We start from the raw sequence: 72,089 nt of genomic DNA, 5'->3' as shown, positions 1-72,089 counted from the left end.
GCTCGAGTTTGAGGAAAAAAGACACCGTTATTATTTCATTGACAATGGTTTATAACCATTGTCTTATTAGCACAACAACAATGATTATGCACTATTGTTTCAAATATTGTAAAAATATTCTCATTGACAATGGTTCATTGAATCTTTGTCCCAACTATTGTTAACATTATCTTTTGGGGTAACTATTGCATCAAAGATAATAATTTTGTCAAAAACTGTTGTCTTTTGCCAAATTTACAACAATTTATCATAAAATCGTTATCTTTGTGTTGTTGTCTTTTAACAGATTTGTTGTAGTGATTGGACACATGCCTTTGATATTAACTATGAAAAGACTTTGCACTAGAAATCAAAGATGTCACGCAATCCTACATGTCAAAAATAGAAAGTAGAGGAAAAAACGTAGGCAATTGGGCTAGGAAGGGGCCCCCAATGCAAGTACCCCGACACTTAAGTCAAACAGATGTCTAAGAGTAGATGCAAAGAATAGTAGTGAAGAATAATGAAATCTGGGGGTTTATGTCGCGCAGTGTAGTGTTTACATTAGCCTTATCGTATCTACGCCTGTAAATGGAGACCCCCTTTTGTAGTATTAATTTTACTCTCTGCATGAATCTCGAAGCATTACCAAAAAATGATTGACCCTTCTGACACTCTGACAACTTTTCATAAAATGAGTCAACTATTTCTATGTTTTGCAGGGTAGAAGCTTTCTTGCACAAACAGCATGTAACGACCTAGCCCGGGCGGGCCCCACCTGGACTGAACCAGGAATGGCACCAAATTGCCCATCGAGTTGACGACTAGCTCCACAGACCACCGGAGATCCTTTCAGCGTGCTTTGTCCATACTCGCACACACCCTGAAAAACTTCCCAGGAGATCACCCATCCTCAGATTTCTCCAAGCCAAGCACACTTAACTTTGGAGTACTTAAGTTTGGGCTTCCGAAAAAGAAGATGAACCTTGGTGATATGAATAGTATCATCTAACCTTTTAAGTCATACCTAACTAGAATCTCAGAACCGAGATATTATAATCACCCCCACTTAAAGACACAACGTCCTCGTTGTATAATCACGAATCACACCACAACAAATCCCAGAATCTCTCTCGCTAGGTGGTGCCCTGGGTGCTCCTGCCACAGGCGCACTCACAGTCGCAAGCTCACTCTGATACCATCAGTAACGCCACGGCCCGGCCCGGGCGGGCCCCACCCGGATCGAACCAGAAACACCACCAAAATTACGCATCGGGTTGACGACTAGCCCCACAAAACACCAGAGGTCCTTTCAGCATGCTTTGTCCTCACTAGCATGCACACTGAAAAACTTCCCAGGAGGTCACTCATCCTCAGATTTCTCCAAGCCAAGTACACTTAACTTTTGAGTTCTTAAGTTTGGGCTTCCGAAAATGAAGGTGCACCTTTGTGATACGAATAATACCATCTAACCTTTTAAGTCATACCTAACCAGAATCTCAGAACCGAGGTATTATACAGCATAGGGATATTCCCTTTATTCTTTGACAACCGTTACACAAAATGCCAAAAGGAAATATTAGGCCATTGGATTGACGGAGCCTTTGACATGGTGAGCCGACCGACTGACCGAGTCCCCCTTTATGGTTCGATCGGCCTTCACACGTGGATGGGATTGCGTCAGCTAAAGAATAGCAACCTTCTCGAAGGCTCGGCCTTCGCTCGACTCTTATACTTGTGTAAAGAGTCTGATTTGATTGGGCTATGTGCCCATCATGTCCGATCGGACCTCTGGTCTGATCGGCCAGAGCACTCGACGGAGACACCTAAATCATCTCTAAATGTAACTGATACAACTTGAGGTTTCATTAACTTTGAGGAACTCAGGATTCAATAGGCTCAGCGGCTTGATCGGCTAGACCACTCGCCAAACCAAATGCCTACTAACACCGAGTGTTGACCCCTTCTTGACTTTAACCATCATATCATCTAACCATCTTAACTTTGACCCTGACTTAGGGCCCCACCTTATTCGCCATATCCCGATTGGCTAGACCACTTGACTGAACCAAATTGTATCCCGTGTTTATTTTGATATGGTCAATCGGGTTAAGTTAGGTCCTACAGTTTTTGATGTCTTTGCTAGAGTATATACTAAAAGCCTAGCTTTTGTAAACATTTATTTGTTGAAATAAAAGAATCACATTGGTCAATATCTGCATTTATTTGTTAAATGTAATTTGTTCAATTAATTTATATAGTAGATAACATGGAGTGTGGTGTCACACTCAGAAGATCATGTTGTCGGTTCTCTATAAATTATAAATAGTTGCTCGCGACTTAGATGGAAAGGAACAAACCATCAGAATTGTCATAGTGTAATTAAGTATTAGTTTATCTTAACTAATAAATTACACTGATACACTTTAAGTGTATTGAGTAGGATCATTTAGGTAAGTTCTTTTTGTACTGACTTAGTAAAAGAACTAGACCTTAGTTATTATGGAAGTGTGTACTCTTAATCCTAATATAATAACAAGCACATATATTTAATATTTATTTCTTTGACTTATCAAAGGGTGAGGTTTAGCTCGATAAATCAATATGCCCGATAAGTTGGGAAATGATATTACTTATAGTGTGTGTTATTGATTATAGAAGGAATCTGTGTCCTAGTCATCTAGGTTAAGAATATCCCCAAGAGGAGCTCATAAGGATTGCCATGTTAAACTCTGCTCTGACATGACAATGAAGTTGAGTGGTACTACTCTTGGAGCTAGATATTAATTAAGTGAGTTGTCAGTAACTTACTTAATTAGTGGGCATTCGTAATCTTAAACACAGGGAGACTAACACACTCATGATAAGAAGGAGCCCATAATGTAATTTGGGATTGGTGCAGTAGTGCGGTAATAACTCTCTAGTGGAATGAGTTATTATCGATGAACTTGAGTTGTGTGTTCAGGGCGAGCACGGGATACTCAAGCTCATCGGAAGACCAAAACCAATTTCTCCTCTAGGTCTCTGTCGTAGCCTCATTATAGCCTCAAGTCCATCCAAATGTAAGGCTCTTCTTGGTGTCCAAGAAGGGGGTCGGACCATTGCTTGGTGACCAAGCAATGGTCGATCGCATCCTCTTTATAGGGGCCGACCCTATTGCTTGGTGACCAAGCATGTAGGGGCCGGCTAAGATTAATTCAAATAGGAGGGGTGTTTTGAATTTTTAAAATCTTCTCTTTATAGAAAACTATAAGTTTTAAAAGAGATATTTTAATTTTTAAAACTATCCTTATTTGAATTAGGCCACATGTTTTAATAGAGAGTTTTAAAAGTTTTAAAACTTTCCTTTTTTAACCATTCTCATGGTTTAAGAAAAAAAAAAAAGGAGATAAGTTTTAAAATTAAAATTTTCTATTATCATGTTAAAAAAGGAAATCTTATAAGAGAAGTTTTAAATTTTAAAACATGATTTTAATTTTTAAAACTTTTCTTTCTTAACTCTAGAAAAGAGAGCTTGTAAAATAAGAGTTTTCTTCTTGTAAAATTTTATTAAAAAAATTATTTTTCTTTCCTAAATATGGTGGTCGGCCACCTTGCTTGGTGTCCAAGCAAGGGGTCGACCAATCCCAATCCTAAACCAAATAGGATTGATCACAACCATTGATTGATGATTGATTCAATCAAGAGGAAAGAAAAGGAAAAATAAAAAGGAAAAAGGAAAAACTCTTGGATGATTTTATTTTTTGTAAAAGGTTTTTCCTTATTTACCTTGGGCAAGTAATATAAAAGAAGGGGTGAGGGGGCATCATGAGACACAACTCTTATTCTCTTGCTTGGAGACCTCTTGGTGGTCGGCCCTCTCCCTTCTCCCTTTCCCTTTGCTCTCTTCTCCTTGGTGGTGTTGGTGGCCGGATTTTAGAAGAAGAGGAGGAGTTCTTTTGGGTGGTGTTCATCTTGGAGGATCGTCGCCCATACGACGTCCAAGGTGAGGCGAAGAATACGGCAGAAGATCTCGAGGTCATTAGCTTACAAAGAGAAGGTATAACTAGTAATTTTCTTCCACATCATACTAGTTATTTTCTTTGTATGAATTCTAAATACAAGAGGCAATTAGATCTAGTTTTTCAAAATAATTTTTCGAGTTTGTGTTTTCTTCTTTTTCGAATTTGTGATTCGATTGTTCTTTTTGGTTAACCTAGAGTTATTTAAGGAAATAAATATTAGCTTTCCTTAAAAGGCTTTGCCTAGGTGGTGGTGGTTGCTCCCATATCCAAGAAGGTCATGTGCCTCGCCATGCAGTCTTGGAAGCTAATTTTGGAAATTAATATTTATGGAATTAATAACTTAGGTAGATTTGAATCAATAGTGTTAAGTACCACTTGCGATTCAAATCTAAACCATTAAGAACAAATAAGTTAAATTTGGAATCAATGATGTTAAGTTCCGTCTGCGATTCCTAATTTAACTTCTAAAGAACACAATAGGTTATTTAAGGAAAGGTTCGACACTTGTACAAAAATTTTTGTACAGTGGAACCGATACGTATTCCTAGGACTAACCAACAGTCTTATGTCTGAGTGTATAGAGACTTAGAAACACAAGAAGTCAAGCGGAAGATGCAATTAACAAGAAGGATGACACAAAAAATAAGTCAACAGGCTTATTGTATCTGAGGGACGAGGTACTGCGAAAGAGTACACTAGCGGATGAGAAGGAAGTGCGCAGCGCATCTGATGGACGAGAAGTCAGGGAGGAAGCCTACTCAAGGAGAAGGTCGAAGTTGGGTTTGGATGAGCTCTGTTGGTGCAGGGTGTACCAAAATTGAACCTGAGTTTTGATATTGTAAAAGGTTCAAATTAAGTTTTATTGTGATTTAATGAATTGACTAAGTGTGTAGATTGTTTACTCAACTAGGAAAGCCCTAGTAGCGACTAGGTAGGGAAGTCTTAGCAGATCGTGGAAGCCAGACATGGAAAGCCCAGGTGGGTTTAGGACTTGACACTTGGCAGTTGTACTCAATAGGTCTGGATGACCTGATATTGTGGGGAAGTCCTGGTGAGCCGATTTGATGCTAAGTTAAAGTCCAAACAAGTATGGAGGACCCAATGTTTGCCAGGTAAGTTGAGGTAAACAACTAGAGTGGAGCGATGGGGAGGTCGTGTCCCGGGAAGGGACAAACCTGTAGGATAGAAAAACGCTAGAGTGGGGAGGGGGGGTGAATTGCGCTCGTGGCTATTTCATTCATTTTAAGTAAATGCGCAGCAAAATAACGAAAGAAAAGAAAACACAGCAATGCTAACAAGACCAAGATTTTACTTGGTTCAGATCTTGTGGCAACTCTTACTCCAAGGCCCACATGTAAGAGTGCTTTCGATGGGCAATCACTAATCAATCTGAAACACTACAATAGAGAGGGGGGGCGGTGGGTTGATGCTTTTCTTACTCATGCATCATTATACTATTGTGTTAAGTTTATGTTGTAGAGATATTTTTTATACTATAGAACTAACTCTATTTTATAGAAATCGATGGGATTAGTCGACCGAATAGGAGGTTCAGTAGATCGAACCTAGCTGATGTGGCAGGGATTAGATTACGTAGAGAAAATATGAAAGTCAAGCAGATCGGTCGACCGAACCCAGGGATTGGTTGATCGAACCCATGGATCTGTCGATCAAACTTATTTTAGTATGCATAGTGGCAGATTCAGATTGCAGCTAAGAAGGAAGTTTTAGGGATCGGTCAACCAATCAAGGTGATTAGTCGACAAAACATTAAATGAAATTATAGAGCAAAGATCAAATCTCAAGGAAGAAGGAAGGATGGGTGTTTAGTAGACTGATAGGGAGATTAGTCGACCGAATGTGATTTTAATCAATCAAACGTAGATTCTAAAAGAATGTCTTGAGATTCAAGCCACAATTAACTTTTTTTTAGCAACATTCTCATTCTCTCTATTTGTGCTTCTGCTACTACTATACTTCATTTACATGTACAAGCTGCTACAACTCTTCACTGACTATCTGTGCTTCAACTTTTCATCTTTTTCAGTATACTTTAAAGCTTGCAACTTTATTAAGATAGTAGCTTGTTACCATTCTATACATCATTTGTATGAGTTACTTCTTCTCCAAAATTTTTAGAAAGAAGACTATTAGTGGATTTCTCAATTGTGCGATTAAGGATCACAAGTCTTGGAGTAGGAGTCGCCACAGGCTCCAAACCAAGTAACTGAACTTGTTTATCTTTTCTAGTTTAACTTCCACTACTACTTTGATATTTATTTTATTAATCAACATGAAAAGAAAAGATTTTTAAATAAACAATATTCACTGTCCTATCATCTTTAGTCAATCCTTCAATTGATATCAGAGCGAAGTCACTCTCAATTTACTTAATAGTTTTTTGAGCACCTTTAAAAACTTATTTTCCTTTAAAAAGAGATTTTCCCCTTAGTTATACTTTTCTCTTTTATCTCGCACTGCTAATCCCAAGATGAGAGCCATGGAACCAATCACGAGATGATTAGGCCTTTTGGGTTACTCATTGAGTTAGACTCAAATGAACACACTCATTGGATTGAGTTCAATCCGAATTAGACACATTGGATTAATGACTAGACTCAATGGGTTAGACTTATTGGGTTATTGGATTAATGGCTAATCCAATATAATAAATTCAACCCATTAAGAGGAATACAAAGAGACAAAAGACCCTTGGTATTCATGGGATGAATATAAATAGCCATTTGGGTTTATTTTCATTAGATGAGATTGTGAAAAGAAAGGGTGACACTTGATCTCACCTCTCCTTCCTCCTCCTTCCTTCTTGGCCGATTCTTGGAGTTTTGGCCGGATCATTCTTCTTGCTAGCACAAGAAAATGGTTCTTCTCCGATGGCTTCGTTCATGCGACGAACGAAGGATATGTTCATGTGGATACCATAGAGGCGCAGACGCTTGAACGCGCTGAGATCTGGATCCAAAGAAAAGGTTGCTGTCGGGATTACGAAGGGCACGCAACAAAGGTATAATCCTATCATGTAGCTTAGCATAGATTATGAATAGAAATTGTTTCTTCCCTTCGCATGGATCTACTGGATAAAAGGATCTAGTATTTTTTCCGTTGCGCTTTCACGTGTTTAGCGCGCTAGATCCCAACAGAAGAACCCTTAGCGGGAGAAGAGAACAAGGAGATGAGTCGTAGAAAGAAGGAGATGGCTTGGGTGAAGAGAAGAAGGAGATGAGTCATAAAAAGGAGACAACTCCGAAATTAGGGTTCATAAGGGGAGCTAGAGAAAAGATTATAGGGAGATTTTTGGCTCGAGTTTGAGGAAAAAAAACAACCGTTATTATTTCATTGACAATGGTTTATAACCATTGTCTTATTAGCACAACAATAATGATTATGCACTATTGTTTCAAATATTGTAAAAATATTCTCATTGACAATGGTTCATTAAATCGTTGTCCCAACTATTGTTAACATTATCTTTTGGGGTAACTATTGCATCAAAGACAATAATTTTGTCAAAACTGTTATCTTTTGCCAAATTTACAACAATTTATCCTAAAATCATTATCTTTGTGTTGTTGTCTTTTAACAGATTTGTTGTAGTGACGGGACACATGACTTTGATATTAACTATGAAAAGACTTTGCACTAGAAATCAAAGATGTTACGTAATCCTACATGTCAAAAATAGAAAGTAGAGGAAAAAAACGTCGGCAATTGGGCCAGGAAGGGGTCCCCAATGCAGGTACCCCAACACTTAAGTCAAACAGGTGTCTAAGAGTAGATGCAATAAATAGTAGTGAAGAATAATGAAATCAGGGGGTTTATGTCGCGTAGTGTAGTGTTTACATTAGCCTTATCGTATCTATGCCTGTAAATGGAGACCCCCTTTTGTAGTATTAATTTTACTCTCTGCATGAATCTCAAAGCATTACCAAAAAATGACTGACCCTTCTGACACTCTGACAACTTTCCAAAAAATGAGTCAACTATTTCTATATTTTGCAGGGTAGAAGATTTCTTGCACAAACAGCATGTAAAGACCCAGCCCGGGCGGGCCCCACCCGGACTGAACCAGGAACGCCACCAAAATTACCCATCGAGTTGACGACTAGCTCCACAGACCACCGGAGGTCCTTTCAGCGTGCTTTGTCCATACTCGCATGCACCCTGGAAAACTTCCCAGGAGGTCACCCATCCTCAGATTTCTCCAAGCCAAAGCACGCTTAACTTTGGAGTTCTTAAGTTTGGGCTTCCGAAAAAGAAGATGAACCTTGGTGATATGAATAGTATCATCTAACCTTTTAAGCCATACCTAACCAGAATCTCAGAACTGAGATATTATAATCACCCCACTTAAAGACACAACGTTCTCGTTGTGTAATCACGAATCACACCACAAACAAATCCCGGAATCTCCCTCGCTAGGTGGTGCCCTGGGTGCTCCTGCCACAGGCGCACTCACGATCGCAAGCTCACTCTGATACCATCAGTAACGCCACGGCCCGGCCCGGGCGGGCCCCACCTGGATCGAACCAGAAACACCACCAAAATTGCCCATCGGGTTGACGACTAGCTCCACAGACCACCAGAGGTCCTTTCAGCGTACTTTGTCCTCACTCGCACACACACTGAAAAACTAACCAGGAGGTCACCCATCCTTAGATTTCTCCAAGCAAAGCACACTTAACTTTGGAGTTCTTAAGTTTGGACTTCCGAAAAGGAAGGTGCACCTTTATGATACAAATAGTACCATCTAACCTTTTAAGTCATACCTAACCAGAATCTCAGAACCGAGGTATTATACAGCATAGGGATATTCCCTTTATTCTTTGACAACCGTTACACAAAATGCCAAAAGGAAATATTAGGCCACTAGGTTGACAGAGCCTTTGACATGGTGAGCCGACCGACTAACCGAGTCCCCCTTTATGGTCTAATCGGCCTTCACACGTGGATAGGATTGCGTCAGCTAAAGAATAGCAACCTTCTCGAAGGCTCAGCCTTCGCTCGACTCTTATACTTGTGTAAAGAGTCTGATTTAATTGGGCTATGTGTCCATCATGTCCAATCGGACCTCTGTTCTGATCGGCCAGAGCACTCGACGGAGACACCTAAATCATCTCTAAATGTAACTGATACAACTTGAGGTTTCATTAACTTTGAGGAACTCGGGATTTGATAGGCTCAATGGCTTGATCGGCTAGACCACTCGCCAAACCAAATGCCTACTAACACCGAGTGTTGACCCCTTCTTGACTTTGACCATCATATCATCTAACCTTCTTAGAAAAGAATTAACATAATTCTTTTTAGAAAAATTTCTTACGAAAGAATTAATATAATTCTTTTTAGAAAATTTCTAAGAAAGAATCAACATAATTCCTTTTAGAAAAATCTCTAATTCTGTTGAGAAAAAATTTCCCCTTTTTTTCTTTCTTTCTTTTCTTTTCTCTTCCACCTCTTTTCTTTTTCTTTTGATTTGGCCGACCCCTTGCTTGGGCACCAAGCAAGGCTTGGCCGGCCCCTTTCTTGGGTAGGAAATAAAATCAAATGAGTGAATGTGAGGCTATGTAGAGGTTACAATAGGGACCAAGAGGAGAAATTGGTTTTGGCCTCCTAATGGACTTGAGCTTCCTGTGTTCGACCCGAACACTCAACTCAAGTTCATCAATAATAACTCATACCACTAAAGAGTTATTATTGAACTATCACATCAATCCCATATTACAATATGGGCTCCTACTTATCATGAGTATGTTAACCTCCCTGTGTTTAAGATATCGTATGTCCATTAATTAAATGAGTTACTGATAATTCACATAATTAACATCTGATCCAAGAGTAGTGTCACTCAACTTTATTATCATGCCGGACTAAGTCCACCTGCAGGGTTTACATGATAATCCTTATGAGCTCCTCAAGGGGACATCATTAACCTAAATAAATAGAACACAGTTTTCTTTTATAATCAACAACACACCATATAAATGGTACTATCCCCCAACTTATCGGTCCTATTGATTTAACGAATAAATCTCACCCATTGATAAGTTAAAGAAATAAATACTATGTATATGTGCTTATTATTATATCGGGATTAAGAGTACACATATCCATAATAACAGAGGTTCTGTTCTTTTATATAGTCAGTATAAATCGAACAACCTCAAATGGTCCTGCTCAATACACACATAGTGTACTAGTGTAATTTTATAGTCAAGATAGACTAATATCAAATTACACTACAACCGTTCCAATGGTTTGTCCCTATCCATCTCGGTCGTGAGATACTATTTATAATTTATAAGGAACTGATAACATGATCTTCTGTGTGGCACCACACACCATGTTATCTACAATATAAATTAAATGGGCAACTATATTAACATATAAATAAATATAAAATGTAACATTTGACCAAAATGATTCTCATTTCAAAATAGATATTCATACAAAAAGCTAGGCTTATAATATACATCCCAACAATCTCCCACTTATACTAAAAGACTATAATGCCATATATGCTGTCATACATCTGATTCCCATCCCCTCAACATGCCCATCAAAAGCACTCGCCGGAGGAGCCTTAGTGAAAGGATCTGTCAAGTTATCTGCTGATGCAATCTTGGCAACAACAACTTCTCCTCGCTTTACGATGTCTCGTATCAGGTGGTACTTGCGCTTAATGTGTTTACTTGTCTTATGGGCTCGTGGTTCCTTCGAGTTTACTACTGCACCACTATTATAACAATAAATTATGATAATTTTGGGCAAACCAGGAACACATCTAAGTTCATCAAGAAGTTTCTGAGTCATACAGCTTCTTTGGCTGCTTCAGAGGCTGCCACATACTCGGCTTCCATGATGGAGTCCGAAACGCATTTCTGCTTAACACTCTTCCATGTTATGGCTTCACCTCCCAAAGTAAACACATACCCCCAAGGTTGACTTACTATTGTCCCTGTCTGATTGGAAATCAGAATCCATGTAACCCACAGGGAGCAAATCATCTGCCTGGTAAACCAGCATATAATCTCTAGTCCTTCTCAGGTACTTCAATATATGCTTTACGACAATCCAATGTCCTTCTCCTAGATTACTTTGATATCTGCTAACCATGCCCATGACAAAACAGATATCCGGTCTCGTACATAGCATTGCATACATTAGGCTTCCTACAGCTGAAGCATAAGGAACTGCCTTCATGTCCTCTATCTCCTTTGATGTCTTAGGACAAAGGTACTCCATGCCGAAAAGGTAGAAACCCTTTCTTGGAGTTTTGCATGCTAAAACGAGCTAGGATAGTATCGATGTATGAAGCTTGGGATAAGCACAACATCATTTTCTTGTGATCCCTTATTACTTTGATCCCAAGAATATGTTTACATTCTCTTAGGTCCTTCATATCAAACTGCTTGGACAACTATACTCTTACGTCTGACAACACTTTGACATTGTTGTCAATGAGCAAAATGTCATCTACGTATAGTACAAGAAATACCACCATGTTTCCGTCACTTTTCTTGTATACACAAGACTCATCCAGACATTGAATGAATCCATAATACTGGATCACTTCATCAAACCAGATGTTCCAAGATCTCGAAGCTTGCTTTAGTCCATAAATGGATCGATTGAGCTTACAAACAAGATGCTTTTTGCCCTTTACAATGAACTCATCAGGTTGCTTCATATAGATATTTTCTTCAAGACTTCTGTTAAGGAAAGCTGTCATGACATCCATTTGTCAAACCTCATAATCCATATGAGCAGCAATAGATAAAAGAATCTGAATAAACATAAGCATAGCTACCGGCGAAAAGGTTTCCTCATAATCGATTCCCTCTTTCTGAGTATACCCCTTCGCAACAAGCCTTGCTTTAAAGGTTTCCACCTTCCCGTCTATTCCTCTTTTTCTTTTGTAGATCCATTTACATCCAACGGCTTTTACACTATTTGGTGGTTCTACAAGCTCTCATACATGATTAGAATACATAGATTCTATTTCAGAGTTCATTGCACTTTGCCAAGATGCTGCATCTTTATCTTGGAGTGCTTCATCATATGCCCAGGGATCATATTCATGTTCACCAGGGATAAAGTTTGAAGACTCTCCCAAAAGCATGAATCTATCAGGTTGCCTAACAACTCTCCCACTACGACGTGACACTACCTATAATTGTGCATCATTTGTGACACATGTTGCAGTTTCTTATGGTACCTCATCTTGTACCGTTGGTACTAAATTAGACGTGTCCTCTCTTATTTCCTCAAGAACAATTTTACTCATGGTCTTGTGGTTCATTACATAGTCCTCTTCTAAAAATTGACCATTGGTGCTAACAATAACCTTCTGATCTTTAGGACTATAAAACAAACCACCTTTCATTTCTCTAGGATAACCCACAAACAAGCGAACTTTTGTACGTGTTTCCAACTTATTAGCGTCTCCCTTCAGCACATGTGTTGGACTACCCCAAATCTGAATGTGTTTTAGACTAGGCTTACACTCATTCTACAAATCTGTGGGAGTAGAGGGTACTGACTTAGAAGGTACCAAGTTCAGAATGTACGCCGTCGTTTTAGAGCATATCCCCAAAGCGAATTTGGTAATTTTGAATAACTCATCATCGATCTAACCATTTCCATAAAAGTCTTATTCCTTCGTTCCGCCACACCATTCTGTTGGGGTATACCAAGTGCAGACAGTTGGGATTGAATCCCGGCCTCTGATAAGTAATTCTTAAACTCTCCTAAGAGGTACTCTCGACCATGATCAGACCGTAGTGTCTTCATACTTTTACCATGATGTTTCTCCACATCAGTCTTGTACTCTTTGAACTTATCAAAGCACTCAAACTTACGGTGCATCAAGTAAATGTACTCATATCTCGAATAGTCATCTATAAAAGAGACAAAATATTCGAAACCACCTCTCTCCTGGATAGTCATAGGTCTACACAAATCAGAATGAACTAATTCCAACACTTCTTTGGCTTTATACCCTTGTGTCATAAAAGGTCTCTTGGTCATTTTTCCTTCCAAGTAAGACTCGCAGGTTGGAAAGTTTTCCGCCACCAATAAACCCAAAGGTCCATCGGCTATTAACCTTTGAATCCTACTCAAGTTAATATGACCTAGCCTTAGATGTCAAAGATATGTTTGGTTCATTTCCGAAGGATGCTTTCTCTTATTAGAATTAGAAGATGTGTTATTAATTTCCATTTGTTGCGTCGTGGGAGTTATTGGATTAAGAGTGTACAAATTGCCAACTAACGTACCAGAATAGATAACCACCCTATTTTTCTTGACAACTACTTTGTCATCAAAAGAAACAGAATATCCATCCATAAATAATTTTAAAACTGAAATTAAGTTCTTTCTAAAACATGGTGTGTAAAGATAATTTCTCAAAATCAATATTTTATTCCTATCAAAAGATAAATAAACATCTCCCACTACAACAGCCACCACTTTCGTAGCATTGCCCATGTAGACGGTGATCTCCCCTTCATATAGTCATCGAGTTTCCTGAAACCCCTGCAATGAATTGCAGACATGATCAGTGGGTCCCGTATCTACACACTAGGTACTGGTAGATAACACCGCTAAATATGTTTCAACAACTAATGAATGAGATATACCTTTATTGTTCTACTTTCTACGAGGACAGTCCACCTTCCAATGTCCGGACTGCTTGCATGTGAAGCACTTGCCCTTCACCTTCTTCACACCTCCTTACGGTCCAGTCCCTTGAGATCGAATCACTTTCTTTGCTGAACTTACTTGTCTCTTTTTCTTCTTTCTGCCTTTCGTCTTAGAAGCTGAAACATTTTCAATAATGTGAATTTGAGAACTTTGACGAAATAACCCTTCTGTTGCTTGAAGTTATGTCAGAAGTTCCGCCAACGAATATGTCCTTTTGTTCATATTATAGTTCAGGCGGAACTACTCAAAACTCTTGGGTAGCATTTGGAGAATGATATCGACCTGGGTTTCCCTATCGATTTCAGCTCCAAGGATTTATATTTCGTATAAATGAGCCATCATCTTGAGGATATGATCCCTTACGGGTGTCCCCTCAGTCGTGATGGTTGTCATCAAGTTTCTCATTGTCGTGATGGTTGTCATCAAGGATTTATATTTCGTACAAATGAGCCATCATCTTGAGGATATGATCCCTTACGGGTGTCCCCTCAGTCGTGATGGTTGTCATCAAGTTTCTTATAGTCTCCTGCCTAGCAGCCCAATTCTGGTGTTTGAAAAGTTCTTTGAGATTGTACATCATGTCATAGGAAATAGGTAAGGTCTGATGTTAATGTTGTAGCACATTTGACATAGATGTCAAAATGTAACACCGTGCCATCTCATCTACCTTGACTCATTTCCTATGCCTGTCAATCTCCTCTTCACTAGAATCGCTATTAGGCACGTTAGAGCAGATCTCATAAAGTACGAACTTGTATCCCTCAGCAGTTAAGATAATGTTCAAGTTTCATTTCCAATCAATATAATTGTGACCAGTAAGTTTGTTTTCTTTTAAAATAACAGCAAGAAGATTGAAATGTTAGTTAAAGCCAATCATTTGATGATTGTATGGACTCATGTATATCATATTCTTGTATATTAATAAAGGTATTTGTTTGGTTATTATACTTATTTATATTAGTGCCAAATAGACTAAGTATAATAGCGTCCTTGAGTAGAAGGTTCATACCTATATCAATCAATTAGTTGAATCGATAGTGAGATGATATAGGGAACACTACTCTAAATCATTCCTAGTCGAGTATTAGCATTCAGGGACAATGTTAATACAATAAGACTAGCATGTAGGTCAGCTCGATGACTTGATCTCACAAGTCATGGATATAGAGATATCAAGCTGACACATGGGTATGCATTAGAGAATGTATACTGAATGACCCGCCATGAGAAAGTATCATGGATCGTTATATGAGTGTCATATACTTTCTCATGTGGCTATTAGTATGACTATTAGTCCTTAGACCTGAAGTCACCATGGATCCCTACATAAGGAGTTATGTACTTTAGTTTCGTCAAACGTCACCCGTAACTGGGTGGACTATAAAGGCGATTACTGGGTATGTAACAAATTATGCGGAGGGATGTGAGTGATGTAGATGGGATCTATCCCTCCCATATGACGGAGCGACATCGGTATTCTTGATAGAGTGAGACCACTAAGTGCATGGTTATGCCCAAATGAGTCAACATTAGATGTTGAGCTCATTTGATCGAGTGAGTCTACTTGGAGTTCAAGATTTAGATTGATTAGAGGATGACACGGTCTATGCCTCATATTGATCAATCTAGATGTTTAGGATAGAAGGACACTTGTCATTATTTTGTGAGGAGTCACAATTAGTAGTCACAAGGTGATGTTGGATCTCGACATTCTTGTAACTTGGGTAGTAATGATGTGTTGCTAGATACCGCTCATTACTTATGCTCCTAAATGGGTTTAGGGCATTGCCAACATTACAAAAACCTATAGGGTCACACACTTAGGACAAATAGATGGAGATTAGGTTCATATGATGAACCAAGAGGATTATATTTATTTGATAAATCAAATTGGATTAAGAGTAATCCTAATTGGGCTAACTTGAGTTCGACTCAAGTTGATTCATGTATTTAATAAGTCTAATTTAGATTATGACTTATTAAATCAATTTAATTTAATGAATTAGATTCATTATATTAAATTGGCTCGAATCAAATGGTTGGATTAGATCAATCATGGTAGAGATTGAGTCAAGTTTGACTTGACTAGAGAAGGAAGACCAAAGGTCAATTTTGACTTGACCTTTTGCCACCTCATTGGTGAGTTGGCATTAGGTGGACCAATGATGATATTCCACATCATCATGGATGCCACCTCATGGAAGTTACAAAGCCATTTTCTTATTAACTTCACATTAATTGCATTTAATGGGGAGTTACTCTAGAAGAAAGTGGCCGGCCACTTTGTGAATGGGTGTGAATTCATTTTTCATTCACTTGTGTGCATCTTCTTCCTTCTTCCTCTCAAGCTCTCCCTCTCCCTCTCCTCCTTGCTTGGCCGAATCTCACCAAGGTGCTAACACACCTTTGTGTGAGGTTTTCTCCACCTACGTGTCCGTGTGGATACTTCTAGAGGACCGGCGCTTGACGGTCTAGAGATCCAGCAACTCCTTGGACGAGCGGGATAAGCGAAAGGCACGCTTCGAAGGTATAACCCTTATCTAGTGTAGATCTAAAGGTTTTACAAACTTGTACAAGAAAAGGTTTTTCGAAAAGTTTTGTTTACGAATCTTTGCACGGATCTACGGCTTTGGGTGACTCGGGGTTTCCGCGACGCGAAAAAGCGGTTTTCGCGGCCCGACGAACCCGACAGTGGTATCAGAGCCACGTGAAAAGACTTGTACGAGTTCGTTTGTATTTTTATGAAAAATATACCTTCTGTAATTTTCTGTAAAAATTGAGTTTTTAGGGTTTTTATGAGTAATTTTTCCGTAGAAGCGAAGCACAAGTGTCTCGGCACTTGTAGGCTTCGGCTACCGGAAAGTTTTCCTTTAAACGGCTTCGTTTTGCCCCAAATCCGTTTGGGACAGCGGGGTCGGGTGCCATTAGATCGCTTAGGAGTAACTCGCGATGGTTAGATCGCGGGTAGGGGTACTGCCCCTAACCCCGCAAGGGGATTTGCTCCGCGATTGCACCCGAAATCGCCAAAAACGAACCCGCTGGGAAGATTTTTCCGAAACGGCAATGTCTCGACCCAAATCGTTTTGGGACAGCGGGTTTAGGCGCTGTTGGATCGCAAAGGAACCCTCGCGATGGTTAGATCGCGGGTAGGGGCGATGCCCCTGGGCCCCGCAAGGGGATCCGTTCCGCGATTGCGCCCGAAACCGCTAAACGGGACCACCGGGAAATTTTATTCGTAAAAATTGTAAAAATTAATTTTAAAATTATAGAAAATTATGAAAATATATAATTTTGAATTATATATTAATTTTGTGATAGTCATGGTCCAAAGCCCAATATGATTGGTTGTGTTGTAATTCATAATACGGCCTGCGTGCCGTTATGTGTTTGCGAGTGTTGTATTATATTCGCGACCTGCGCGTCGTGCCTTCTCTTATTTTCTTGTTGTAAATTAGATTTAGACTCGAATGTAACTCGAGTTTCAAATTATAATGTACAAATTGGAGCGGTGGAGGGTCCACACGAGACGGAGTTCCGAGGCGGGCATGAGCAACACAAGGTGGTCAAAGGGAGGAGCTTGGAGAAGCTGTTGACCCTAGGTTGACCAATCGATCTTCTCATTGGCTTGAGAAGATCGTAGTAGGGCCATGACTAAATCACAAATAGATTAATTAATTGCCTGTGTATGTGATGCATATTTAATAAGTAGTTAATTAATTAGTGCCTTACGATTAGATTAGATCTAAGTCGTGCACATGATGCACCCTTGCGATTAGATTAGATCTAAGTCGTGCACAAGATGCATCCCTTTCAATTAGATTAGATCTCAATCGACTCAACTCTAATGCCTAACCGTGCCGTGATACCTATCACTACCTCGATCACATGTATTGTTGAATCTGCCAAAGCAGAGCAATACATATTATCTTGGTAGGGTACGGAGGGACAATCTTGGTCCCGTCTATCAACGCATGGGTGAATACAAACTCAATTAGATTGAGTATTCATAGTTACTCGGTTGGATCGAGTCAACTATAGGCATTCTTCCAATAGTTGGAAAGATAGGTCAAAATCACATCTATATTAACTTTCGGGCGTATTAGCCAAAGCTAACTCGAGTTTTAATATAAATGCGGATATTGATTCTATAAACAAGAGTTGCATAGAGATGTAATTGGTAATCGTTACGTACCGATCATACTAAGCCTTGGGCGTATTAGCCAAAGCTAACTCAAGGGTTAGTATGATGTGGATCTTGTCCCACAAGAATTTTAGAATTCAGTGGGAGCATCATTTAATTAAATGCCTAATTAAATGATTTTTAAAGAATATGATATTTATTTCTTCAAATTTTCTGTTGTAGATAACCATGACGTCGAACACGAATTCCTTCTCCCTGCGATCTGTCCTTGAGAAGGACAAGCTCAACGGAGCGAATTTCCTGGACTGGTACAGGAACTTGAGAATAGTTCCCACCCAAGAATGTAAACGTTCTGGAGCAGCCCATTCGGAGGCTCCTCCTGCCAATGCCCCGCGAGCCGACAAAGATGCTTACAAGAAGCATCAAGACGACGCATTAGATGCGTCTGTCTAATGCTCGCGACCATGAACTCAGAGCTTGAAGCAACATGAGTTGATGGGCGCTTTTGATATGGTTGAGCATCTTCGCCAACTATATCGGGACAAGCGAGGCATAAGAGATTTCAGTGCAAGATGTCAGACGGGGCTCCCGTAGGTCCTTATGTACTCAAGATGATTGGGTACATAGAGAACCTACAAAGACTGGGGTTCCCACTTGGCCAAGAGATGGCCAGTGACTTGATCTTGCAGTCCTTGCCGGATAGCTATAGTCAATTCGTTCTCAACTATAATATGAACGAGATTGACAAGCCACTGCCCGAGCTACTTAGTATGTTACGAACTGCTGAGATTAACCTTAAGAAGGTTAAGCCCATTCTGATGGTCCAGAAGCACAAGGGCAAGGGCAAGCCCAAAGGTAAGGGAAAGTCCCAAACCAAGGGCAAAGGCAAGGCACTGAAGCCTAAAGGAGGGGTCGCCAAGGATGCTACCTGCTTCCACTGCGGTCAGAGGAACTGCAAGGTATACTTGGAGGATCTAAAGAAGAAGCGAAGTGAGACTTCCACTTCAGGTATATATGTTATAGAAGTCAATCTATCTATTTTTACATCATGGGTATTAGATACTGGATGTGCTTCTCACATTTGTACTGATGTGCAGGCGCTGATAAATAGCAGAGCATTGGCAAAGGGCGAGGTGGACCTACGAGTAGGCAATGGAGCACGGGTTGCTGCTGTTGCTGTAGGAACTTATCAGCTATCTCTGCCCTCTGGGCTTGTACTAGATTTAGATGATTGTTGTTATGTGCCTGCTCTTACTAAGAACATAGTTTCAGTTTCTTGTTTAGACAAGAAAGGATACTCTTTTATAATAAAAGACAAATGTTGTTCTGTATATTTAAAAGATATGTTCTATTGTAGTGCACCTCTAATAAACGGACTCTATATTCTAGACCTTGAGAGCCCTATCTATAACATTAGTACTAAGAGGTTCAAGTCAAATGACATGAACCAAACCTACCTCTGGCACTGTCGCTTATGTCATATAAATGACAAGCGTTTATCCCAGCTCCATAAGGATGGTTTGCTGGACTCATTTGATTTTGAATCATATGAGATATGCGAGTCATGCCTACGAGGCAAGATGACCAAGACGCCCTTTAGTGGGCATAGCGAGAGAGCAACTGATTTGTTAGGACTCAAACATAGTGATGTATGTGGCCCTTTCAATGTTGCTGCTAGAGGCGGTTATAGGTACTTCATCACATTTACTGATGATTTTAGTAGATACGGTTATGTGTACTTGATGACACATAAGTCTGAATCCTTTGAAAAGTTCAAAGAATTCAAGAATGAAGTACAGAACCAGCTTGGCAAAAGTATTAAGGTACTTCGATCAGATCGAGGTGGTGAATACTTAAGCCATGAGTTTCGTGACTACTTAGCTGAGTGTGGGATTTTATCTCAACTCACTCCTCCTGGAACACCACAGTGGAATGGTGTATCCAAAAGGAGGAATCGTACCTTATTAGATATGGTACGATCTATGATGAGTCACACAGATCTTCCGACATATCTATGGGGATATGCTCTAGACACGGTAGCTTTCATACTCAACCGAGTTCCATCAAAGGCCGTGATAAAGACACCATATAGGATATGGACTGGGAGAGATGCCCAGGTGTCTTTCATGAGGATTTGGGGCTGTGAGGCTTACGTAAGACGTCAAGTCTCAGACAAATTAGGACTCAAATCCGACAAGTGCTATTTCATTGGATATCCCAAGGAAACTAAGGGATATTACTTCTACATTCCCAGTCAGCACAAGGTAGTTGTGGCAAAGACTGAGGTCTTTCTAGAAAGGGACTTTGTTTCTAGAAAGACTAGTGGGAGCGCGTTCGATCTTGAAGAAGTTCAAGATGCGAACAATAGCACTGATGCCCAGATGGAAATTGAACTGGAACCACAAAGTGTTGTGGATGATGTTCCACAAAGAGTTGAGGAACAACAACCAGTTCAAGTAGACATACCTCTTCGCAGGTCTGATAGGGTACGTCGTCAGCCTGAGAGATACTCATTTCTCTTGTCTGACCATGATGACATTGTGCTCATAGAGGATGAGCCTACCAGCTATCAAGAAGCTGTGATGAGACCAGATTCTGAGAAATGGCTAGAAGCCATGAGATCCGAGATAGAATCCATGTACATCAACCAAGTATGGACTTTGGTTGATCCACCTGAAGGGGTAAAACCCATTGGATGCAAGTGGGTCTTTAAGAGAAAGACTGACATGGATGGACTTATCTATAAGGGTCGCTTGGTAGCTAAAGGTTTCAAGCAGATTCATGGTATTGACTATGATGAAACCTTTTCTCCAGTGGCGATGTTTAAGTCCATTCAGATCATACTTGCTATTGCAGCCTACCATGACTATGAGATATGTCAGATGGATGTCAAAACCGCGTTTCTGAATGGAAACCTACTTGAGGATGTGTACATGACACAACCTGAGGGTTTTGTAGATCCACAAGCTGCATAGGTCCATTTATGGACTAAAGCAAGCTTCTCGGAGCTGGAATCTTCGATTTGATGATGCGATCAAACAGTTTGGTTTCATCAAGAACGAAGATGAGCCTTGTGTCTACAAGAAGGTTGTAGGGGACATAGTTGTCTTCCTCATATTATATGTGGATGACATACTACTCATTGGGAAGGACATCCCTATGCTTCAGTCTGTCAAGACCTGGCTAGGGAGTTGCTTCTCAATGAAGGACTTAGGTGAGGCATCCCGCATTCTAGGGATACAGATCTATAGAGATAGATCTAAGAGATTGCTTGGCCTAAGTCAGAGTACATATATTGACAAGGTACTCCTTCGGTTTGCCATGCAGAACTCCAAGAAGGGATTTCTGCCTATGTCACATGGCGTGAGTCTTTCGAAGACTCAAGGTCCCTCTTCTAGAGAGGAGAGAGACCGCATGGATCAGATCCCTTATGCCTCAGCCATAGGATCGATCATGTACGCCATGCTATGTACTCGACCTGATGTCTCGTATGCTTTGAGCATGACGAGCAGATACCAGTCAGATCCAGGTGAAAGTCACTGGATAGCGGTCAAGAATATTCTTAAGTACTTACGAAGGACTAAAGAATATTTCTTGATATATGGAGGCAATGATGAGCTAACTGTAAAGGGTTACAGTGATGCTAGCTTCCAGACCGACCAGGATGACTATAGATCGCAGTCGGGGTTCGTATTTTGCATTAATGCTGGAAGAGTTCGAAGCAGGATACAGTAGCTGATTCTACAACAGAAGCCGAGTATATTGTTGCATCAGAGGCAGCAAAGGAGACAGTTTGGATCCGCAAGTTCATTACTGAACTTGGGGTGGTTCCTAGCATCGCTGACCCAGTTGAGCTCTATTGTGACAACAATGGAGCTATAGCACAGGCGATGGAACCTCGCTCACACCAGCGGACCAAGCATATACTACGGCGCTTCCATCTCATTCGAGAGATTATCGATAGAGGAGATGTGAAGATTTGCAGAGTACCTACAGAGGCTAACATCGCAGATCCCTTGACCAAGGCTTTGGCACAGAGGAAGCATGATGGTCACACTAGGTCTTTAGGCCTTAGAGCCTATACTGATTGGCTCTAGTGCTAGTGGGAGATTGTTAGTTAGAGCCCTAGATCCAATCATTTGATGATTGTATGGACTCATGTATATCATATTCTTGTATATTAATAAAGGTATTTGTTTGGTTATTATACTTATTTATATTAGTGCCAAATAGACTAACTATAATAGCGTCCTTGAGTAGAAGGTTCATACCTATATCAATCGATTAGTTGAATCGATAGTGAGATGATATAGGGAACACTACTCTAAATCATTCCTAGTCGAGTATTAGCATTCAGGGACAATGTTAATACAATAAGACTAGCATGTAGGTCAGCTCGATGACTTGATCTCACAAGTCATGGATATAGAGATATCAAGCTAACATATGGGTATGCATTAGAGAATGTATACTGAATGACCCGCCATGAGAAAGTATCATGGATCGTTATATGAGTGTCATATACTTTCTCATGTGGCTATTAGTATGACTATTAGTCCTTAGACCTGAAGTCACCATGGATCCCTACATAAGGAGTTATGTACTTTAGTTTCGTCAAACGTCACCCGTAACTGGGTGGACTATAAAGGCGATTACTGGGTATGTAACAAATTATGCGGAGGCATGTGAGTGATGTAGATGGAATCTATCCCTCCCATATGACGGGAGCGACATCGGTATTCTTGATAGAGTGAGACCACTAAGTGCATGGCCATGCCCAAATGAGTCAACATTAGATGTTGAGCTCATTTGATCGAGTGAGTCTACTTGGAGTTCAAGATTTAGATTGATTAGAGGATGACACGGTCTATGCCTCATATTGATCAATCTAGATGTTTAGGATAGAAGGGCACTTGTCATTATTTTGTGAGGAGTCACAATTAGTAGTCACAAGGTGATGTTGGATCTCGACATTCTTGTAACTTGGGTAGTAATGATGTGTTGCTAGATACCGCTCATTACTTATGCTCCTAAATGGGTTTAGGGCATTGCCAACATTACAAGAACCTATAGGGTCACACACTTAGGACAAATAGATGGAGATTAGGTTCATATGATGAACCAAGAGGATTAGATTTATTTGATAAATCAAATTGGATTAAGAGTAATCCTAATTGGGCTAACTTGAGTTCGACTCAAGTTGATTCATGTATTTAATAAGTCTAATTTAGATTATGACTTATTAAATCAATTTAATTTAATGAATTAGATTCATTATATTAAATTGGCTCGAATCAAATGGTTGGATTAGATCAACCATGGTAGAGATTGAGTCAAGTTTGACTTGACTAGAGAAGGAAGACAAAAGGTCAATTTTGACTTGACCTTTTGCCACCTCATTGGTGAGTTGGCATTAGGTGGACCAATGATGATATTCCACATCATCATGGATGCCACCTCATGGAAGTTACAAAACCATTTTCTTATTAACTTCACATTAATTGCATTTAATGGGGAGTTACTCTAGAAGAAAGTGGCCGGCCACTTTGTGAATGGGTGTGAATTCATTTTTCATTCACTTGTGTGCATCTTCTTCCTTCTTCCTCTCAAGCTCTCCCTCTCCCTCTCCTCCTTGCTTGGCCGAATCTCACCAAGGTGCTAACACACCTTTGTGTGAGGTTTTCTCCACCTACGTGTCCGTGTGGATACTTCTAGAGGACCGGCGCTTGACGGTCTAGAGATCCAGCAACTCCTTGGACGAGCGGGATAAGCGAAAGGCACGCTTCGAAGGTATAACCCTTATCTAGTGTAGATCTAAAGGTTTTACAAACTCGTACAAGAAAAGGTTTTTCGAAAAGTTTTGTTTACGAATCTTTGCACGGATCTACGGCTTTGGGTGACTCGGGGTTTCCGCGACGCGAAAAAGCGGTTTTCGCGGCCCGACGAACCCAACATGAAAGCCATTTTGAAATCCTAAAAATCACAAAATAAGATATTTTGTCAAAACTTTAGAATTTAAAATAATATTGATCCCTCAAACAATATTATTTAAATTCACCAACATCTCAAAACACCGTGAATTTAGTATGCCACGATAGTGTGGACATATATTAATTCAAACATTTGTAAGAGGAGGTTTTACCCATTAATTTTACTATCTTGTCAACCTAACTTTATGACAAATAAAATTAATAGTTGGTTTGTCTTCGGTCACACAAAATAATAGCAGTGACTTCGATGGGGAGGATACTATTAAATGCACCTAAGTGTATACCATTACTTGATACTTAGTCCATGAATTAGGATTGTGCCCTTCAGATGGAGAAGATCACACAAAACTAAATAATTTCCTATAATCATCCATAGAGGAAGTTTGATCTAGTGATCTGCAAACAAATTCATCCGATGTGGAGGAAGGCACTTAAAGCCAACGTGCAAGTTTGAATGCATCACTTACAAACCAGTAATGGAGACCGTAGAATTTAAATAAATAAATCCTCTCCCACTTATTTATTTAAACGAAGAATTTTAATATGCACACATATCACACATGCACACAAAAGCATACACATCATAGCACATAAAGGAAATAAATATGAAAAAATAATTTTCCAACTATTATGGCCTCATCCATAGCTATCCTCCGTATGCCACTAACCCTAGTCGCCGCCAACCCTAGTCGTCGACCCTAGGGTTTATGTCGTTGCGTCCTTCTTGCTTCCTCTTCCGCCATGCCTCCGATCCTCAAGGTAGCACCACACATAGCAAGGAGACGAGCCGCAACAAAATAAAATTTTACATTTATCGATCATATATTGCACAAAGGAATGTACATGTAATCTAGATCAAAATGTAAAATAAACTAATACAACTCCTGCTGTATTTAATAATTATAATCATGCACACACAAAATGCCCTCAATATGTCCGAGGGTCCAAATCACATACAAACACAATAGGCCATAATAGTTGGAACTAGGATACCTGCAACTACAGAGTTAATCTATTTTGCATATCCTACTATTATCTTGCCTAAATAATATATGATCAGTGCATAATTTAACCAAAAACCAAACACATAGAGGTAGAAACCTTGCTCTGATACCACTTGAAGGGCGCTCGGAATTTCGTTCTGTGTAAAACCCCTGTACAAAATTTGTACAGGCACAGAACTTTTCCTAGCAACCTACATGCTCGATCAGACATGTGTTTGATCAATCAAGTAAGTCCTTGATTGACCAAAATGCACCTTGATCGAAGCACAAGATCGCTTACCTCTTGTGTTGGTGTTCAGGATCCATACAAAGAAAACATAACTAGTTGCGTTACAGAATAAATAACTAGTTGTACCTTTCTTCGTAGACAAAGACCTCTTGATCTTCTGCTGTATTCCTTTTCTCTTCTTGGACGTCGTGTGGGCGACGATCTACCAAGACAAACCACCCGAACCTTCTTTGTTTCCAAGCCGCCTACCACCAAAAGATGCAAAGAAAAGGGGTGCCTCCTTCTTCTTCTTCTCCTCCAAATTGCCTACCACCTAGGGTGGTTTTTCTCTTCTTCTTCTTCTCCTCCAAGCTCCGGCCACCAAAGGAGATATGCACCGGCCCTAGAGGAAGGAAAGGGAGGAAGAGAAGAGAAGGTGGAGCGCCGGCCCTAGGAGGAAGAGAGGAGGTGGGCGCCGGCTCTAGGGGAAAAGAAGAGATAAGGTGCCAGCCACAAGCAAGGGAAAATAACTCAAGAGAGATTAGGTTATTGTGGCATGGTCTCTTCCTTTTTATAACCTTTGGCACCAGATAAAAGAGGAGAAATATTAACAGAATTTTTGTTTAGAAAAAATCTCTAGAAAAGAATTAACATAATTCTTTTTAGAAAAATTTCTTAGAAAAGAATTAATATAATTCTTTTTAGAAAATTTCTAAGAAAGAATCAACATAATTCTTTTTAGAAAAATCTCTAATTCTATTGAAAAAAAATCTCCCTTTTTTTTCTTTCTTTCTTTTCTTTTCTCTTCCACCTCTTTTCTTTTTCTTTTGGTTTGGTCGACCCCTTGCTTGGGCACTAAGCAAGGCTTGGCCGACCCCTTTCTTGGGTAGGAAACAAAATCAAATGAGTGAATGCGAGGCTATGTAGAGGCTACAACAGGGACCGAGAGGAAGAATTGGTTTTAGCCTCCTGATGGACTTGAGCTTCCTGTGTTCGACCCGAACACCCAACTCAAGTTCGTTAATAATAAATCATACCACTAAATAGTTATTATTGAACTATCGCACCAATCTCATATTACAATATGGATCTTATTTATCATGAGTGTATTAACCTCCCTGTGTTTAAGATATCGTAAGTCTGTTAATTAAATGAGTTACTGGCAATTCACTTAATTAACATATGATCCAAGAGTAGTACCACTCAACTTTATTATCATGTCTGACTAAATCCACCTACAGGTTTTATATGATAATCCTTATGAGCTCCTCAAGGAGGCATCATCAACCTAAATAAATAAGACAGTTTCCTTTTATAATCAACATCACATCATATAAATGGTACTATCTTCCAACTTATCGGGCCTATTGATTTAACGAATAAATCTCACCCATTGATAAGTCAAAGAAATAAATACTAAGTATATGTGCTTGTTATTATATCGGAATTAAGAGTGTGCATATCCATAATAACAGAGGTTCTGTTCTTTTATATAGTCAGTATAAATCAAACAACCTCAAATGGTCCTACTCAATACATACATAGTGTACTAGTGTAATTTTATAGTCAAGACAGACTAATACCAAATTACGCTACAACAGTTCCAATCGTTTGTCCCTATCCATCTTGGTCGTGAGCTACTATTTATAATTTATAAGAAACTGATAACATGATCTTCTGTGTAGCACCACACACCATATTATCTACAATATAAATTAAATGGAAAACTGTATTAACATATAAATAAATATAAAATGCAACATTTGATCAAAGTGATCCTCATTTCAAAATAGATGTTTATACAAAAATCTAAGCTTATAGTATACATCCCAACAGTCATGGCTCGAAAGAGTCGATGAATGTGAACCAGATGAGGAGCTAGATCTGATGGCATCTAATAATGGCATGTAAATCAAGACATGACATCGGCACACAAGCTAGAATACAATAGTCACAAAGGTCGAAACACAATAACGGCTCGAAATCTATAATGCTAGAACCCAACAACGGTACGAAGGTCGGGCAACTCGAAGGTCGAATGTAGTAAACCATAAGGAGTCAAATGGAGTAGGTGGCACGGGGTCCGGCGGAGGGCTACTGGCTTGCATATAGGGGCTACATAGATGGGCAGACGGTGACGAAGGCGAGAGTGGGCGACACTTGGCTGCTGGATGCGGTGGCGGTGGCTGCTGGATGCGGTGGTGGTGGCTACTAGATGTTGCATCCGATTGAGGATGAAGGCGGCGAGAAAAACTGACGTGGTGTGATGTTGCCGGTGAATCTAGAACACACGTTCCAGAAAGGGAGGGGGCTGCCCAGATCCCTACGTGAGGCGGTGTTGGAAGAAAGTGCCATGACGGGAAACCACTAATGGCAGCACGGAGGCAACAGCCGCTGGTGGCGTCGTGTGGTAAAGGAAAAGGGGTAGCGAAGGCAAGGTTGTTCGCGGGGGAGAAAAGAGAAGGAGCAGAGATGTTGTGGCCAATTGGCGGCGACATGGTGGGCAACGTTTGAAGTCCTCCACCAGCAGCAACAACGACGTACGCAAGGTCTCGGTAAAGGAATAGATGTAGGGGACCAGCCCACTCTTGGCTGTGACGGCGTGCAAATGAAGAAGCCCCTGGTCGAGATAAAGGAGGGTTCAATGGCGTGAGGTGACCTCTAGATGGCACCGGCTCGGTGAGAAGTGTCGGCGTGTGAGGCGACGTCAACGTGTGAAGCGGTGCCAACGTGTGAGGCGGCCAAGAGAGAAGAAGCGAGAGAGCGGCGTATGAGGTTTCCGGCGAGGTGAGGGAGAGAGGGATGCTAGCATTGGAGGTGGTCGGCGTTAGAGGTTGGAAAGGTGGCCTCTGCCTACGTCCTCGTGGTAGCAGTGGAAGAAAAACAACTCTCTTTTCTCACATGAACAGTGCACCCCTAAATACCAAAACCCTCAAAAAATAAATAAACCAAAATGTCCCTCTTCCTTCTGACCCCATACAATACATTTGTATCAATTAGATAATATTTATCTGAAATGTAGTGAGTGTCATAGAGTTCTCATTGCTTGTTTTTGCTCATTGAAATATTATTTTAACTAGGTTATCACTGTTAGGGAAGTAAAATCAAAATGATATAAAGTCGTTGTTGGAGAAGCTAGCATGTAGCTTCTACACATTGTAGAAGCTATAACTTCTATATGACTAATCGTGATCAAAAAAAAGTTCATTTAAAATATAGTGGATGTCATGGAATCTCCATCATTTGTTTTACTCATTGAAATATTATTTTAACTAAGTTATCACTCATAAGTAAAATCAAAATAATATAAAGTTACTATTGTAGAAGTTAGCAACTACCTTCTACACGTTGTAGAAGCTACATGCTAGCTTTTTCACCAGGTTCAAAACTTACATTCAGGTCATAAACATAAAAATTATGAGCCATACATAAAGCAAGAGTATTTCAGGCAGTTCACATTAAATGGTGCGCGCATTTGACTTTAATTAGAAATGGAATACCCATCTGACGAAAATGTAAATGATGGACGCCCTTTTGAATTTTACCCTACTATCTTTATATAAGCTTCTCTTAGCAAATGGATATTTTCTACTATGACAACGATGCTATCTTTATAGTAACCCCTATGTCAAATAACCAATACTATCGAGGTAGTCAATGACATTATCCATGGCAATGTCAAATTTGCCTCGCCATTAGGGATATTGGTCTTCATTATCCCGGATATGGCTAACTTTGTTTTGGTGATCTTGCGTTTTCATTATGTTCCTTCTAAACTACACCCCCCCCCCCCCCCCCCCCCCCCAAAAAAAAAAAAAAAAAGAAATACTACATCTTTAATTTAGTGTGATAATATTATATCTTACAACAAATTTAGGGTGTGTTTAATTTGTTTGCATTTTCATTTTATTTTTTAGAAAACCGTATTTTCTCTTCTTTTTTTTTTAGAAAATGACTTTTCTGCGTTTTCGTTTTCCTAGAAAATGCTCTGTATTTTTCTTAAAAATGAACGTGGAAAATACAAACCAAACGCATTTTTCCATTTTCTCAGAAAATGAAAATAAAAAATAACATGGAAAATGTAAATCAAACGTCCCTTAGTTTTATCATACTCATAAATATATGAAGATTGATTTTCACTTTATTCAAAAGCGTGCAGTGACTCGATAAATATCAATATCCTTTATCTGTATGAAAAATCAACTTGCTAATATTTTCATTAAGTTATTTGGAGGACAGTTCTCAATAGCTGGGAAATCAAATTCAATTACTCAAATAATTAAATATTTATTAATTAAGAATTAATATTATAGGTAGACATATGAACTTAAGCTCTTGGAAATTCCTCTACCTAATCATGATCAATTCTCGATGCGTCATGATCAATTCTCGATTGACGCATGACTTCAAAAAAAAAAAAAAAAAAAATCTCTCACTTCTTAATCAATTTGACGGTCAACTATAAACTATTCCATGATTTATCTCCTTACACCGAATCTAAAAATGGACCGCAAAGAAATCTGAAATGAATTCAGAACGTAATCATCTTTTATGCCAACTAATTCTTAGGAAAGAAATAGATGATAGTGAAGTAGGCATCAATAAATGTTCTCAGTTGCTTTGAATTCAAGGCAAACTTACTTTTAGATGTGCATTGGCAACAGGTGAGAGGAGGACTGCAAATGAATTTGGTCTTGATGTAAATGAATTTCCATTAAGGAGATGATAGGTGCTTTACACTTTATCATCACATCACATGATGCCGCCTCATTTCGGCCTTTTGTAAAAAAAAGAAAAACCCATTTTAATATTTATCTTCTTCGGCAATCAATGAAAGGCCGCATTCTGAAAAGAAGCACTGAACTTTCAAATTTCTTAAAAGACACATCTATTTTCTATTTTACTCTTCCACCGGTTACTATTGTATTATATTCAAAGAACACCACTAGTGTTGAAAATCAACACTACAAATGCAAAAGAAGTTGCTAGTTTGGAGGAGCTAACACGGTTTGATTTGGGAAAAAAATATATGAGAGTTGAAGAATTTCTTGGAACAACAATTGCGAGTTACCTAAGTGCGAGAACTACGTGCTGAGTTAGAGTAGTAAGTGCACATAAAGCCTGACTAAAGGGATACATCGCCTTCCAAGCATTTGCATTTTAAGTGCATCAGAAGCGTTATATGTGATAAACAGAAAAACCTGAGCATTCCTTTCCAACAAAACTTAGCGAGAAGACAAGACGTAAGTAATTTAAAAGATTTTTTATATAAAGCCTCAGTTTACCTAAAATGTCTTAATAAGGAAAAGGACAAATTATGTTTCAAAATTTATTTTTTATAGACAATACACGTTTCATATGCTGATCATTATAACGGTAGAAACTGAAGATACTGATAGAAGCGAATTGGAACTGACCCAAAAATTTCACACATGTATTTGGTATACTCGACTTCTGTGTCGCGTTGTAATATGCTAGATTAATAAGCTTGGACAAAAAAAAAAAGATCCCATCATGCATCTGGTTTACAAAATTGGGCTCACAATAATGACAGACAAAAATACAAGGAAAAAAAAAAGAGAGAAGAAAAAGAATTAGGATGCAAACCCAATACGGTTTCAGCTTATGGATGCCAACATCACAAAGAGAGAAGAAAAAGAATTAAGATGCAAACCCAATATGGTTTCCGCTTATGGATGCCAACATACCATCACCAGGTAGGCATCTAATGGAACACAATATCTATAGATTCGGAACAACCTTACTCGCGAGCACTCGCTCCCGCCTTTCAATATATGCAAAAGGGAACCAACCAGCTTTTCCTTTGCATTCACCTTCTGCCCAACCATTATTTGAAATCTGCAAGTGAACAATCAGATCAGTAGATGGAAACGAATGGCCACTAGTAGGATTTTCCCTTTGAGATTTACATGATTGTTGCAATTTAAATATCAAATGACTAGCGCTTTTGTGTCGTTAAGCATTATGAACAATTAAACAAGAAACACATTTGATGGCTATGTGTGATGTTGAGAGAACTTCAGAAATCTACTAGAATTTAGAGAATAATACCATGAAACTGAGTCGAGTATAGATAAAGTAACACTAGCAGTGTCATCATAGCAGAAAATCTGTCATCGCATTTGCGATTTGTATGCTGTCTATAAATTGAATCAGAAATCAAGGTAAGAAATAAGACAGCCAATCTGCGATTTGTATGCTTTAACTATTAATTGAATCAGAATCGACATAATAAAAAAGAAGGCATATAGATTAAACCTTTACAAAATTTAACTGACTGCTCTGCAAACTTAATATATGAGTGGAACTCAACTATAAATCATCATATCTAATATCAGTTATCTGACAGACTATGACAGGCGTACATCATAAATGTAATTATGATTCCAACTCACTGGATCTGGTGCTTTGTTTTAGGGTGGTAGACATCATCACATAAAATAGCCAAAACTCATAGCACCTTAGGTTCATAGGAAAACCTAAGAACTTCTTAGAAAATAATATTATTTCCTTTCAATCTATTGTAGCAAAAGGTGATTACGCTCACCACAGGCGCCCCTCACAGCTCGTCCCCAAATTATATGAAGGGAGGTAAATCACAGGGTCAGCTTATAACCGACCGTCAAGTGACCAAAGGGTGGAAGGAGTTTTTCCCCGAAGGCAAGCTCCTGTCGGGAATTGATCCCTGCCCGATTGTTATTTCCTTTCAATCTAGCATCCAAGCTTGGCTCTTCCTGCCATCAATGTATAAAAATAATTATCCCGGACTATTTGTTAATTTCAATAAATATCCTTTAAGATCTTCCACAGTTCCACTTCCTTCCCAATGTTGGACTTTAGCCCAGCTAAAAGGAAACATACACCATCTAGGATCTAGATGTTCAACATGTAGTAAATGGGAGTGTCAATGTCTAACATTAAGGTGATGGGTGTTGAGTGTCTTAAAATGAGTTCAGAGAGTTCATGGTGCAAATGCAAAGCTAAGAGTAACATTGCTCCTTCCTATTACTAATACAATTCCTGCAAACAAAAGATAGAAATGAGAATGAAGCCTTTACTTTAGTTCTTTAATCAAACTATGAAATTTTATTCATAGTCTAGTCCTATTCTATTTCATTCACCAAGAATAGCTGTCAATGTTAGCCATCATTCCGCATGGTTCTATTTTGTGTTTTGAGCATTGGGTTAAAAGAAATTTTAAGGAGTCAACCAAATAAGTTCAATTAAATCTAAGAAAGGATTAAAAATTTATCAAATGTTGACAAACAAGATTTGTCAATTGATCAAACTGACTTGAACTGAGGACACCAATTAGACCTGACAATTTCTAGGTCTGTTATCTTCTTAATTTTCATATATTATACATCAAATTTGTTTGTAACATTATGATGACAACATGACCAGATAAACTAAATAATTTAATATAAAATCAGTTATAAAACCACTTTATTGATTCCTCTAAATCTGTGGTTGTGAAATTTTGGTTTGGTTCAAGGTATAAGTTGATAAATTTTTGAATTGTGAATTGTATTAAATGTGTTAATGGGTTTATCAATTTTTCGGCTTGTGAATCATATGATTTAGTTAAATTTTATAAAATATGTTTAAAAAAGAAATCTGCTTTAGCTGAAATGATTTTTTATTCAAAATATATATAAAATGCAAGAACCTACTTGATAACATAAAATAATGGACAAATGTTGATCATGATTCATAACAGTTTCATATTTCATACAATTTAAAACGAAATAAAATGACAATAGAACATTTCATAGAAAAATCTTCCAACAATAGGACAGGATTGTCAACTCCAACATCATTGTTGACTTCAAGTCAAAATGGCATTAACATGGTTGAAGAAAGGAAGAGGAAAAACAACATTGACACTACATACAGAGAGGAAGATAAAAATGACTTCCACTTTTTGGTCATCCAGATCCTTGCCAAAAGATCAATTGCCGTTCCTATTATACTCAGGATGAAGCTACATCTGTCCATTGGCATATCCAAGAACTCTTTGACAGTTCAATTTGGATGGTTTGTTATTCTAAGTCTTAAAATGGCACGAGGTTTCCTCAGCAGCCATCATTCAATGTGGATTTCACCCTCACTGACTCAAGTCTACATGGGAGATTTCTTTTTCTATACAATTCCAATTCTTTGACCTCTTAATTCTATCACAGAGATGATTTATCATTTTTTTTATATAATGAATTGGGTTTCATTTTCATTGACAAATTATTTTTTGATGGGCCAAGTTAATTTAGTGAGTTTAATTTAGTTTGATGGAATTTATAGCAGTTTTCCTTCCTTTACAAGAAATCAGATAAAATATGACCCATATCAAATAATATTTGTGGAAAAGAGAAACGAGAGGCGTTAGGAAAAAATCTCTCTATATTCTCCTTAATATGTTTACATGTAAGTATTTATATACATAAGGAGAAAAGAAAAATAAATCTCAATCCCTACAGTCAAGGAAATACAATCAAGATCAATCTCAATCCTAATAATCAAGGGAATCCAAATCTATCATAATCTCTAAAATCAAGGGAATCTTCAAAAATATTCAACACTCCCCGGAGAATATAGATCATATACACCAAGCTTGTTACATATGTAGTCAATTCGGGACCTCTCAGTGACTTAGTGAATATATCTGCTAGTTGATCAAAGCTAGTAGATATTTCTCCAAATATGACTTTCTCTCTGACAAAGTGATAGTCAACTTCAATATGCTTTGTCCTCTCATGAAAAATTGGATTTGAGGCGAAATGCATGGCGGCCTGGTTGTCACATATAAGTGATACTTGTGTAACCTCTCCAAGCCTTAGTTCCTGAAGCAACTGTTTTAGCCATATAAGCTCTTGACTGGCTATAGCCATAGCTTGATACTCTGCCTCTGCACTGGATCTTGCCACAAGATTCTGCTTTTTGCTTTTTCAAAAAATAAGGTTATCTCCGACAAATATACAAAACCCAGAAGTGGATATTCTATCAGTGGAAGATCCTGCCCAATCTGTATCAGAATATCCTATAACTCGAGTATGTCATTTGTCTTCATACAAAAGACCCTTTCCTGGTGTGCCTCTGATATATCGAATAATGCTAGTCATAGCATCCCAATGTTCCTTGCATGGAGAGTTGAGAAACTAACTTACTACACTTACTGCAAATGAGATATCTGGACGAATAACAGTAAGGTAGATTAGTTTCTCTACTAATCGTCTGTACCATTCAGGATCTGGAAAAGGCTCTCCCTGATTTGCCAGAAGCTAGACATTAGAATCCATAAGGTTGTTGACTGTCTTTAAGTTTAACATTCCTGTTTCTTCCAAAATATCCATTGGATACTTCTTTTGGGATATGATGGTCCCATCTTTAGACTATGCTACTTCTATCCCCAAGAAATATTTGAGTTTGCCGAGATCTTTGTCTGGAAATGTTTGAAAAGATGTTTTACCTGTGATGACGATATCATCAACATAAACCACTAAATAGATGCAATCAGTAGATGAGTGGCGATAAAAGACAGAATGGTCAGTCTCGCTCCGAGTCATGTCAAACTGTTGAATTACAGTACTAAATCTAAAGGACCATGCCCTGGGTGACTAATTGAGGCCATATCAAGATTTCCGCATGCGACATACAACACCAGAAGACTCCCCCTGAGCGAGGTTGCTCCATGTAGACCTCCTCAAGCAGGTCACCATGTAAGAATGCATTTTTGATGTCCAACTGGTAAAGAGGCCAATGTCGAATCACAGCAATGGACAAGAAAAGGTGCATACTTCTTGGCAACAGGAAAAAAAATGTCCCTATAATCCAATTCGAAGATCTGAGTATAGCCTTTAACGACGAGGCGAGCCTTAAGTCGGTCGACTGTGCCGTCTAGACCAACTTTCACCATATACACCCATCAACAACCAACAACTAACTTCACAGGTGGTAGAGGAACAAGGTCCCAAGTCCCATTGCATTGCAAGGCACACATTTCATCGAGCATAGCCCGTTTCCATCCTGGATGGGCAAAGGCATCACTTGCAGTCTTTGGAAGAGAGACAGACGACAAGAAAGAAAGACAAGAAAAATAGGAAGGAGAAAGACGATGATAACTCAAAGGAAATATAATGAGGAGAAGGATTACGAGTGGAGCGCATACCTTTCCGAAGTGTAATGGGAATATCAGACTTAGGAGACGGGACCGGAGGAAGAGGTGAAGGACTCGACTCCAAAGATGTGTCCATGGCAGTATCAATGATGGGCGACGACAAAGCAGGATGACGCCGATAAACCTGCAAAGGAGGAGATGGGGCTGGAGGTGATAGAGACACCCCCGGAGGATAAAAGACAATCACTGGTGCAGGCGGAGAAGGAGAGAACTCGGATGGAGATGCGTGAGGCCTAAAAAAAGGAACCGAATCAAAGAACGTGACATCAGTAGAGATAAAGTACCGACGGAGAGTAGGGGAATAACACTTATACCCTTTCTAAGAACGAGAGTATCCAAGGAAGACACACTTATGAGACCGGGGAGAGAATTTGTCAATGCCAGGATCAATAACATGAGCAAAACATATAGAACCAAAGACCCTAGGTGGTAAAGGATGAAAAGACTGATGAGGATAAATTACATGGTGAGGTATTTTACCTTGGAAAGTTGAGGCAGACATACGATTGATGAGATAACACGCGGTAAGTACAACATCGCCCTAAAACTGATGAGGAATGTGAGAGTGGAGAAGAAGAGTCCGGGTGGTCTCGAGGAGATGACGATTCTTACGTTCTGCAATCCCATTCTGTTGAGGGGTATAAGGGCAAGACGTGTGATGCAACACACCGTGAGATGCCAAGAAGGTACAAAACTGTGTAGGTAGATTTTGCAAAGTTCGAAGAGAAATACCAAATTGAGTTTTGCTTTCATAGAGGAAACAATTATGAACGATCATTCATCAGATAAAACCAAGTGAAAAATCGTCTATAAAAGTAACAAAATATTGTGATCCCAATGTAGAAGAAATACGACTCGAACCCCAAACATCAGAATGAACCAAAGCAAAAAGGGGCATAGCCTGACTCACAATACGAGGAGAAAAAGAACTGTGAACATGTTTTCCTAATTGACACGGCTCACACGACAAAGACTCTAAGTGAGAAAGACTAGAACGTAATTGTTTCAACTTATCGAGATCCGGATGTCCCGACTAACCATGAATAAGAAGTAGAAATGTCGCCGCCGAACCAACAAGAGAGGGTTGTTGAAGCCTGTATAGGTCATGAGACTCACATCCAAAGCCAATCATCCTCCCCGTACTCCGATCCTGTAAGAAAACAGAAGTTTTAGTAAAAGAGATGACATAATCAAAGGCCCGAGTAAGTTGGCTTATTGACAATAAATTAAAGGGAACTCCAGAGGCATAAAAACATTATGGATAGAAAGAGACGGGGAAGGATGAACAATAGCACACCGTGGGACTGAGTTTGGGAGCCATTGGTCATGGTGAAAAAGGGTAAATAACTGGAAGTAGAGAGAAGAAAACAGGGATTTATTACCAGTGATATGATCAGTGGCCCCAGAGCCAAGAACCAAAGGACCCGAAGAGCGAGTGATCCTGTCCGAATGCTGAATCAACGGACGCTGGGCACGTGGCGCTCCCCGGTTGCTGACGTGGGTCTTCGATTGGTTGCACGAACCTCCGGCAAACCTGCACAGAAGTCGGGCCGGGAAGGGGTTCCCGGCGGCGACCCTCCGACGCTCAAGTTAGGCAAGCAAGCAGCAAAAAAAGTGGCTCCAAAGGTGTTGAACGCGTACCTCCGGCGAAGTATAAGGTTCTTTATATAGAGCGGTGCAAGAGCTCACGCACGCCCACCGAGGCGCATACGTGTCCGCAGCCCATACTTCGGTATGTGTCTGTCAGAGAGCTTACCTGACGCCGTACCGCTACAGTCCAAGCACGCCTTCGATGGGACAACAGAAGGACTAGACAGCTGTCATAAGATGTTCTTGTCCTTCTCTACCCACCACAAGCTGGGGCGTCCGGCCGGCCGGCTGGACAGGGAGTCCGCCCGTCCGGCCCTCATCTTACGCGCCGGCCGGACGACACTCACATCACGTCCGACCTGCCGTTGGCATCGATATGCTGGATAGATCCTCGGTAAGGTGCTGTGGGGACTGCTAGCAGTATGCCACCTTGTCTTCGGCCTTCCGCTCGGCTCTTCGCTACTGTTCAATTGAGCGCCGGAACCCCGACTTCTGTCAGGGCGCCTTTTGTCATCGGTTGCTCACCGGTCGGCCGGCCGGGAGGTCGACCCATCCTTCTCCGGTCGGCCACCTGGCCCTTTGACTCCCACGTGGCATTGACCCCTCAGAATGGGGGTCCCCTGTTCTAACCGCTGGATCACTTGCCTCCCCCTCAAGTCTAGTCGAAGGAGGCGAAGTCCGACTGACTGGACTGCCGATCTGACTGGATAACGGCCGCTACACTAGATCGGTCGGCGAGGCATAGAGGTGCTCATCCGGTCGGCGGTGTCTTGCTCGTGCCTTGTATTCCCTTGAAATCCCTATCAAATCCTTTCCCTTACTGCCAATCATGTGCGCTGCGCACGGTAAGGTGCGCTCATTAAATGCGACCTGTGTCCTGCTGACACGTGGCAATCCTGCTCTTGTCAGCGTATGGCGGTGGCGTCACCTCCGATGGGACATCGCCGTTTGAAATGAACGGCCGGATGATGGCCTCGTTCTTCACAACCTGAATCAGACGGTGGAAATTGATTGCGGTCGTCATTATAAAGCTTCCGACTTCTCCTCTTCGCCGCACTTTGGCTTCATCGATCCTCGACGCCCCACTGCTCATTTCTTCTCCGGCGACCTCGCTTCTCTGACGACCTCGAAGCCCCTTTCGATCTTCCCCTTTTGCTCGTAAGCCTTCCTTTTCCTCGCTCCTTCCTTCTTTTTTCTGTTTGTTGTCCCCTTCACATCCACCATCTTGTTCGAACTTTTCTTTTTGCCCTGCATCTCTTACTGCTTTTCGCCCATGACTAGTACTTCACAGTCGACCGACGGCGCTCCTGGTCTCTGGTACACGACCATGGAGAGCCGGTTCGACGAGGAGGACGCACTGTGCCTCGCTCGAACTTATGACCTCCCTTCCGACCACCATATAGTATTAGCCAACCCCGCCGACCGGCCACATGAACCACCGCCCGGCACCGTTCTTTTCTTTCGAGACCAATTTTTGGCCGGGCTACGCTTTCCACCCCATAAATTTTTCTTGCAAGTTTGCAATTATTTTCGCATCCCGCTCGGCCAACTGGTTCCGAACTCCATTAGGCTGCTGAGCGGGGTGGTAGTTCTCTTTAAATTGAACAACATCCCATTAGACCCCAAAGTGTTCCATTACTTCTACTACCCCAAGCAAGCCGAGTGGGGAACTTTTGTTTTCCAATCTAGAATAGGTTTTGTCCTTTTTGATAACATGCCGAGCTCCAACAAACATTGGAAGGAGCACTTTTTCTACGTGCGTTTCCCCGAGCCACCTGCCTTTCGTATCAAGTGGCAAACGGCAATGCCCGCGCAACCGGAGCTCGGCAAGTTTAGAGGCGATGCGGCCTATCATCATGCAGCCGATCGGCTGGTCGGCCAGCATTATCACATCAACAAGCTGCTCCTTCCGGAAGTAATGTATCTATTCGGCTTGTCTTCCGTCCCAGCCGATCTGCCTTGCAGCATGAGTAAGTTCTCTTATCTTCTCGTTTCTTTTGTTCTAACTGATTTATTCTTTGCTTCTGCAGCTGAAGTCATGTGGAAGCTCCCTGGGCGGGCCCCTACAAGGTTATCGAAAAGCTCCGCTCGGGCGCTTACTATTTGGAGGATCAAGATGGACGGCAGCTGGATCGTCCATGGAGTGCGAATCATCTTCAGCCTTATCGTGCCGGATGAAAGGTGCACTGGTGTAACTTATTTTTGTGTATATTCTAGTCGCACATGTTCTTATAATGCAGGAAGCAGAAATGAAGCATACATGAAATTAAAGGATGGCTAGTGTAATTGTTGAGCGGCTATGTTAAAGATTAGCCCAAGGCCGTCGAGCTCCGACGTTAAATATCGAGAGACGAGCCGGCGTCTATAAACCCTCCGAGCGGAAGACCGTCGAGCTCCGACGTTAAAAATCGAGAGACGAGCCGGCGTCTATAAACCCTCCGAGCGGAAGACCGTCGAGCTCCGACGTTAAATATCGAGAGACGAGCCGGCGTCTATAAACCCTCCGAGCGGAAGACCGTCGAGCTCCGACGTTAAATATCGAGAGACGAGCCGGCGTCTATAAACCCTCCGAGCGGAAGACCGTCGAGCTCCGACGTTAAAAATCGAGAGATGAGCCGGCGTCTATAAGCCCTCCGAGCGAATAGCCATCCACGTGATACATTCCGACGGTAAGAGCCGATCGACGACAGAGCCTGTTCTTTAAGGCCAACATACGGCCGAGCGGCTCGCTTAGCAAAAATAGATGAAAAACCCCTTTGAGGTAAGGTGCAAAGCAAAAGATGGTTAATAAGAATTAAAGATGGGAGCGCGTGAACGAATGATGTTCGCGCGCCGAGCGGCTATGCAGTCGCAGGGCGAAAGGCGTTTTTTTTTTAAAACAATCGGCTTAAGCTCATGTTAGAGTATGAAGCCGAGCGAAGGAGTTTTAAAGAACACTTTAAACATGACGAAAGAAAAATTTCTTGCCAAAACAAAAGTTGCAAGAACAGAAAGATGATCTATTTACGCCAAACGCTGGGCAAACAAAGGAAATTACAGCAAAAATAAGTTGTGCCGAACGGCAAGGATACAAAAAAGTTGATAGAAAACACTCCTCACGCGTCAAAATCAAAAAGAGCATCGGGAATGGCGCCCATCACGGTAGCCAGATCCTCTGGGGGGATTGTCAGCTCGGCGGGAAGGTGGCCTTTAGCCTTCAAGTAATCCACCGCCGCCTTGATCGCCTCTTCGAAAGTGAGGGTAATCTTGTCGGTGAATTTCTCTCCGAAGTCGTCAGAGCGGACAAATGCCTTCCTCACTTCGTCAGAGCGGGCCGACTCCCCATCCTGATACTCTTTGAGCGCTGCTCGGGAAGCATCGTTGGCGGCATGGAGATCCTTCAAGTCTCCTTCAAATTTGAGCAGATCGGCCGAGCGGCTCTCCTTCTCAGTGGCCAGAAGGGCATCCAGTTCCTTGATGCGCTGCTCTAGTCCCCGGTTCTCCACCTTCATCAGGTCCATATCCTCGATGGCTTTAAGCTTCCGGGTGGTCGAGGTCTTTACTTCCTTGTCCCGCTGCTTGACCAAGGCTTCGAGGCGGGCCACTTCGCTCGCCAAGCCAGAGGATTTATCCCTTTCGGTTTCCAGCAGCCTTTTGGCCTTCTCCAGAGCGGCCGTCGATTGTCTGCTGTCCCCCGCGGCCTTGAGCTTCTTCAACTCGTCCTCCGGTTCGGCTAGGCGATTGCTGATGGCAATCTGCTCCACCCAGTTCTGCGAACGGATATGAGCAAGTTAGAAGTTCGATCCAAAATAACCAACAAAGCAAAACAACATACCCCGGTCGCCTGTTGTAGATTGCTGTCGCCGAGCTGACTAGGAGTCATCATGGCGATTCGGAGACGAGCATCCTCCCAAGCTTTGGCGAGGGGACCCGTAAGTGTGATTTGCTGCTCGGGGACCACCGGCCGATCAGCGGCCGCCATGTATTCTTCCGAAGGGAGGCGCAGGACGGTTTTTATCAATTTGGGGCCGCTCGGATCACTCTGAGAAGTAGCGGCCTTACCAAACGGCTCATCGGTGGAGGAAGAAGGACGGTCACCTAACCGCTTAAGACGCCGCAGAGTTCGGGGAGGACTGGAGGGCGGCACCTCAGAGGTAGCCCTTGGAGAGCCGCGCGGCATCGGGGTACTCTCTATAGAAACTGTCCCGGATAATATTGGAGCCTCATCGCCCCGCTCGGACTGTGGCTCATCAGATGGAGTTGGTATAGATGCTGATTCTGGCCGTCTGCGCTTCCGAGTTGCCAGGGGAACGTCGTCGGCCGAACGGCCCTCTACCTCGACTTGAGTAGAGGGTTCTATGCAGCCCGCGACCTCGTCGTGAGAAGCAGGAGCGTCTAAGGCTTCGGGGACATCCTGAGTCCCCTCACCTTCTTCGCCGGCCGGATAAGCCAAGCCCCGCTCGACGACCTCCTTATTCTTGGCCGCCTCGATCTCAGCGGCTCTCAATTTTAGCCGATCGGTAGCCTTGGCGCGCCACATGATTTCAGCTGCAGAAGCAAAGAATAAATCAGTTAGAACAAAAGAAACGGGAAGATAGGAGAACTTACTCATGCTGCAAGGCAGATCGGCTGGGACGGAAGACAAGCCGAATAGATACATTACTCCCGGAAGGAGCAGCTTGTTGATGTGATAACGCTGGCCAACCAGCCGATCGGCTGCATGAAGATAGGACGCATCGCCTCTAAACTTGCCGAGCTCCGGTTGCGCGGGCATCGCCGTTTGCCACTTGATACGAAAGGCAGGTGGCTCGGGGAAACACACGTAGAAAAAGTGCTCCTTCCAATATTTGTTGGAGCTCGGCATGTTATCAAAAAGGACAAAACCTATTCTAGATTGGAAAACAAAAGTTCCCCACTCGGCTTGCTTGGGGTAATAGAAATAAAAGAAGACCTCCGGTCGGAGGGGGATGTTGTGAATTTTGAACAAAACAACAACACCGCAGAGGAGACGAAAGGTGTTGGGTACTAGACTGCCGAGCGGCACACCGAAAAAATTACAAACATCTATGATGAAAGGATGTACGGGGAAACACAGACCGGCGGTAAACTGGTCACGGAAGACACAGAAAGCTCCGCGCGGCGGCCTGTGCGGCCGAGCGGAAGGACCGGCTAAAAGAAGTTCAAAATCTTCGGGGCTTTCGAAATTGTCTGTCAGAATATCAAAATCACGCCGGTCGAATCGGGACTGCATGGTGGTGTACCATGGGCCGAGGGACTGTTCTTCGGGATGGGAAGAGCTAGCCATGAGTCGATCGGAAGGAGTCAAAAAGGCGAAAAGGCAGGAGAAAAACAACAGCCAACGAAAAGAGGTTTCAAGGATTGGAACTAGGAAAAGAAATGCAGATGAGACACCGGAAATGAGGAAGAAAAGTTATAAAGCCTTACATAGAGGAAAGGGATCAAGGAAGAGGCGTCGGAGAGCGTCGGAGAACAGAAACGGTATCGCCGGAGCTCCAAGCGCCGGGGGCAGGGGTTGAAATCGCGGAGGCAAATGAGAGAAAGAAGGAAAGGAAGGATTTATAGGGTGGAGGCCGAGCGGCCTCCACCGTTGGATCCAGGTCACGGGAATCAAAGCATTCATCGCGCCGTCCATTTCGAATCGCTTCGATCACATCAAAGCACCATGCGACCGCCGCCGTACGATGATGGCAATACGCCACGTGGCATTCGACCATTCGAAGCATTTAATGAACGCGTGCTCAGCCTTAATGTCGAAGATTGGCGCAGCACACGAGGAGACCCGATGAATGCCATTGTAATCAAGGCCATTTCGGCGGTAGGCCGATCGGAGGATACTAACACGGAGGAGCCGCCCGGCTAGGCTAACAGTCCAGTCAGTCGGGCCAAGTGATCCGGTTGTAAGAACAAGGGACCCCCGTCCGGTGGGGTCAACGCCACGTGGAAGCCAAAGTGGCAGGTGGCCGGTTGGAGAGGTGTGGGCCGACCGGCCGGGCGGCTGGCCGGTATTTAGTGGATGGTCAAAGGCACCCTGACGAAAGTCAGGGTTCCGGCGCTCAATGGACAATATCACAGAGCCGAGCGGATCGCTTGGTCGAACACATGAGGTAGCATACTGCTAAGTCTCCACAAAGCACACCATCGAGAATCTTCCTGGACCGTTATATGTATGTGCCTGATCGGACGTAAGGCGGAGGCGAGCCGGCCGGACGCTCGGAGGCAGGCCGGCCGGAAGCTAGTTCGGGAGCCAAGGGGAAAAGGACAAAGGACATCTTTTCCTGACAACGGGTATGTTCCACATAAAGGCCATACTCCAAAGCTTATGACAGGGGGTTCTGCTGTCCCATCGAGGACATGCTTGGACTGTAGCAGTATGGGTCAGGTAAGCTCACTGACAAGCCCTTACTGGGGTATGGGCCGCGGACACGTGTACACCTCGGTATGTGTACACTCGCTTCTCCGCTGCCCTATATAAAGGCCCTCATCCTTCGCCGGAGGTACGCATTCTAATATTCGGAGAGCCACTTCTTCACTGTTAGCTTGCCTGACTTGAGCGTCGGAGGGTCGCCGCCGGGAACCCCTTCTCGGCCCGACTTCTGTGCAGGTTCGCCGGAGGTTCGTGCAACCAGTCGAAGATCCACGTTAGCAGCCGGGGAGCGCCACTTGCCCAGCGTCCGTTGATTCAGCATTCGGACAGGATCAGCGAGATATGCCAACAAAGGAATTACCAGCGTGTGAGATGACAATAGTGGAATCTGAAACCTAACGATCCGCATACCATTTCAAAAAGTCATCATAAGAAGGCGGTGGGGTCAGATCTGATGGCAATTGTGCAGCGGAAGCTGAAGAAGCGACATAACTCTAAGCGATCTGAGCAGCGCGAGGAGGTCGACCATGGAGACTCCAACACTTATCAATCGTGTGTCCTGGTCAGTAGCAGTGATCACACCAAGGACGTCCTTTGCCACCCTTACGAGGTGGAGGTTTGTTGTTGTTTTGAGAGACCAAAGCTGACAAGTCAACAGGAATGGGAGGCAACGTCAAGACTTTGGCAGGGACACGAAGGAGAGTTGCCTAGGTACTGTCAGGTAGCTTCTGTGGGGCTACCTAGGATCTGATCGCAAACATGAGAATAATCTGTGGGCAAGCCATATAAAGTAGAGACATAAAAAATTTCTTTCGATTTTCAAGCTCCGTAATAGGAGTGGCCTTAGGTGGAAGCAGAGACATAAAAAATTTCTTCTGATTTTCAAGCTCCACAATAGGAGTGGCCTTAGGTGGTAGTAGTTAAGTCACAAATAAGGCTAGAGACTGAAACTAGATAGGTAGACATTGAATCCTTAACCTGATGGGTACTGAGGATGGTCATGAGATCTTCACAAACCTGATAGAGTCACTGAAAGGTGTTTATAAAGAGTTGTTGAGTCTGTGTCCAAACAACTTTACATGTTTTGTGAGTGTGGAAGATGTTAGAGTGTATACTAAAAGCCTAGCTTTTGGTATAAACAAGAATCACATTGGTCAAATGTCTACATTTATGATAAATGTAGTTGTTCAATTAATTTATATTGTAAATAACATGATGTGTGGTGTCACACACAGAGGATCATGTTATCAGTACCTTATAAATTATAAACAGTAGCTCACGACCATAATGGAAAGGAACAAACCATTGGAAGGTCGTAGTGTAATTAGGTATTAGTTTATCTTAATTATATAATTACACTAGTACACTTAGAGTGTATTGAGTAGGACCATTAGAGGTCGTTTCTTTTATGCTGACTTTATAAAGAAACAAAGACCTCGCTTATTATGGAAGTGTGCTTAATCCTAATATAATAACAAGCACATATATTTGATATTTATTTCTTTAATTTATCAATGGGTGAGATTTAGTTCGATGAATCAATAAGCCCGATAAGTTGGAAATGATATCACTTATAGTGTGTGTTGATTATAGAAGGGTCCTAGTGATCTAGGTTGAGAATGTCCCCAAGAGGAGCTCATATGATCAGTTAAACCCGCAGTGAACTTAGTCATACGACGTAAGTTGAGTGGTACTACTGAGCTAGATATTAATTAAGTGAGTTGTCGAAGAACTTACTTAATTAGTGGACATTGTTATCTTAAACACGTGGAGACTAACACACTCATAATAAGGAGCCCAAAATGTAATTGGGATTGGGAGTTCAATAATAGTTCTTTAGTGGAATGAATTATTATCGATGAAATTGAGTTATGGCGAACACGGGATGCTTAATTTCATCCGGAGACCAAAACCAATTCCTCCTCCTGGTCCCTATCGTAGCCTCTAGTATATCGAGATTTATACCCACCGATACCCACCTTCTTACCCATCCAATGCCAAGCTAGCTTGGAACCCAAGCTGGGGCCGGCCAAGCCTTGAGCCATGTAGGTGGCCGACCAAAGCATGGGTCCCAAGCTTAGTGGCCACTAGAATATTAAAAGGATTTTATTAAAATTATTTCTGTGGATATCATGATTTTAAAGAGAGTTTAAAATTAAAATTTCTTTTTATAGCTTTCTACAAAAGATTAAGAGAAGAGATTAATCTCTTTCCTTATTCGAGTTAAAAGGATGATTTTAATTTTTCGTAAAAACTTTCCTTATTTGTAAATCATCTACATGTTTAAAAGAGAGTTTAAAATTTGAAATCTTTCCTTATTTGTTGATTAAAGGAGGATTTTAAATTTTAAGAAAACTTTCCTTTTAACCATGTTCACGATTTAAAAGAGAGTTTAAAATTAAATATTCTCTTTTATAAGTTTCTACAAAAGATTAAGAAAAGATTTGATATCTTTCCTTATTTGTAGATTAAAAGATATTTTAATTTTTAGAGATAACTTTCTTTTTATCCACATGTTTAAAAGAATGATTTTAATTTATTAAATTTCCTTTTTATAAACCAATCGTGAAGGGATAAAATTATTGAGAAGTTTTTATAAATTTCCGGAAGCAAATAAGGAAGTTTTAATTGGTGTTTAAAATTTTATTTGCTTGGAGAATTTATTTGTTGTGGCGGCCATTAAAATTTGAAAAGAGAAAATTGTTTTAATTAAATAAATTTTCCTTTTCAATGGCAAAAGAATTAAGGAAGTTTTTATTAAATTTTCCTTATTTGCCAAGACCAAGGATTATAAAAGAGGGGGTAGAGGAGGCTTCAAGGCTAACGACTCTATTCTATTTTTCTTTCTCTTTTCCTTGTGGCCGGCCAACCTCTCTTCCTCTCTTCCTCTTGGTGGTGGCCGAACCTTCTCTATTGGCTTGGAGCTCTTGTGGTGGCCGGATACTACTTGGAGAAGAAGAAGAAGAAGGAGAGAAAGCTTGTATCCCTTGGAGCTTGGTTGGTGTTTTGTTCTTCGTCCTTGGTGAAGCTTCTTTGTGTTGGCCGAACCTAGCTAGGAGGAGAAGAAGGTGCTTGGTGGTTTCTCATCTCGGAAGATCGTTGCCCACACAACGTCCGAGGTTAGAAGAGGAATACGGTAGAAGATCAAGAGGTCTTTCTAGAAGGTATAACTAGCAATTTTTCTTTCCGCGTCATGCTAGTTATTTATGGAAATAATACCAAATACAAGAGGCTTACGATTCTAGTATTTCGAATATGTTTTTCGAAGTTGTGTTCTTTTGTTTTATTTTTCCTTGTGATTTGATTGTTCTTTTCGGTTAACCTAAAGTTATTTTAGGAAATTAAATATTAGATTTCTATAAAAGGTTTTGTCTAGTCGGTGGTGGTTGCTCCCATATCCAAGAAGGCCATGTGCCTCGCCACGTCAGTACTGGGAACCAATTATGGAAATTAATATTTAATGGAATTAATAACTTAAGGCGATTTGGGTCGAACGTGTTAAGTTCCACAGGAGATCCAAGTCAAAACCTAAAAGAACAAATAGATTAAGTTTTGGATCAAACGTGTTAAGTTCCGCAGGCGATCCAAAATTTAATTTAAAAGAACACATGGTAGCTAGGAAAAGGTTCAGACCTTTGTACAAAATTTTTGTACAGTGGAACCTCTAGGTTTTCCGAGTAGCAACCTACAGAAGACATTCCTAAGGGATGGATGGATGGTGGCTCAGATAATGCAACACAACTAGGCATCAACCTTTTTCCATAGAGGACGATCGGCGACTTGGACATCCTCTTCGGTGTGAGTGAGATGTGTCTCATAACCCTATCCAACAAGCTAAAGCTCAATGTAAGAAGCCCCAGAAGAGTAGTTCTTACCATCCAACTGCTCGGAAGAGAGTGGTGTAGTGATGTGGTTGGTAAAGATTGAAATATCCGGCTTTGGAGTGTCGGAGATAGCCATTGATTAGCTCAGTGAAAGAGAGCGCACAGCGAAGAAAGGCTCAAGCGATGCAAGAAGATAGGTGAGGACGGTGAAACTGCAGGAAGAATAACCCCTGCCGTCACCAAACTGCTGATCTCTTGAGCTTCTCACCGTCGTCGGACTGCAGGAGAGGACAAAGGACATTGTGCTCACGACATAGGAAAACGCTGGCGTTAGTTTGTGAAGTGGAGAGGGCGGCAGCGTCGGGCAGTTGTCGAAGAGGGGTTGCGATATGCGTGCAAAGAGGCGTGCGTGATGCTGCGGCGCAAGGAACGACGGCGCAGAAAAAAATAGGATTTGCCTCTCAACCTCGTTCTAATATCATGTGGAGAAGAGAAATGAGAAGCGTTAGGAAAAAAATCTCTCTATATTCTCCTTAATATGTTTACATATAGGTATTTATATACATAAGGAGAGAAAAGAAAAATCAATCTCAATCCCTACAGCCAAGGGAATACAATCAAAATCAATCTCAATCCTAATAATCAAGGGAATCCAAATCAATCATAATCCCTACAATCAAGGGAATCTTCAGAAGTGAGTTTGATGGGCCAAGTTAATTTAGTGAGTTTAATTTAGTTTGATGGAATTTATAGCAGTTTTCCTCCCTTTACAAGAAATCAGATAAAATATGATCCATATCAAATAATAATAATATTGAATTGGATTGATTCAAATCATCAGGATTCCTTTAAGTTCTGAGTCCTTTAATATAATGTGTTATTTACTTATTTTACATTCGATGTATTCTATCGTGATGTGAAACATGGATCCAATAATTCAACCGTGTTTAAAAAAAGTAATCTTATCTACTTGATGCAACAATAACCATGTACCAGGTCTGCCAACTAACACGGTCATACATTTTTTTTCAAATAAATTGTTTCTGCAACAAGCAAGCAATCTATTATTGCTGAAGAATGTCAAGTGGCATAACAACATAGACACTAAGAGGAAAATAGTCAAAACATTTTATCAGCTTTATGAGACAATTGTAGAGACATAAAACAAGATCCAAAAAAAAAAATGAAAAACAATCAGAATGATGGTTTTCTATATCAAGGTCACATTCTTATAGTTAGTTTCACTATTTGGGCAAACAGGCATGATAAAATAAACCTTTTACATAATACACATACCTTGCGCACAACTACATAGTCACCAGCAGACAAGTTAAGCTCCACCTCTGTCTCAGCTAGGTATGATTGTATAGCCTAGAAGCACGGAGAGAATATATGAATACAAGTGAGCACAACATAGCATAACCTAACTTCAAATAGATGGACATATAAGCCACTTGGCTACCTCAGCTAAAAAGAATTCAACGTTTTCAGTTGATGCATCAGAAGTAGAGTCAACAAAAATGCCACTGGCTTCTTCATATGATGGTGGAGGTGGCATATAGTTTTCTGCAGCAGGACTTGGAGATGCTTCAATTCTTTGGCGCTCCAACAACATCTGTAAATTGGCCAATCAGCAAAGTTGAACAATTTAGTTTCTGTTTTCCATGTGAAAAAATTGTCATCTAAAAATGTGCACAAGACACAAGAAATATATATATATATATATATAGAAATAAGAACAACAGTTACCTCTTTTTCAAGTTGTTCAAGAATTTGTAAGATTTTCTGATGGTAAGTACGCTCTAACTCAACCTTAAGAGGAGAGAATTTTGTTAATTGGCATGAACCAAAAGCTGGTAATTGACAGTCAACTGCATGTAAGAAACAGGGCAATACCATGGCAATAAGCCGTTGTAAGGTTAATCTCTGTTGTTGGGCTTCAACTGCAGTCATTGCTGCAACTGCTTCCTTACCTAGAACTGCCATATTAGATTTTAGTTCTTGCAATTTGGCCTCAGCAGCTTCTAACTTTGATATGTAATCACCACCAGCTGCACTTTCCCTTACTTTAATTTGGCGTTTTGAAACTTCAATCGCCTGATAAAATTCAAATACATCTTCAGATAAGAATTCCTTGTGGAATGAATTTTCTGGAGCCATAAACAAAACTTTCACAAAATAAACATTTATCATTTTTTCTACAGGAATAGAGATTCATTAATTGAAAAAAAAAACATTGAAGTGACCTAAAATGGCAAGGGCCTTTCTATCAAACTTAAGAAAGTTATGGCTCCCATGAGTTAGACTTTTAGTGTCAAAAAAAAAAAAGTCAGCAATTCACTGTTTAGTGTTGCACGTTTTAAGGTGCTTGATTCCCAACCACTTGCAAAGCTAGTAGGTAATAATGGTGAAATTTAGGAATGGAACAAATCAATACCAAGATAAACCAAGAACAAGATGTAAATTCAAATATGAATAGCTGCTTGTATTTACTTGTATTCAAGATAATTATCCAGTGGAAGTGGATGGTTATTTTTCCAATTATTAGGAATGTCTTCTAAAATTGATTGGTTCAACTTATAGTATATGATATTTCCTTTTGCATGCTTTGTAAGTGAGACTTCACAATATACGATAAAAAAAACATATCTTATACAGCTGCCAGAAATGGAAACTTGCTGCCACCTGTGGTTTTGGTGGATCGTTGGACATGTACTTTATAATACCTCTCCTCTTACTCATGATCTCCTCACCCTACATGAATTCCCCTTCTGAAGTAGCACCCCAAGCCTTGCCGAGTCCTCTTCCACCACCTAAGTCAACCACAATCACCTTATTATGCGAGTTTTACCAATGTCTAGGTGTCCAGATCTCCCCCAATGAGCTAAGATGAGGGATTAGCAACAAAGCCAACCCTATTCTCTTTTGTCTTAGGTAGTGGGTGGCCCATCATCGTTTTCTCCATAACCTTAATTTTGCATATTGTTTATTTAAGCAATGACAATACCCCCTCCAAGAATGATTTTTTCATGCATAGTTGAAATAGTTGAAGAATCTCATGTGGATTCAAGGTGGCTGCATTGACTCGATGTGAGTCAACTTATTCTCTTTCCTCCTTCAGTTGAGCTGCAGTTTACAAAGTTATGGAGGAATCAAAGATTATATATTTTCACCTTGATTTATTCAAGGGATATAAATGACATCCTCAGACCAACCTTTAGCGGTCAACAAGGCTCCTTCTCTAGCCTCGACTCTTTACTAGAGCGAAGATCATCAAATTACAGAATCACTGGAAAGCGAAAAGCTGAGGGATAGAGTTGAGCCAAGAGGGGCTTGTTTGCTTGTGGTGCTCATAATTGCTGAAGTGGTCAATCTATTAATTTTGTGATGTGATATAAGATTATGGAGGGTGCATGTACTGGAGAGAGACATGTGATGAGTATGATGAGTGAAATGTACCCATTGCGGATTATAAAATTATGAAATGAAGATTTACAGTAATATCTAAGGAGAGAGGTTATGAAATGAAGATTTACAATAATACCTTTGATGATAATGGCTCATAGTGACTCTGGTTGATAATCTAACATATGGAGGGCTCTTTTCTATTTTTGGTTCATTGCTTTTGTTGTTCCTATATGTGTTGGACTGTACATATATTGATAGTGTGTTTACCTTTGTTATTTATGTGTTGGACTTGGACATATTAATAGCATGTTTACTTTCTTTACAATGTTTATCTTGATATATGTTTAGATTACATTATTATCTTGATACATGTTTAGTGATGAAATTTCTGTCAGGAATGATGCATGCTTAGTGTTTATCTTTTTACTAATAATGATGCATGTTTAGAGATTTACATTGTTATATGCTTCTAAACTTAATATGTTGTATGTTAACATATTACCCTAACATAAAAAACCTATAGTATAATAGCTACACTTTGCACATAAGATGGGTTAACATATAGTGGGAGTTCCATGCATCTTAGATTCATCCCAAGAGGCTTTTCAGCCAGTGATTAGAGTGCCTTCAAGGGCTGATGATGGGGCATCTAATGATTATTATTATTGGTGTCTACTAGAATACCATCTGACTTTAGGGTTATTTGGCGCACATGGCACTTCAAGTCATTGATGCCTAACTGCGATATCACATGTCTTCAGAGATATAATATTGTGTGTGGTGGTCCAAGCTGTTGATGCCTAAGCGAGGTTTTCCATGACTTAGGATATGAAGGGCATGTCAAAATTAGGGTTGTTGATGCCTAACTAGGGGACAATGTGGCCTTATGACAACATTATATTGAAGAGACATCTATTGGTCAATAGGGCAGTTACACCCGATGATGATGAGCTACTGAATTGAGCATGGAGTGATACATGATGTATGGGTTGTATCTTACATGGTTATATTGATGATTAGATTTGTTTTTGCATTGGGGCATGCTCATTTATCTTTCTTATTTAACTGTTGCTGACCTTTTATTTCTCGTTTGTGAGGCTCCAAAACCTGTTTTATTGGCATCCTGCATCTGCTTCTAGATCAATCTGAGGAAATTATGGAGGTGTTAAGTCAGGTTCTTAGGCAAATTTTTACCTTTGCTACTCTAGAACATAGGAGGGAGTTTTTCACTACTTGAGTTTTCCATTAACTTATTGTTATTACTTTCTTACTTTTATTTTCATGTTTGTGGCACTTTCGTATATTATTTTTAGCACTTGACCACACGACGTTGGATTATGCTTCAGTAATTTCCATACAAATTAAGTGTTCTTGTTTCGTAATTATACTTGTATGTGTGTGTTGCTCTTATGCTATAGCCATCACATGTGGTTGTGTAATGAATGTTGTTTGCACCTCGGTGATACAATCCATTGGCTGCTACAAAGTATGTGCCACTACAATGGTTGTGTCATTAGAGTAAATTTGTATAGCTTTGGAAAGAGGACTTACTTGGGGCATGACATAATAAATCATACAATGTGTTTTTCCTATGGTAAAATGTCAATGAAAGAAACACAGTGGAGAGATAAGTGGGTAGGGATTCCAGATCTCTCCATTTCATTGAAGAGAATCTGGAGGGAAAGAAATAGGGAGAGAAATGTTTATCTTTCATTCTCTCATTCATAACTCAGTCCAATGAAACCCATTATCTTTAAAAAGAATTAAGACAACTTTTTCCATATTTCATCTTTTCACAAGTTTTTTTATTAAAAATACAATAGATAGAATAATGGTTGATTCCTCATATAAATTCCTCCAAATAATGACAGGAAGAAAGTTTTATATATTTATTTCCTAAAAAATGTAGGCAATCACTCTATCGCGTCAATTCTACCCTACTTCTATCTCTCTATCATTCTTTCTTCTCCAATTTTTCATTACATAGAATAAAAAATATCACTTGCATATGCTTTCCAAATTGACCTATTTATATTCTTTCTTCTTACATATGCAAGGCTATTTGGGAGGCACAACGAACTAAGAAATGCATGCAAATAGTATGTATGATCAAAAAAAAAAACTTATGTAAGCATATTTAGCAGTATTTTGCATCCCTTCCCTTGTGGATATCGAGCATTTTGTCAAAGATTGAAAAATTATTGAGTCTATAACTAAAACCTGAGTTACAAACAACAATTTTAACAAGAAAGAATAAAAACATTCCGTGACCAAAGCTTCAAGAAATACTGATGGCATACAAGTAAATGCATGATGCATATACAGATTTTATGGAATAGAAGATAATTTAACTAGTTTGCAACAGTATTACCTGAGCTTCAGCTTCTTGACGCACCCTATCATATCTTTGGGCAAGGTGTCGAGCATCTTCCAAGGGAGCACCCATTACCATGGCTCTTAATGGCTCTGCAACCTGGCAAGGGAAGATCATGATTATGTGCTAGGTAGCATGGTTTAAAATCTCGAGCCGTGTCGAGGTTGCAAACCTTAACTGAAACGATATAGTTTTGGAACAGTATCGTGTCGTGCCGACATAGTTTCCGTATTTTTAAAATATAAATTATATCAACTAAAAAAATTAATCTAAATATTTAAAAATAAAAGATATATATATATATATATATATATATATATATATATATAATTAATGGGATGATTTTATTAGGCATTAATAAGCCTATTTAAATTATCCCTTAGTTGGGAGTTGATTAAAATTATTAACCTAAGTTTATTATTAAAGCCTAAGTTAAAACATGTTGTTCCTTGTTCTATGATGACCGCGAGCACGTCGACCCAACACCTCCGGGTGTTGATGTTGTGTTGATGCTAGTCCATGGGCGGAATGAGATGTTTCGCCCATATCGGACAAAACGGCTCTAACCTATGCTTGGTAAACAGTATACATTCCGAGTATGGCATTGTGTCAGAAATCTTTCAGATTTGATGTTGCATGGTGGATGGATATCTAAAGCAATCTCACAGCACAATTCCCATAGCACACTTATGACTTCTTATAAATCTCAAACTATACATTGCAGTACTTATGGATGTGTACAAGTACAGAGATTATAGGAAATCAACTAAGGTAAAAGGAAATGAACAACAAAAATAGGGATTACTGATACATACAAGTTCTGATAGTTCTCAAAATAGCATATTATTACAAAATCACATAAAAAAGAGTTATGTTGTGACAGATGGAAAGTACAGGTAAGCGAGGTAATCTGGAGTTGGGCTCAATATCACTCGACAATGCACCAGGATGATCACACACCATGGGAGAATATTGAGAAAAATAACTCTATTATTTATTGAATGAACAGACAACGAGATGTGAATCTCTTACACACTCTACAATAACTTGGTGTCACTAAGACTCGAGAATAACTACACTAGGTGTACAAGGATGAGTAAAAATTGAAATAAAATAAACTATATGTAAATCAAGTAGATAAAATGTAGAGTGTGAACAAGTTTTATGTTATCAAATCAGTATTTAAAGATGGTCTATTTTTATTTGTGCCACAAATATTAGTGCTCTCAGAAAGTTTTGCTTCAAGCAAATAAAAATAGAACCAAGAGTATCAGTCAATAAACACAGGCCACAAAAGTTGTTGCCTTTAACCACCAAATTATAGCTTAAAATCACCCAAGAACTAGTAGCTCACAGCAAGTCCCTGTCAAAGGAAGAAATTGTCAATTGAAGACTAATTCGATTTACCATTCATTCCACACATAATTCAAAGCAGAAATTTTCTTGGAATTGCAATGGTCCTCTTGGGTTATGTTGCAAAAATGAAAAATCAAAAGATGACCTTTAAAGGAAAGATAATTAGCCAAAGGTCAGCACCATGCTGCTACAAAACCAGCAAAGCTATGACAGCCCTGATAGCAGTAGGAAATGCAACTGACACACTAGAGGATAGGACTAGCCATGCCAAACTGATCCAACATCTTCAAAATCAAATGCATGTAATGATCACTGTCTGATTTAATGTGAATATAATCAGGAATATTTGTTGTGCTAGAAAGGATATGGTTAGGTGAAGAAAGACTGTGATATTTGAAACTCATATCTTTATGGTAGATCAGGTAAAAGTTGTCGGCAGCAAAGGTGTAATATTTGGCGGGAAGTCATCTGTGCAAGGTTGCAACAAAGTTTTATCATCCTCACTAGGTTGGTGAGTTGCGGGAACAATTGCATTCCCACCATCAATGATGATGAATACTGATGGCATATGTGAAAGGTGAACTCACATTATCCTTCCAAGACGGTCTCAACTCTCAAGCTTATTTTTATATTGAGTAACCACAAATCTTGTCAAGGACATAGAACTTGATTGATTAACACTCATGTCTCATCAGGAACAATATATCTAAAAGAAATCCAAATAAACTTATCTGAGAAAGGTTTCTAAACTGAAGCTGGGCTAATAACAGGTCTGAAACTTGGGTTCTCCTATCTAGGAGGCAAAAGAAGAGCAGAACTATCAGTGCTTATTTTCTGTCTTCATGTAATAAACATACTTGACAGACTTATTTTATAAATTAGAATGTGCCATCCTTCTATATCTGAAATTTTCTCAAAAACCTTTTTTTGCTAACTTGCAACCTAAGCATCCTTAGAGAAAATATCCAAAGCACATTCACCAGTCTATCAACTGTTTGTCAACAGCAGGTTTTTAATCAGAACACTTTATGAAAGGAGGAAGAGAGCAAAATAAGACATGTTGGCTGCACAGGTCTTCAGAAATTAAAAATGAAGAACAATAATCAATTAGGAGTATCACTTTGACTGGAATTTAATTTCACTTAAAATTTACACAAAGAAAAATCTAACAATGATCTCTATAGTATTATGATGGATGAAAGAAGATTCCACTAAACAAAGGCAATCTAGGACCTCTTTAAGAAAAAGTTTAGGCATAACCCAAGAATAATGCATAGACAGAGACATAGAGTAACTAGACTTGAAATGGGTTAAATCATAGTTTGAAATCTCATACCATGTTGCATGTAACTGTTGCAACGTATCATTTAGGGGTGTAAATGAGCTGAGCCAAGTTCAACTATATTCAAGCTTGTTTATTTATTTATCAAATTTCTTCAAACTTGTTTATTTACTTATCGAACTTTTTCAAGCTTATTTATTAAAAATATTATCGAGATACAACTGAGTCAAGCTCAACTTTTCTTATTTTTAACTTATTATGAATAACTTTAGATAATAAAAATTTATAAATTTGATATATTTTAATAAAAATTAAGAATAAATCTATAATTAAATTTTACTTAAATTAAAAAATAAGTTTATTTATAAATTGTTCATGAACATTAATGAGCCAAGCTTACTAGTCTTCGAGCTTGTTTGTTTTATATATTATTTTACTATTTAATGAGTTTTATCAAGCTAGACACCAAGCTTGTTCATAAACGTTTGATTCATTTACAACCCTAATCGTTCTGATAAATTACTGGAACTCAATATCACTCACACAGCTAGTGTATCCTATCTATTTTCATCTTCTTTCTCCTTCAACCTCTAATATATCACTAACCCCATGCATCGGAACGTCGACATGATACCAAAACCAAAACAATATCGTTTTAATCAAAGACTAAAACTCCGACATGGTTTGAGATTTTGAACCTTGGGCCAAATACATTCAGAATTTGTCCATATACATGGACAGACTAGATGATGAAAGTGTTCCTAATGTCAAAAGAATAAAAACCAAAATAATGAAAATAAAGATTGTCAATTGATTACAACCTTTAAATCCATAGTATAAAAGGGAATCTCGGTGCACAAAGTTCCTGCCAATGCGGGGTCTCGAGAAAGGGTCGGGCCACATTGAATCTATTGTATGTACACTTACCCTGCATTACAAGTGATTATTGCCAGACTCAAACTAGTGACCATAAAGTCACACGATAGAAACTTTACCATTGTGCTAAAGCTTCTCTTCTTTAAATTCACAATACCAAAGAGCAAAATGGTTTCACAAAATCACATTGTTATTTGAACAAAAATAAACTATGTGATGGAATAGAGCTAACGGACTCCTATGAACCAATAAGCTGAATTCCTTCAATCCACAATCATTTATATAAGAACCGCATGAAATGATCGACTTAATCAAAGAATAACTCACAAACCTGGGTACCAAGAGCTCTTGATAGGTTGGCACGTTCATTCTCCATTTGAGCACGAGCTCTAGCATGACATAAAGAAGCCTTTGATAGTGTATTCCCACTAGTGCAGGTATTCTCGGCACCATATTTCCGACTATCCTCAGACAATTTATTGCCTAGATTTTGAAATCGATTAGAAGTTGAATAAATTTTGCAAAAGTCAGTTTGATATTTCCAAATAATAATAATATGAATATAAATAAACAGGAGGAAGAAACACAAAAAACTTAAAATAGTACCTATATCAAATTGTTTGGATCCTGTAATCATATAACCTTCCACACCACGCACTATATCCCTTTGAAAATGCTGTGAGAAAATGATTCAGAGGCTTTCATCTAAACTGGAAAGAGACAAAAATGTGGCAAGAAAAAAAGTAAAGGCTTCCAACCTTGGCAGCCCGGGTTGAAATGTAAAGCTTTTCTAATTTCTGGTGCTGTTGATATGCTGCTGAATCTGCAAATACATTATCAGGATTTCCATACGCAGCACCTCCAAATTGCTTGAAAACAGCCTGTTCAAGCAATCGAGGATGTTACATATCCTTAACATGCTACTAGCAAGTACCTGACTTATTGTAGTTAATGTGAAAATTTTGCAGAATGTGTTGAATAATAACTGGCTCTGTGAGAGTCTGATTTAATCCATAAGAAGCTATTAATCATGTCAGAAAAAGAAATTTATGTTGAGTTAACCAAAGAACTCACTGCAATAAAAATGGGGAAGCTGCCCTCTAGAACAGAATCTCCCATGACCATAAACATTGTGGTAGAAAGTCAAGTGAAAGAGGTTGAGGTAAGAACAAAGAAGTAAAAAGAATATCAATGAATGAGTATTTTAATATATATATATATATATATATGTGTGTGTGTGTGTGCGCGCGCGCTTCTTGAAAGAGATGCAACTTAGTTGATATAACATATAGATGCAAAAAATTACAATATGAGTATTGTACTCTTGCACCACAAAAAAAGGCAATGACAGAGATTAGAGAGTAGGAATAATGTTCTGAGTCATGGCCCCTTCTTTACAAAAGACTAGTTATTAGTAATTATCATACCTGATTTCAATTGCTAGCTATAAGATTAAGGGAAACACATGCATATCCCATTCTTTCTATGTTGGTTTAGAGTTCCAAGGAACACATAGATTGTTCAAGATTAGAAATATCTGCTTCCAAAATCATTGCCCATCAACTTTTGGGATTATGGTAATGAGATGCCTTTCTAGAAAAATGTGCCAACAAAAGCATAAAGGCACCATTTAACTCCCATCTTCCATCAATGACGACCATAACTCGGCCGCCTTGAAAAAGAAGCGCGAAGGCCTCGACCACCAATTTTTTTCCTTTTTCTTCATCAGGTTTAAAGCACATAACAACGGATTGAATACCGAATCGATCCAAATACATCCAAAGAAGAGGAAAAGTGCTCGACTTCGATGAGTCAATCGATGCCCTAGATATAGCTATACTGAATCGGCTTGAATCCAAAGCCTCCTAGACGCAAATCCGAGCAAGGACACCCAAAACGAACGAGGGAAGGGAAGGGAAGCGAAGGGAAGGGATAGGAGGACTACCTGCTGCTGACGGGCGACCTGATCCCTGAATTTGTAAGCCTGCTTCCTGATAGCCTCCATCAACCGAAGGATAGGAAAAGGATCGCCGGACGATTTGGCCGAAATCTCCGATCGGGAAAGGGAGGAAGGCGCCGGGGCTGGGATCTAAATGGGTTGCCTTATTTGTTAAGCACTGCGTTTTCCTGGAACTTTTAACTAATTATGCCATTCAAAATATTCAATTTGTTTCGTACGCTGCAGTGGGGACGGGGAGCCCGGGGCCGGATCTTCTGGACCCGAAATCTCTGGTCCCCTCCTGGACCACATTCCTCATATAAAATCCTCCCTCACGCACGAAGCACGTGCACGCGTCAACGCACAGAAAAACAAGCCCTAGCCTCTTCCTCTCGTCGCCTCCCTCCAGCGAGCCTGTCCCCCACGTTCCAGCCCCCGGCGACCTCCCTCCCACGACCTCTCTCCCTCCAGCGCCGTCTCCAGCGCCCGCGGCGACCTCCAGCGGCCTCAGCGTCGCCTCCCTGCCTCCAACGCCGTCTCCAGCGCCGACCTCCCTCGTCGCCACCCTCCAGCGCCGATCTCCAGCGCCGTCTCCAGCGCCGCCGTCCTGCACACGCCAACGCACAAAAAAAGCCCTAGCATCTTCCAACTCCAGCGTCGCCTCCCTCCCTCCAGCGCCGGCCTCCCTCGTCGCCTGCGGCCTCCCTCCAGCGCCATCTCCAGCGTCCTCTCCAGTCGCCTCCCTCCCTCCAGCGCTCTCTCAGCGTCGACCTCCAGCGCCAACTCCGCACAAAAGCCCTAGCCTCTCAACATCCAGCATCGCCGACCTCCAGTGCCGCCTCCCTTCAGCATCGCTGACCTCCAGCAACCTCCCGTCCTCCACCTCCAGCGGCCTCTAGCGACCTCGAATTCGATTCCAGCGACCTCCGTCCTTGGCACCGTGTGGACAGAGCAATTTGAAGATTATTTAAGCAATGCAAGCGGTGTTGTGCATTTGGAACGGATCTTGATCTTTGAAGATCTCTGTCAAAGGTTGGTCCTCTACATCTTCTCAAATATTCCAGTCATCTCCATTTTTATGTGTGGATTGTTCTTAATTCTAGAATTTCGTGTTATTTGCAATTCATTTATTCTTTTCTTACATACAACCCTTTTGCTACCTAAGCTAAGCTTCACCAATTCTTCATTTTTAACTTGCATAAAATCCTGTCAATTGTACTTCTAATGGTCATACTTTGTTAGTAATATATATTTGGTTATGTTATTCAGTTACTTGTGGGTTTGCATTCATTCTACTGTCATATGTGTAGATGTTATTGACATGTAAACTGGCAGTGCATTTAGCGTAGAAGTTATGAAATCTGAAGAACATTTTTAAGTGTGTCACGACATCTTGTTATTTTCCCCTATGAACAGGTTTGGAGACAATGTCTGTTAGATGAATTTATAGAGTTTTCAGTTGGATTAAGTGCATCCACTTCTACACATTTTCTTTTTCTGTTGTCTTTCAGATCCAACTATCATTGTGCAAATAAGAAAGAGAACTAAGCACCAACTGGGTTCAAGACAAAAAATGAACGTATTTTTTTTAAAGATAAAGCAAGCACACAGGAGATCTCGGAACAAGTAAGAAGTCAGAGATGAGTTGACTTTGTTTCTCACGCTGATCAGGTTCCATACTCCTGACTATAGAGTATTGACTGACTGAAGTTTACCCTTTCTTAGATTGCTAATGCAGATTTTTTTTTTAAAAAAAAAATTGTGGATATGCAGGACGGGCACCAAGAATAGTTGCTTGGTCTCTGACCTACTCCCAAGCTGCTAGCTCTTTGGCTGTCGAGATATAATGGATGTTGATCTAGTGATGGAGAATGATGAGACTAATTGTGAAGCCTAAATATTGAAGGAAAAGTCCTTGGATCATCCCTAAATATTATTTTCTTCTTAATACATGTGCTGCTTATGCTTGAGGCACAGTGTATATCAATTATTTACAGCAAATTTATATGAAATTAACTCATCTGAGTTTGTAATTTATTTCACCAAGAATTTTCTTGTAGCATTCTACTTGGAAATCCCAAATAAGATATTCAAGTCATTAAGATTGTGCTCCATTTCCATTGTTCTATTTCTTTCAATGATTCAATGAAGCCCAAAACTTCATTTCATAAGAGTCTTTTTTTTTTTTTTTTTTTTTTTGCACTGCACTCAGCTTAAGTTAGCAATTTGGCGACTAATAAGGATTATTATTATGAAATTTGCATTGATTTATTTTGTGAATCGCCTACAGAACTTATCTGAGCTATAAAGCATAATTTGCATTTTGATTACATACAAAATAATAAATATTCTTTCAAGGTTGCTGGGTGTTAATTACAAAAATTCCTTTCTATACAAAACATGGATCAACATGAATATAAAAAAAAAAGTTATATGAATCAATGTGTCATCAAAACATACATATTTTTTGTTACAAAGGCCAAATCTTTTACACATCACTGATACACAGTCACCATCATGGTAGCTCAACAAAAAAAAGAGCATATCTCAATGAGGAAACAATGTTGTGTGGAGGTGGATCCCTCTTCCATCTATGGTTTTCCTTTTTCTTATATACAGTACAAGCATCAAAGAATGGTTGCGTATCTTCAACAAGTTATACAAGGACCTGCGCTTTTGGAACGCGTCGTGAGCATTTGGCACGAGGATGATTTGTCAGACTGTAGGCACAGCCTTCCAGTAGTTCCATATCTTCCTCAAATGTGAATATGGATGCCATTTTTGGATTCTCCGGTAGCAACTTTGATGCCAGAAACCCAGCAATTGTCAATGTTTGATACAATCATGATTGATTACTGATGAATCTTGCGGTCAGGTGTCATAGTATTCAGGCCATTGATCGTTCGAAAGCCTTTTCTCAGCTACCGAGACAGCTTTATGAGCTAATTCAGGCCGGCCCATCTTGATGCAAGCCAATGTGAACTAGAAAATCACAAAGGCAACTCATTTAGTAACACGATTGGAAGTAATAGAGTGTTAGAGAACTATCGATGAACACTTTAATACCTGCCATAGTAGGGTAGGCCATGGTCCACCATTATGATATGAAAGGCCTGCAAAATATCTAGTGTTATTAGATCAAGAAACTAAGCAACTACAACAATCATCAAAGGTAACTTTTATGGATACCTGTTACCTATGCTTTTAGAATAACAAGTGATATTTGGTATCACTAACATCAACAATTTGTCATATTAGTAAAGAATGACGGAAATGTGATTCACAAATTATCGAGTGTTGTTAGATCAAGATACTTAGCAATTATGACAATCATCAAAGAGAACTTTTGAGTTTATGGTGACTTATTACTTTTGCTTTTAGAATAACTAGTAGCATTTCATATCACTAACATCATCAATATATCATATTGGTGAAAGATGATAGAAAACTGATTCAAGTTCTAAGCCATGAAGATGAGACTCTCATTAAACAGAAGGCTATGTTGGGTTTTTTACTTACGCATTTTTCGGATCACTTCCAGTAATTATGTGTCATTCTTCATATTCTAACGCAGGGTAACATATCTTCAGAGGTATATTCCAGATGAAATCCTCCCATTTTTTCTCCATCAGGTTCAGAATCTCCTCGGCTTGTCTCGGAGTGGTTAAAGATGAAGTGATAGCCCATAGATTACCCAGTGAGAAGAACCAGAAATCCATGTGAGCTGGCTGAAGGTTCCCGATCAAGTAGCCACCTTTTTCAGGAATCCAATCAACTAGCCAACTAGGAATTTGCTCCGGATAGATGTTGAATTTGTTAGTAGCACCTTGGGAGTATTCTTCAGTCTTGTAGCGATAAATCTCATTGATCTTCTTCATGTCAACCCAAAAGTACTCTCTGATATGGAATGATAGTGCAGTGAGCCTTCTATTAACAGCAAGCAGCAAGCTCCTGGATCCATCATCAGAGGCAATCATCTCACGCGAGCAACGCAAAGCACAGTAGAATAAAAGCCTGTATGAAAATTACCAAATATGCATTATTACATAAATAAACATCAACAGAATCAGTTATCTGTCTCGCTCAGATTCCAAAATTACAAATCACTTTAACCAATACTAAAATTGAACTAAATAAAACAGATTCATTTCATTACTTGAATGCATTAATGTCATTGAGGTTTAAAAGGCATAGTTTATACGGTTCTCATCTTTGGACTATCTTATTGGCCTTGTATTGAAATTCCAGCTATCAATTAGTAATCCAGCTTCTTAACTTAATCTCTGTTCGGTGCAAGCATATCTTTTAACCCCTGAAAATAAATTACTTATGGGAAGCATTTAACTATTTTTATCAAAAGGACAGGGATTAGCCAATTAATTCATGCATGGTGATTTGTCATCATCAGTTGGAAGAGAACAAGTATCTGAGATGGCAAAATAGAACCCGTATTACTAGACTAAATGCCTTAAGGATATTGAATATTCATCAAAAAAAAAAAAAAGGGGGAAAGATACACTTACTTGGATCTCAAGAGGAGAAATAGAATTCTGGAGACGGCGCTGGAGGGTGGCGACGAGGGAGGCCGGCGCTGGAGGCAGGGAGGCGACGCTGAGGCCGCTGGAGGTCGCCGCGGGGCGCTGGAGACGGCGCGGGAGGGGGGGAGGGGAAGCTGGGACCGCTGGGGGGCGCGGCGGGCGCCGGAGGCCGGGGGAGGGAGGCCGCCGGGGGCGGGAACGTCGGGGGGAGGGGGGCCAGGGCGCGCAGGAGGGAGGCGACGCTGAGGTCGAGGAGGGGGGGGACGGGGCTTGCTGGAGGTCGTGGGAGGGAGGTCGCCGGGGCTGGAACGTGGGGGACAGGGCTCGCTGGAGGGAGGCGACGAGAGGAAGAGGCGGCGCTGGAGACGGCGCTGGAGATCGGCGCTGGAGGGTGGCGACGAGGGAGGCCGGCGCTGGAGACGGCGTTGGAGGCAGGGAGGCGACGCTGAGGCCGCTGGAGGTCGCCGCGGGCGCTGGAGACGGCGCTGGAGGGAGAGAGGTCGTGGGAGGGAGGTCGCCGGGGGCTGGAACGTGGGGGACAGGCTCGCTGGAGGGAGGCGACGAGAGGAAGAGGTTAGGGCTTGTTTTTCTGTGCGTTGCCGCGTGCACGTGCTTCGTGCGTGAGGGAGGATTTTATATGAGGAATGTGGTCCAGGAGGGGACCAGGGATTTCGGGTCCAGAAGATCCGGCCCCGGGGAGCCCAGCTCCTCAAGACCATAAAAAGTGATCTAGGGGTTGGTCCTTTGATTTAGATTGGTAGAGATATGCCATTCAAAATATTCAATTTGTTTCGTACGCTGCAGTGGGGACGGGCAGCCCAGATCCTCTGGACCGTAAAAAGCGGTCTAGGGGATGGTCCCTTGATTTGGATTGGTAGAAATGAATGATCCCCACCTATTTTATGAATGGGGACCATCTCCTAAACCAATCCAAGCCACAAGGGATCATCCCCTGAACCGCTTTTTGCGGTCCAGAGGATCTACCCTCGGGGACGGGAGGGTGATATGTCATACGTGGGACCGACAGGATACTTGGGTACGAGTCTTTTATATATATCTTCTTATTTTATTAAAAAATTTCTCTTTTTACTAATTAATTTTTGATGAAGTCTAAAATAAATTTACATTAATATCCTTTTTTTTTATTTACACTAAAAATAATTTCAATGTTTATTAGTAATTTCACAAGCGAAACAATCAATGATCTAGAATTCGAGACTCAGATGTGACATATTATTATGAATTTTTCTCATCATTAATTTTCTCTGATTATTTTATATAAAAAAAATATAGTTCTTTTTAGTCTCACATCTTAGAATTGAACACTATGATCAAAGAAACTTCTATAAATATTTTAGGCCAACAATGTTAAAAAAATATTCGTTTCTTAGTTTTTTTACTAAGATAAGTATAATATTAAATTAAATTAATTTTTTCATAGGAAAGTTTAAGGGTGACACTCGAAAATCCAAATAATTCGGATTTTCAAAGACCCAAATAATTCAGATTTTCAAAAGTCAGGTACTTTACCCTAATGACTCTAACTCTACTTTAGTATTTTAATGCTAAAATGCTTTAATTAATATAATTTCATTATAAATGGTCAATGTGATTTCAATGTATTATAGTACATACGCGACGCGTGTACACAATCACTAGTATATATATATATATATATATATATATATATATATATAGAGAGAGAGAGAGAGAGAGAGAGAGAGAGAGAGAGAGAGAAAAGTTAGGCTGCAGACTAAAATCTGTGAACTGCTCTCGTGGCAAGTCCGCGTCATGGGTTTTTTATTTACTTCTCACCACGAACCGAATGAACCCCTCCCTGTGCCCTAGCTCCTCCTCCTCCCTCCTATGCACATTCTCCTCTTCCTCCCTCCCTGTGCCCTAGCTCGTCATCCTCCCAACGCTACCCAGACTCGCGGTCCTCCTCACCACTCACTCCCTCCCTCGTCGTCCTCCCGACGCTACCCAAACTCACGATCCTCCCTCACCGCGACCGTCCTCATTCGCTCCACTCCTCACCGTAAAGACCCCCTTACTAAGACAAGCTCTCACAGGCGTAGCGAAGAGTGGAACCCCCTGCATAAGCACTTCTATCTGAAGCCTTGTCCCTCGCCTCACTCGCGATTCTCCTCACCGCAGCCCTCCTCACTCGCGACATTCATCGCCCCCCCCCCCCCGGACACAACCTCTCACAGTCACAGGCGCAGCAAGGAGTGGAACCCCTGTAGAATCGCTTCAATCTGAAGCCCTAACTCGCGGTCCACCTCTCCACAGTCGTCCTAGCTTGGGGGGATTAACTCACGGTCCTCCTCTTTGAAGTCGTCCTCACTAGCTTGCGTGACTCCTCGCTGCGACATATTCTCACAGGCACTGCAAAGCTAGGTTCCACAATCGTCCTCGCCCTTCATTGTCGGTAAAAACTTATTTTTATAAATTGATTTTGCATCTATATTATACCGGCAGAATAAAGTCCAAGTTTTTGTTCCCTATTGATCAAGAAATATATTTTTTTCGCCTTCTGTTTGGACCTATGTAGTGATGAACGGAATAGATCTCAGTACAAAATTTTTTGTTGTTGTTGATTGATTGAGTTCTTTAGCTATCAGAGTATGCTAAAATTCCCTTTCTTATTTTTTGATAAATTGCAAGATTATATTGAATGTCTATTAGTTGTTCTGTATTTGAATTTAGACCTCCTTTTTTTCGCATTATCTACAATAATACCAATTGTTTGCTCAAAAGTCAACTGAATCAACCGATTGTTGGAGCTAGTTTCATGTAATTATTACTCAATTTTAAAAATTAACTTATGATCAAATTTATTTATATTTCTGTTGCAAATTTCATCATATTGTTTACAATAGTATTTAAGATTAGATTTATTTCTATTTCTGTTGCAAATTTCATCATATTATTACAATAGTTTTATTGTTACCATAGTGTTTCTGTTTCTGTTTTACATTATCTACAATAAGTTGTATTTTTTATTTGTTTATCTAATTACCTATTGTCAATTATAATGTGAGGGTATCCAGAAATGGAAGATAATAAAATTGATGATCAAGAATACATTTCCCAAGTTGCAGATGATCGAAAGTCAAAAATTGGAATGGAATTCTCATCACTAGATGAGGCATATTCATTCTATAACCAATATGCACGAGAAACTAGGTTTAGTTCAAGAATACACAGGAGCAAGAAAAATAAGATCGCAAATGAAGTAACGTGGAAACAAATTGTATGCTTTAAAGAAGGACGTACATATCTAATGCGGTGGAATAAACATACAAAAGTTGATCAACTAACAAAAGAAAGAACACGTGGCGCAGTTAGAACGGGTTGTAAATCAAATATTACATTTGTGAAGAAACAAACTGGACTTAATTGGGTTGTTAGTAACTTTATAGAAACCCATAATCATTTACTCTCGACTCCATCCAATGTGCATTTGCTACGCTCACATCGTAATGTTTAGGCAGCAAAGAAAACATTAACAAAATAATTTTCAGAGGCCAATATACCAACTTGTCAACAAATACGAATATTAGAGATAAAGTATAGAGGGCGTGAGAGAGTAGGTAATACAGAAAAAGATATTAGAAATTTTGAGAGAAATCTAAGAGATGAACAAAAGGGTATTGATGTTGAAACATTGATTGAGTTTTTTACATCTTAGCAAGTTCGTCTTTTTCTTTGATTATGAAACTAAGTTAGATAACATATTTAGTAGGTGTTTTTGGGTTGATCATATATCTAGGCGGGCATACAGTGTATTTGATACAACATATAACACCAACAAATATGACTTAATTTTGACACCTTTTGTAGGAGTTAATCATCATCATCAGACAATTATTTTTGGTTACGAGTTTCTATGTGATGAGAAAACTGAATCTTTTATTTGGTTTCTTAAAAAGTTCATAGAAGTCATACCTAAAGGTCCACCAAGTGTTATCATCACTGATCAGGATCCTGTATGACAAAAGAAATTGCACAAGTTTTTCCTCAAATAGTGCATCGATATTATTTGTGGCACATACTGAACAAATTTCCATAAAAAGTAAACCCTTTGACTTTTCAAAACCATTATCAAAGCTTAAAGAATGTCATTGCAAATTCTACAACACCTGATGATTTTGAAAAGTCATGGGAAGAAGCTATCAAGTGTGCTTACTTAAAGAATAATAATTGGTTATCGTTGATATATGAATTACGACACAAATGGGTGTCAGTATATTTTAGTCATTTATTTTTTGTTGAAATGTCAAGTAGTTAAAGATCTGAAAGCTCACATGCATTTTTCAAGAGATATGTCTCAAATAAGAACTCATTGATGGACTTTATCACCCGTTTTAATAAAGCACTGAGACACCAAAACCACAATGAGTTAGTTGCAGACCATATTGACATGAATGAGCATCCAAAAATTAAGACAAATTGGCCAATGGAAACTCAAATGGTTAAGCTGTACATAAAAAAGAAATGGCTGGAGTTTCAAAGTGAAATGAGCGAGAGTCATGGTTATTATGTGCAACAAGCATTTACATGAGTTGACTCAGTGGTTTACCATGTGATGAAATTTGAAAGTTCTTCTTCCTTGAAACCAAGGGAAATCATGCATAACAAACAAAGGGATTACATATCGTGTAGTTGTACAAAATTTGAGTTTGAGGGTATTCCATGCAGACATGTGTTAGCTTTTTTCGTATCAACCAAGTATTTCATTTGCCTGATACATATATACTCAAACGATGGGCACGAGATGCAAAAGTTGGAGCAATATATGCTTTGGGGGAGAAAAATTACATCAATGATCCAAATCCAGAAAGGTGTTTGATGTTGAGACACTCGAGGTTATCTTATAAAGCTTCAATATTAATTAATGATGCATCTTTGACTAATGAGATGACAACCTTTTTGGATGAACAATTTGATTCTATCTACAATAAAATTCAAGAGATGAATATTAGTAGAACATGCAATGATAGAAGTCAAAAGAAGAAATCCGTGGATGAGGGCCTTGGTATTCTTGATCTTTCTTCAGTAAGAACAAAGGGATGTGGGAAGAGATTGAAATCATCAAAAGAAATAAACCTCAAATTCTAGGTTATGTCATGGATGCAGGCATCGAGGAGTGTCACATGACTGTTGGTCCCTTTAGAGGCCGGCAAGAGGGGAGGGGTGAATTACCCTACAAAATAAAATAACCCTTTCTCATATTTTCAACTAAATAAAAGTACTTGTAATTAAAATAAAGAGACTAATAAAAAGCAAACAGACACAAGGAAGTTACTTGGTTTGCAATCAAGAGATTGCTAATCCAAGGAAAATATGACGCACTATCTGATGTCTCCTTGGGGCGGAGTAGCCTCTTACAGCGTTAACAGCATAAATAGAAAAGTAAAGCATAGAGAAATGGATTACAAGTGAATTGAATAAACTGTGCAGATCAGTGTTATATTTATAGCATTGTTCGGGGTGGCCCGAAGGGTCCGGGCGCCCTAGGGGGGATAAACTTTATCCCTTAACATTCAGATCGAGTCAAAACTCGATCTGGTCAAAAAGTCAGGTCTGGGCGCCCGGACCAGGAAAGTCAACAGGGTTGACTTTTCTTGGTCCGGGACCTCTGCTCCGATTCAGCTCATCTCGGTCTGGGTCTTTTGCTCCGGCTCCACTAGCTTGGGTGATCTCGGCCATCTGGAATAGGGCTCACCCGAACCCAAGTTCCGGCATTCTCCTCGAGCAGCCTTCCTCCCCGGTTTCTCGTCCCTCGAACATCGCATATGTTCTTCTCATCCACCGGTGTACTCTTCTGCAATCACCTCGTCCCTTGGACGCACCGAGCCCGTCAGCTCTCTCCCGTGCCGTCCTTCTCATTAGCCACGTCTTCCGCTCAACTTCCTGTGTTCCTAAGCTCCTGCACACTTAGACACAAGGGTTAAAACAAATAGGACATAACATAACTTAACTTGTTTGATCACATCAAAACACCTTGGGGTTCCAACAATGACAAGCGCAATTGTCCAAATTTGTAGTAAGGGGGGTATGTGTCGATTAATGATGCATTTTAATTGTAATTTTACTTGCAAACACAAGCTTATTTCATTACATTTTGTAAATATGACAATGTGTTAATTATTAAATCGACTGGAGATAATAATCATAACATTGTTGACGACATGTATGAATTAGATTTGGCATCTATAGTAGGTACTATTAAAATGTTAATATGTTAAATTATAGTGGTTCATTGAGAAAATGAAGTTCAAAATTGTATTTATTGTTGCAGGTTCTAACAACATGCACTAGGATGTTTGTAATTATCTATGGTTGGTATTCATCTATTTCCTTTATTTGTATGTTTGATTGGTTTAGTGCACTAGACGGCAGCTGTTATTGCTGATTTCACTCAACAAAAATGCAAAACTCTCTGAACTCGTTAATCCTTATGCCATAATGGATGAGGCAATCTATGTTAGAACAATATACGAGAAGATATTTTATTGAATTTTAGACAGTATGAAGATTATCTAATTTCAAGAAATACTTTGTTTCATGGATGATTTAAGAGCTATTGGTTGCTTTTCCAGGTGACCACTGATGTGCGCAGATTGTATACTCTTGTTTAGTATGTGTTGACGCACATTCACATACTTTGAGCATGCTTTATCTATGCATTTTCGTACTTCCAGTTTTCCTTTCAACATATTTACTCTTTTTGTTCGGAGATCTGCTTTTTGGGCATTTTTGTATGCAGAAGTCGATTTTGGAGAAGATTTGATGCTTGAACGAAGAAGGAAGGCACAAGCCATGTGTGCCACACGACCATGACATGGGGGGTTGCCCAGGCCGTGTGGTGATCACCACCCATGAGGCTGCAACGGAGAAGGAAGAAGCCATAGTCATGTACACCACACTGTTGGTGCGGGAAGCATCCGACGGTCGAACTCGTGTTTTGATAATGGCAAAGAATTCAAAGTTAAGATGTTTTATAGTCTAACAAGTCTACTTGAGAATTTCAGGAAAGTCCTAGCTGCGGTTAGGCAAAAGGTAAAACCCTAGGGAGTGGTAACCCTAGGTCATAGGGGGTGGTAACCCTATGCGGAAAGTCTTGGTAGGTCGATGTCTTCAGGCAAAAGTCCTAGGGGGCGGTAACCCTAGGTGGAAAGTCCTGGTGTCGCGAACCAGGTGAAAGACTGGACTAGCCGGGGAAGCGGATGTCCAGCAGAAAGTCCGGAAGCATCGAGTGCTGAGCAAAAGTCTAGTCAATCTGGAGGATCGACTGGCAACAGGTAAATCTCCTGAGTGGAGTAGGTGAGGACGCGTTCCCCGTAGAGGGAACAGTAGGCGTCGGGTCGACCTAGGGTTTCCGGTCGGAAACCCGAAGTCAGACTCGGACAGTCCGGAGACTGTCTATACTTCATTTATCATGTTTATTGTGCTAACTTTGTGTTGCAGGATATTGTTTGGGACTAACGTATCTTGCAGGTGCAAAGGAGCAACCTAAAGCCTCGGATGAACCGTGTCCGAGGCGCCTCCATGGAGCTTGGAGGCGCCTCGGGTGCAAAAGCTGAGCTGGTTGCGAAAGTTCATCAAAGGCGCCTTGAAGGGAGTATAAGGCGCCTTGAGCAGGGTATAAGGCGCCTCCAAGGGATGAAGTTCGACCAGTTCAGATCTGATCCACGCGGAAGACTAGGCAGCATGGAGGCGCCTTGAACAGCCTTCAAGGTGCCTTGAACACCCTTTATAAGGGGGTTTCGACCAGCATCTCAAAAAATCAAGTTCTGAGCTTTCCTTCTTCAACGTGCTGCTAACAAAGTCATTCCGAAGTGCTATTGCAACATTCCGACGACCCGGAGCTTCGTTTTTCTCTTCTTTAAGTTGTCGATACAAAGTTAGTCTAATTGCTGTTACATTTTGTAATCTGTAATTCTTATCGAGCTTATAGTTGTTGCCCACCGGAAGCGATCAAGGATCGCGGGCCTTCGAGTAGGAGTCGCCTTAGGCTCCGAACGAAGTAAATCCCTTCGTGTCTTTGTGTTTATTTTATTCCGCTGCATTTTAATTACTCTGATAGTTTTCCGATAATCGAACAAATAGCCACGAGCGCTATTCACCCCCCCTCTAGCGCGTCTCGATCCAACAATTGGTATCAGAGCGGGGTTGTTTTGAATTGGTGCAACCACCATTCAAAACAGTTTTTTTTTCGTGGTTTTGTTCGGAGTCAATTAGAATTTAGCCACATAGCTATATTCTAATTCTTTTTCAAATCGGAGTTGCTCAAAGTTGGTCAATACCACTTGGGCTCGTTTTTTTCTTTTTTCCTACCCGCACTACTAATCCAAGACTCAGTCTTGGAATAGATCTTGTTGTTTCTGTTTCTGTTTCTGTTTCTGTAGATCTAAATGGCCCAACAGGAAGGATATAGCACCGTTCGTCCCCCACTATTTTCCGGAGAAGACTTCGGATATTGGAAGGGACGAATGGAAATATATCTAAAGATCCAGTTCGACACCTGGATGATCGTCAAAACAGGACTGCAACTACCAACTGATACAGACGGTAAGCCTACATCCTGTGAGAACTGGGAGCCAGCATTTATCAAAAAGGTGGAAGCAGACGCCAAAGCCACCTGCACCATTCAGTTCGGTCTTACCAAAGAAGAGCTCAACAGAGTCGGTCCATTCTCCTCCGCAAAAGAGCTATGGGAGAAACTGATCGAACTTCACGAAGGCACCTCGAAAACCAAGGTAAGTAAGCGTGATTTGTTACTAAATAAACTATACAATTTGAAAATGCAGGAAGGTGAGACGGCAAGCTCTTTACACGCCCGAATTCAAGATATCCTGAATTCTCTACATGGAATCGGGCAGAAGGTAGAAAACAGAGATATAATAAGGTATGCCCTTAACTCATTCCCTAGGAGTACATTATGGGCATCAATGGTAGATGCCTACAAAGTCTCTAAGGATTTGTCCTCCTTAAAATTAGACGAATTATTTAGTGAATTTGAACTCCATGAACAAACTAATGCACAGCCATCCGAGAAAGGGATTGCTTTGGTTGCAGGAACGAGTCGAACACGGGAATCAAGAGGACGGCGAAAAGTTGAATCGGAATCAGAAGACGAACCCGATTCAGAAGATGAATTGGCCAGCGAATTTATGAATCTTGTAAAGAAACTCTACAAGAAGAAGAAGGGCTTCAACAAGAAAGATCTGAAGAAGGCAGTTCAATCTATGGAGGCCCAATCAAAGGTAAAATTCGAAGTCACATGTTTCG

The 72,089-nt window shown here is 40.3% G+C and overlaps 1 protein-coding gene and 2 long non-coding RNA genes across 4 annotated transcripts; 1 reads left to right on the top strand and 2 right to left on the bottom strand.

The window, feature by feature from the left end:
* Positions 1 to 30,491: 30,491 nt before the first annotated feature.
* Positions 30,492 to 58,451, bottom strand: LOC122045505 (SH3 domain-containing protein 2-like). Of its 2 annotated transcripts, XM_042605750.1 has the most exons (10): positions 58,258 to 58,450; positions 57,071 to 57,193; positions 56,919 to 56,988; positions 56,644 to 56,795; positions 52,796 to 52,897; positions 48,913 to 49,113; positions 48,766 to 48,828; positions 48,479 to 48,631; positions 48,313 to 48,387; positions 30,496 to 30,905 (listed from the first exon to the last, which is right to left on the bottom strand). In XM_042605750.1, the coding sequence occupies exons 1-10, from the start codon at positions 58,315 to 58,317 to the stop codon at positions 30,789 to 30,791; spliced, it is 1,116 nt and encodes a 371-aa protein (XP_042461684.1). In that variant the 5' UTR covers positions 58,318 to 58,450; the 3' UTR covers positions 30,496 to 30,788. The 2 variants fall into 2 exon arrangements, with proteins under 2 accessions (XP_042461683.1, XP_042461684.1); XM_042605749.1 differs by having other exon boundaries at positions 30,492 to 30,905; positions 56,644 to 56,988; positions 58,258 to 58,451.
* Positions 58,452 to 58,502: 51 nt separating this feature from the next.
* LOC122045506 lies at positions 58,503 to 60,332 on the top strand. Its single transcript, XR_006130002.1, has 3 exons — positions 58,503 to 59,283; positions 59,763 to 59,922; positions 60,025 to 60,332. It is a non-coding gene; the product is annotated as an uncharacterized LOC122045506 (long non-coding RNA).
* Positions 60,333 to 60,697: 365 nt separating this feature from the next.
* Positions 60,698 to 62,904, bottom strand: LOC122045504. The gene is made up of 4 exons (XR_006130001.1): positions 62,775 to 62,904; positions 61,771 to 62,265; positions 61,318 to 61,364; positions 60,698 to 61,233 (listed from the first exon to the last, which is right to left on the bottom strand). It is a non-coding gene; the product is annotated as an uncharacterized LOC122045504 (long non-coding RNA).
* Positions 62,905 to 72,089: the final 9,185 nt, after the last annotated feature.

Source organism: Zingiber officinale, chromosome 2B (genome assembly GCF_018446385.1).
Source record: "Zingiber officinale cultivar Zhangliang chromosome 2B, Zo_v1.1, whole genome shotgun sequence".
Lineage (NCBI taxonomy): Eukaryota > Viridiplantae > Streptophyta > Magnoliopsida > Zingiberales > Zingiberaceae > Zingiber > Zingiber officinale.
Note: the sequence above shows the minus strand (reverse complement) of the source record. Positions and strands in the feature narration are given on the sequence as shown.

Bases quoted from the DNA above. Each gene is read 5' to 3' on its own strand.
- LOC122045505 (XM_042605749.1), bottom strand. From the start codon at position 58,317: ATGGAGGCTATCAGGAAGCAGGCTTACAAATTCAGGGATCAGGTCGCC. The intron at 52,898-56,643 runs GTTTGTGAGTTA...TTCCCTTGCCAG, and splicing joins CAAGAGCTCTTGGTACCCAG to GTTGCAGAGCCATTAAGAGC. The intron at 49,114-52,795 runs GTAATACTGTTG...GAATTTTATCAG, and splicing joins GTCAAGAAGCTGAAGCTCAG to GCGATTGAAGTTTCAAAACG.